The sequence below is a fragment of the Lissotriton vulgaris genome, unplaced genomic scaffold (genome assembly GCF_964263255.1).
Source record: "Lissotriton vulgaris unplaced genomic scaffold, aLisVul1.2 SCAFFOLD_1501, whole genome shotgun sequence".
Taxonomy (NCBI): Eukaryota; Metazoa; Chordata; class Amphibia; order Caudata; family Salamandridae; genus Lissotriton; species Lissotriton vulgaris.
Window position 1 is genome coordinate 325,515 of NW_028246438.1, and position 72,089 is coordinate 397,603.

A 72,089-nucleotide genomic window follows, 5' to 3' on the forward strand; every position below is an offset into this window, starting at 1 on the left:
ACGCATAGGTTGTTGAGATGTTTAATTAAAGCGGTACATCGAGAATGTGGAATGAATATTATATTCTTACCAATAGAATGGAGTAACAAACCCTTAACTAGTTCAGTTGCAAATTTGTCACGATAGGAAATCAATAACATTAATATCTTGTTATGATTATTTTTTTACAGAATTTTGATGGTAAAAGTCCTGATGAAGGCATATTGTGTATGTCGAAACGCGTCGACTGGATGCCATCTAACCTCTTTTTAATCTGTTTTGTGAATACATATGTATCATTATATTGCTATTTTTATCAATTGTGACTAATGCACTAAATTTTAATATTTCTTTTTTATCAAATTAAAAAATTATATTTTTCCTAACTGAACTAGTTTGTTTGTTGAATCTATTGTGTACTTTCCTTAGTGTATGCCTGGGAGTGTTACTTTTCATACATTGTTTACCCTGTCCCAGGATATTCATCCTTATCAGGGGGTCCTTGTTACCTACAGTCCATACAGTCCTTGATCACATCTTGGTTCAGGACTGTTTTGTCCGAGGACCATCTTTTGTGCCATAACAGAATTGGTGTGGCTCTGATTGTGTCAGAGATATGTACCCGGGCAAGCTCGTTGTGACAGACTGTAGTAGAGATGGATCGAGGGACAGCCAGCAGGTATCTCAGGAAAGCGTTCTCGCTGGTTTGTATCTCTTGGCAGTCCGCCACACCCCAGATTCCAGCACCATATGTTGCAGTGGAAACACATTTAGCTGCATATATGTCCAACAAGATCCCAACCGGTTTCCCACCTAATTTTGTAGCCAATTTCTTTAGGGCTCCAATTTGCCTGATAAAAGCCAAGTTTCGAGTATGAATGGCATTGTTCCATGACCCTTTGCTATTAAAAAGTATGCCCAGATAGCTGAAAGTTTTAGTAAGACTAATCTTGGTTGCATTAATAAACGTATTACAAGAGGTGTTCTTTTTTTTGCTACAACACATAGTAAAAGTTTTGCTTACGTTAATCTTAAGGCCTCTCACGCCCATGAATGTTGAAAAGGCTGACAGTGCTTTTTGTAGTCCTAGTTGGGTCCTGGACATAATAACAGCGTCGTCCGCATATAAAAGAATTGGGACTGCGTGGCCATTTATTTTAGGGTAATCAACGTCCAGTTTCGCCAGGCAGTCAGCAACACTGTTAATATAAAGGTTAAAAAGAAAGGGGGCAAGGATGCAGCCCTGCCTGACCCCCTTTCTGATGGGAAATTTATTCGTACAGGTTCCGTCCTTTCCATAGCGAACCTTGGCCCCAGTTCCTCGGTACAGTTCTGTTATAAAAGCGAGAATGTTAGGATCAACTCCCATGTCAGTGAGGGTAGACCAGAGAATACTATGGTTAAGACAATCAAAAGCAGAGCTTAAGTCCACGAAGGTCATGTATATGTTGCTCCTCTTTGTCATTAAATATTTGTCGGTGATCAAAGCTAAATTGAGGCATTGTTCCACTGTCCCAAGGGCAGAGACGAAACCATATTGGAATTTAGACAAAATGTCATTTTCCTGAGCCAATGCTTGAAGTTGGTTCAGCAAGACTCTCCCAGCCACCTTCATCATAGAATCCAGTAAGGAAATTGGTTTATAACATTTTGGGTCCATTCTTTCACCTTTTTTAAAAATGGGTATTATAATAGCTTCTTGCCATGTTACGGGGAATCCTTTGAGAGCATATGAGTTGAGGACGTTTGTAATAATCGGTGCCCACAGTTGAATGTTGTCTTTAAATAAGTCAATAGGGATTCCGTCCGGACCAGGGGCTTTGGCATTAGAGCTTTCAAGAATGGCCAATTCCACTTCTGTATAAGTAAAGTGAATGGAAAGCGTAAAGGACTCTGTATGGTTTCTTTGAGTCTCATTTCTCTCCATTGGTGGTGTTTCAAGGTCGAGTGGTTCAATCTGCTCGTCTAATTTGTACAGTTTGGTGAAATAATTTATCCAGGCTTCCTCCGTGATGGCAATTTCTATGAGGTCAGTCGACCTATCATTGAAAAAAAGGGCATTGACCTCCCTCCAAAAGGCTGTGTTGTCCCTTAAGGTGCTTGCTTTTAACAATGCCTCCCAGGCGGCAATTTTCAGTTCCTTTTTCCTAATTTTGATTGCCTGTTTGTAAGCAGCACGAGCGGATCTTATTTCCAACAGGTTTTTGGGGGATTTGTTGAGGGTAGCCTTTAGGATGTTATGTGTGTTTGAACATTCATGATCAAACCAACCAGAGCTCTTGGACACATTACTTTTATTGTGTTTTCTGGTCAAGTTTTTCCTGATTTGTATTGCGATTTGATCAAATGCAAGAATAATTTCTTGTGGGTTGGGAGGGTATTCTAGGCAAGTCCGGAATAAATCGGGGTCAAACATAATCAGTTTTTCAAGGAATTTAATTGTGTCAACTTTAGCCCATTTTATGGTATAACCGTTTCTCGATGAAAGGGATATAGAGTGTAAGTAGAGATTTCCTGTTGTGCTCCCGGATTTGTTACCACTGGAAGGAGAGTATATTTTAGCACTAATTGGATAGTGATCGCTCATGACCAGGTCTTCTCTTCTGGTTTCTCGAGCGTCGCCATGATGACTGTTGGACAACAGGATGAAGTCTATTGTCGTGAGCGACCACCTTCCGTGAAATGTAGGTTGGAAATCAGTCGAGGGCACTGATAAGTCATTAAAGAAGCCCAGATCCCATTCATGTAGTAGGTTGTTCAGTTGGGATCCCAGGGTTGTGTGCTCGAAGTGGGTGGTATATTCGCCATTAGGGGCTCTTAGATCACAGACCCTAGTTCCACTGTGTGGGCATAGATGACAGTTAAAATCTCCTAGAATAACTAGACGTCTATCTGAGCAGGACCCTCCCATGCCCTTCTTTATAAGTTTAGACAAAAACTCTGTAAATTTTGATTGGTCGTCTCTCGATGCATTGTTATATAGGTTTATGATGAGAGAACTAACAACCTCTTTCCCAGTCATTCTGAAGGCCTGTAGGGAGAGACCAATAGTCTTTGATCTAAGATCAGATGGGGCGAGCTCAACGCATTCTAAAGATACATTGAGCCTATTTGAGACGTATAAGCAAAGACCTCCCGAAGGTCTGCCTCTACTAGACTGAATGGCTGGAGTAAAGTGTGTGCTGTAGCCGTCCAGGTTAGAAGGTGACAGATCCCAGCATTCCTGAAGCGCTATGATATCAAAGGTGTTTATGAAGTTCAGGAAGGTAGGGTCATTTGCTTTATTAGAAAGACCAGAAATGTTCCAGGTTAGGAGGGACATGTGTTGGTTAGAATCAGAGTAGTTTGATGAGGAGTAAGAGTGGGGTTGATCGGGAATTGAGTGCTGAAGGGGAGCCAGAGATCCATCAATTTGAGAGTTCGTGGACCCAGAAATGGACTTGTTAGTGAGGGCCACAGTGGATTGTTCCATACAAAGTTCCCCAGCTTGACTTGGGAGTGACCCTGAGCTTACGGGAGGCAAAGGAATTTTTGACTTATTCTTAAAAGATGTTTGGTTGCTTGATGGTCAATCAACCATTTCTAAAACTGAGAAGTGGTTACTAGTCGGTGCCCCTCTCCAGCCCTCTGGATAGGGTTGCTCTCTTCTTGGGTTCCAAGGGTAATGTTCCCAGTCCCTTCTTCTGTTACGTGTATCTACTTGGGACCAGCTCCACCCTGGAGATTGGTTCCAACTAAGGGGGTAGTCTTGTTCGTAAGGAAACCGTGGGGGATAAAAAAAGGACAGACGGTTAGTGTCTATACCTCCCTTTCTCTCCAAGGTTGACCAAGAACATATGTATCTAACTGTCTCTGGATCATCAAAATTGATAATAATACGGTCACCCTGTATTCTTTTTCTTGTTTCCCCGATCCAAGGGACCCTACGTACCATAGAGAGTCTGCTATTACAATGTGAAGGAAGGGGTCTATTGATATTAAGCCATTGCATGACTTTGTTTTTTAGGGACCAGGTAGATTCACTCATGTTTTCCTCTAATTCTGGGACCCCCGTGAGGATCACAGTGTAGGGGCTTGCCTCTGGGGGGAGGTGGATAGGCCTCTTAGGTCTAACTGTTTTTTTTGTGGTATCACCAGCCTGTTGGACGTCTAAAGATTTATGGGGAGGAGGCTTTGGTTTAGTTTTAGGAGGGTCGACGGATGTTACTGTCTTTCCCTGTGCTTGCTGGGTAGTACCCTTAGTGTCTGTTGGAATCACTTATGTGTTGGTAGGAATTGTGGGAGTTTTGCCTGTAAGTAACGGAGTTTTAGGTGTTAAAGGTGGAGGTACAGGTTTCTGTACAGTGACTGCCTTGATATGGTTAGAATTAATGGAAGCTGGGGGAGCTAGAGTGCTACTAGAAGGTTTTTGGTGACTAGTAAGGTTGATAAGTCTGGCAATTTGTTTCTCGATGTTAATTAAGGATCGTTCAATTGGTATTAGTTGGGACTTTATAAGATCCTTAATTGTAGCTACCACTTGTGCATTAAGCTCAAGGTGGTTTATATTGCCAGCAGCATATCCCCTCTCAGCAGCAACCAGGGATGCGGCTGTTGCAGAGGGGTCATCCATATTAACAGGTAAGGAATTAGTAGAGTTATTTTTAAGATTGGTACGGGGGGATTTTCTGGACCTTTTATGCTTTGGTGGACAGTTCTGCTTAGTCTTATCTATTGGCCTGGTACTGATTTGTTTGGGAATAGCTCCCTCCCTAGTCCCCTTATCAGTTGTGGTAGGAGAAATTGCTAACGTTTGCGACTCTATCAAGGTTTGCGGGGCCGTTTGAGTGGGACTAATCACCAAAGTCGGTGTTTTCTCCAAGTCTTCCAAGGTGACTTCCCCTAAAGATAGACGAGTGACAGATAGGTCAACACTCATAGGGATGGTGTGTATGTCTGCACGAACTTCATGCAGTAATGGGGCGTTTGTTCCTTGTTGAATAGGTGTTTTGGCTAGAGCCAGGAGGCCCATTGAAGATCTTCGCGCCGCTGCGAGGTCCTGGGAAACGCGTCTTTCTAAGAGTACAATCACCTGGTTGATTGCATCATTAGCTTTCGTAATGAATTGGTCAATTGGACCGGTAACCTGACCCAGGCCTTGAGCCGTCTTGCTCCTACTGCCCCTTGTGGTCATGATGTCGCTGTAGTTACACGTAGGTAAGTAGGAGTGAAGGTGATAGCAGAGGAACTACCAGGGTGGAGGAGGGAAGTCACAAGGCAAGATGAGATGAAAAGGGGTAGGCCCAGACCAGACTTGCACAGGCTTGAACGGGCTTAAACGGGCCCGCCCTTTGCCCGGGCTTCGCTCCGGGCTGCGACCCGCGCGCGTCCCGCGATGCGCGTTAGTGACTTTGCTTAAGACTCTGTGAGGTGAGAGGGGGCGGGGCACTGGGAGGGGGCGCGGCTCACGCGGGAAGAGGAAACAGCTGATGGTATTGACGCTGTACCTCGCAGTCCCGGGGCCGCGCCTCTCGCCTCCTCTGCGGCCTCGCAGGTGATTGTCTCCTCCCTCCGTAGGCACAAAGAGCTGGGGAGATGATGAGCTATTCCTGTAGCGGATGGCAGGTAGAACGCTGGAAACACAGAAAAACCTCAAGGCGAGCGGCTCCCGCGAAGCGAGGGCCGTGAGAGGTTATGAACACCTTGGTGGAGGCGGGGCACTGGGAGGGGGCGCGGCTCACGCGGGAAGAGGAAACAGCTGGTGGTATTGACGCTGTACCTCGCAGTCCCGGGGCCGCGCCTCTCGCCTCCTCTGCGGCCTCGCAGGTGATTGTCTCCTCCCTCCGTAGGCACAAAGAGCTGGGGAGATGATGAGCTACTCCTGTAGCGGATGGCAGGTAGAACGCTGGAAACACAGAAAAACCTCAAGGCGAGCGGCTCCCGCGAAGCGGGGGCCGCGAGAGGTTATGAACACCTTGGTGGAGGCGGGGCACTGGGAGGGGGTGCGGCTCACGCAGGAAGAGGAAACAGCTGGTGGTATTGACGCTGTACCTCGCAGTCCCGGGGCCGCGCCTCTCGCCTCCTATGCGGCCTCGCAGGTGATTGTCTCCTCCCTCCGTAGGCACAAAGAGCTGGAGAGATGATGAGCTACTCCTGTAGCGGATGGCAGGTAGAACGCTGGAAATGCAGAAAAACCTCAAGGCGAGCGGCTCCCGCGAAGCGGGGGCCGCGAGAGGTTATGAACACCTTGGTGGAGGCGGGGCACTGGGAGGGGGCGCGGCTCACGCGGGAAGAGGAAACAGCTGGTGGTATTGACGCTGTACCTCGCAGTCCCGGGGGCCGCGCCTCTCGCCTCCTCTGCGGCCTCGCAGGTGATTGTCTCCTCCCTCCGTAGACACAAAGAGCTGGGGAGATGATGAGCTACTCCTGTAGCGGATGGCAGGTAGAACGCTGGAAACACAGAAAAACCTCAAGGCGAGCGGCTCCCGCGAAGCGGGGGCCGCGAGAGGTTATGAACACCTTGGTGGAGGCGGGGCATTGGGAGGGGGCGCGGCTCACGTGGGAAGAGGAAACAGCTGGTGGTATTGATGCTGTACCTCGCAGTCCCGGGGCCGCGCCTCTCGCCTCCTCTGCGGCCTCGCAGGTGATTGTCTCCTCCCTCCGTAGGCACAAAGAGCTGGGGAGATGATGAGCTACTCCTGTAGCGGATGGCAGGTAGAACGCTGGAAACGCAGAAAAACCTCAAGGTGAGCGGCTCCCGCGAAGCGGGGGCCGCGAGAGGTTATGAACACCTTGGTGGAGGCGGGGCACTGGGAGGGGCCGCGGCTCACGCGGGAAGAGGAAACAGCTGGTGTTATTGACGCTGTACCTCGCAGTCCCGGGGCCGCGCCTCTCGCCTCCTCTGCGGTCTCGCAGGTGATTGTCTCCTCCCTCCGTAGGCACAAAGAGCTGGGGAGATGATGAGCTACTCCTGTAGCGGATGGCAGGTAGAATGCTGGAAACGCAGAAAAACCTCAAGGCGAGCGGCTCCCGCGAAGCGGGGGCTGCGAGAGGTTATGAACACCTTGGTGGAGGCGGGGCACTGGGAGGGGGCGCGGCTCACGCGGGAAGAGGAAACAGCTGGTGGTATTGACACTGTACCTCGCAGTCCCGGGGCCGCGCCTCTTGCCTCCTCTGCGGCCTCGCAGGTGATTGTCTCCTCCCTCCGTAGGCACAAAGAGCTGGGGAGATGATGAGCTACTCCTGTAGCGGATGGCAGGTAGAACGCTGGAAACGCAGAAAAACCTCAAGGCGAGCGGCTCCCGCGAAGCGGGGGCCGCGAGAGGTTATGAACACCTTGGTGGAGGCGGGGCACTGGGAGGGGGCGCGGCTCACGCGGGAAGAGGAAACAGCTGGTGGTATTGACGCTGTACCTCGCAGTCCCGGGGCCGCGCCTCTCGACTCCTCTGCGGCCTCGCAGGTGATTGTCTCCTCCCTCCGTAGGCACAAAGAGCTGGGGAGACGATGAGCTACTCCTGTAGCGGATGGCAGGTAGAACGCTGGAAACGCAGAAAAACCTCAAGGCGAGCGGCTCCCGCGAAGCGGGGGCCGCGAGAGGTTATGAACACCTTGGTGGAGGCGGGGCACTGGGAGGGGGCGCGGCTCACGCGGGAAGAGGAAACAGCTGGTGGTATTGACGCTGTACCTCGCAGTCCCGGGGCCGCGCCGCTCGCCTCCTCTGCGGCCTCGCAGGTGATTGTCTCCTCCCTCCGTAGGCACAAAGAGCTGGGGAGATGATGAGCTTCTCCTGTAGCGGATGGCAGGCAGAACGCTGGAAACGCAGAAAAACCTCAAGGTGAGCGGCTCCCGCGAAGCGGGGGCCGCGAGAGGTTATGAACACCTTGGTGGAGGCGGGGCACTGGGAGGGGCCGCGGCTCACGTGGGAAGAGGAAACAGCTGGTGTTATTGACGCTGTACCTCGCAGTCCCGGGGCCGCGCCTCTCGCCTCCTCTGCGGCCTCGCAGGTGATTGTCTCCTCCCTCCGTAGGCACAAAGAGCTGGGGAGATGATGAGCTACTCCTGTAGCGGATGGCAGGTAGAACGCTGGAAACGCAGAAAAACCTCAAGGCGAGCGGAGCGGCTCCCGCGAAGCGGGGGCCGCGAGAGGTTATGAACACCTTGGTGGAGGCGGGGCACTGGGAGGGGGCGCGGCTCACGCGGGAAGAGGAAACAGCTGGTGGTATTGACACTGTACCTCGCAGTCCCGGGGCCGCGCCTCTCGCCTCCTCTGCGGCCTCGCAGGTGATTGTCTCCTCCCTCCGTAGGCACAAAGAGCTGGGGAGATGATGAGCTACTCCTGTAGCGGATGGCAGGTAGAACGCTGGAAACGCAGAAAAACCTCAAGGCGAGCGGCTCCCGCGAAGCGGGGGCCGCGAGAGGTTATGAACACCTTGGTGGAGGCGGGGCACTGGGAGGGGGCGCGGCTCACGCGGGAAGAGGAAACAGCTGGTGGTATTGACGCTGTACCTCGCAGTCCCGGGGCCGCGCCTCTCGCCTCCTCTGCGGCCTCGCAGGTGATTGTCTCCTCCCTCCGTAGGCACAAAGAGCTGGGGAGATGATGAGCTACTCCTGTAGCGGATGGCAGGTAGAACGCTGGAAACGCAGAAAAACCTCAAGGCGAGCGGCTCCCGCGAAGCGGGGGCCGCGAGAGGTTATGAACACCTTGGTGGAGGCGGGGCACTGGGAGGGGGCGCGGCTCACGCGGGAAGAGGAAACAGCTGGTGGTATTGACGCTGTACCTCGCAGTCCCGGGGCCGCGCCTCTCGCCTCCTCTGCGGCCTCGCAGGTGATTGTCTCCTCCCTCCGTAGGCACAAAGAGCTGGGGAGATGATGAGCTACTCCTGTAGCGGATGGCAGGCAGAACGCTGGAAACACAGAAAAACCTCAAGGCGAGCGGCTCCCGCGAAGCGGGGGCCGCGAGAGGTTATGAACACATTGGTGGAGGCGGGGCACTGGGAGGGGGCGCGGCTCACGCAGGAAGAGGAAACAGCTGGTGGTATTGACGCTGTACCTTGCAGTCCCGGGGCCGCGCCTCTCGCCTCCTCTGCGGCCTCGCAGGTGATTGTCTCCTCCCTCCGTAGGCACAAAGAGCTGGGGAGATGATGAGCTACTCCTGTAGCGGATGGCAGGTAGAACGCTGGAAATGCAGAAAAACCTCAAGGCGAGCGGCTCCCGCGAAGCGGGGGCCGCGAGAGGTTATGAACACCTTGGTGGAGGCGGGGCACTGGGAGGGGGCGCGGCTCACGCGGGAAGAGGAAACAGCTGGTGGTATTGACGCTGTACCTCGCAGTCCCGGGGCCGCGCCGCTCGCCTCCTCTGTGGCCTCGCAGGTGATTGTCTCCTCCCTCCGTAGGCACAAAGAGCTGGGGAGATGATGAGCTACTCCTGTAGCGGATGGCAGGTAGAACGCTGGAAACGCAGAAAAACCTCAAGGCGAGCGGCTCCCGCGAAGCGGGGGCCGCGAGAGGTTATGAACACCTTGGTGGAGGCGGGGCATTGGGAGGGGGCGCGGCTCACGTGGGAAGAGGAAACAGCTGGTGGTATTGACGCTGTACCTCGCAGTCCCGGGGCCGCGCCTCTCGCCTCCTCTGCGGCCTCGCAGGTGATTGTCTCCTCCCTCCGTAGGCACAAAGAGCTGGGGAGATGATGAGCTACTCCTGTAGCGGATGGCAGGTAGAACGCTGGAAACGCAGAAAAACCTCAAGGTGAGCGGCTCCCGCGAAGCGGGGGCCGCGAGAGGTTATGAACACCTTGGTGGAGGCGGGGCACTGGGAGGGGCCGCGGCTCACGCGGGAAGAGGAAACAGCTGGTGTTATTGACGCTGTACCTCGCAGTCCCGGGGCCGCGCCTCTCGCCTCCTCTGCGGCCTCGCAGGTGATTGTCTCCTCCCTCCGTAGGCACAAAGAGCTGGGGAGATGATGAGCTACTCCTGTAGCGGATGGCAGGTAGAACGCTGGAAACGCAGAAAAACCTCAAGGCGAGCGGCTCCCGCGAAGCGGGGGCCGCGAGAGGTTATGAACACCTTGGTGGAGGCGGGGCACTGGGAGGGGGCGCGGCTCACGCGGGAAGAGGAAACAGCTGGTGGTATTGACACTGTACCTCGCAGTCCCGGGGCCGCGCCTCTCGCCTCCTCTGCGGCCTCGCAGGTGATTGTCTCCTCCCTCCGTAGGCACAAAGAGCTGGGGAGATGATGAGCTACTCCTGTAGCGGATGGCAGGTAGAACGCTGGAAACGCAGAAAAAACTCAAGGCGAGCGGCTCCCGCGAAGCGGGGGCCGCGAGAGGTTATGAACACCTTGGTGGAGGCGGGGCACTGGGAGGGGGCGCGGCTCACGCGGGAAGAGGAAACAGCTGGTGGTATTGACGCTGTACCTCGCAGTCCCGGGGCCGCGCCTCTCGCCTCCTCTGCGGCCTCGCAGGTGATTGTCTCCTCCCTCCGTAGGCACAAAGAGCTGGGGAGATGATGAGCTACTCCTGTAGCGGATGGCAGGTAGAACGCTGGAAACGCAGAAAAACCTCAAGGCGAGCGGCTCCCGCGAAGCGGGGGCCGCGAGAGGTTATGAACACATTGGTGGAGGCGGGGCACTGGGAGGGGGCGCGGCTCACGCAGGAAGAGGAAACAGCTGGTGGTATTGACGCTGTACCTTGCAGTCCCGGGGCCGCGCCTCTCGCCTCCTCTGCGGCCTCGCAGGTGATTGTCTCCTCCCTCCGTAGGCACAAAGAGCTGGGGAGATGATGAGCTACTCCTGTAGCGGATGGCAGGTAGAACGCTGGAAATGCAGAAAAACCTCAAGGCGAGCGGCTCCCGCGAAGCGGGGGCCGCGAGAGGTTATGAACACCTTGGTGGAGGCGGGGCACTGGGAGGGGGCGCGGCTCACGCGGGAAGAAGAAACAGCTGGTGGTATTGACGCTGTACCTTGCCCGGGGCCGCGCCTCTCGCCTCCTCTGTGGCCTCGCAGGTGATTGTCTCCTCCCTCCGTAGGCACAAAGAGCTGGGGAGATGATGAGCTACTCCTGTAGCGGATGGCAGGTAGAACGCTGGAAACGCTGAAAAACCTCAAGGCGAGCGGCTCCCGCGAAGCGGGGGCCGCGAGAGGTTATGAACACCTTGGTGGAGGCGGGGCATCGGGAGGGGGCGCGGCTCACGTGGGAAGAGGAAACAGCTGGTGGTATTGACGCTGTACCTCGCAGTCCCGGGGCCGCGCCTCTCGCCTCCTCTGCGGCCTCGCAGGTGATTGTCTCCTCCCTCCGTAGGCACAAAGAGCTGGGGAGATGATGAGCTACTCCTGTAGCGGATGGCAGGTAGAACGCTGGAAACGCAGAAAAACCTCAAGGTGAGCGGCTCCCGCGAAGCGGGGGCCGCGAGAGGTTATGAACACCTTGGTGGAGGCGGGGCACTGGGAGGGGCCGCGGCTCACGCGGGAAGAGGAAACAGCTGGTGCTATTGACGCTGTACCTCGCAGTCCCGGGGCCGCGTCACTCGCCTCCTCTGCGGCCTCGCAGGTGATTGTCTCCTCCCTCCGTAGGCACAAAGAGCTGGGGAGATGATGAGCTACTCCTGTAGCGGATGGCAGGTAGAACGCTGGAAACGCAGAAAAACCTCAAGGCGAGCGGCTCCCGCGAAGCGGGGGCCGCGAGAGGTTATGAACACCTTGGTGGAGGCGGGGCACTGGGAGGGGGTGCGGCTCACGCGGGAAGAGGAAACAGCTGGTGGTATTGACACTGTACCTCGCAGTCCCGGGGCCGCGCCTCTCGCCTCCTCTGCGGCCTCGCAGGTGATTGTCTCCTCCCTCCGTAGGCACAAAGAGCTGGGGAGATGATGAGCTACTCCTGTAGCGGATGGCAGGTAGAACGCTGGAAACGCAGAAAAACCTCAAGGCGAGCGGCTCCCGCGAAGCGGGGGCTGCGAGAGGTTATGAACACCTTGGTGGAGGCGGGGCACTGGGAGGGGGCGCGGCTCACGCGGGAAGAGGAAACAGCTGGTGGTATTGACACTGTACCTCGCAGTCCCGGGGCCGTGCCTCTCGCCTCCTCTGCGGCCTCGCAGGTGATTGTCTCCTCCCTCCGTAGGCACAAAGAGCTGGGGAGATGATGAGCTACTCCTGTAGCGGATGGCAGGTAGAACGCTGGAAACGCAGAAAAACCTCAAGGCGAGCGGCTCCCGCGAAGCGGGGGCCGCGAGAGGTTATGAACACCTTGGTGGAGGCGGGGCACTGGGAGGGGGCGCGGCTCACGCGGGAAGAGGAAACAGCTGGTGGTATTGACGCTGTACCTCGCAGTCCCGGGGCCACGCCTCTCGACTCCTCTGCGGCCTCGCAGGTGATTGTCTCCTCCCTCCGTAGGCACAAAGAGCTGGGGAGACGATGAGCTACTCCTGTAGCGGATGGCAGGTAGAACGCTGGAAACGCAGAAAAACCTCAAGGCGAGCGGCTCCCGCGAAGCGGGGGCCGCGAGAGGTTATGAACACCTTGGTGGAGGCGGGGCACTGGGAGGGGGCGCGGCTCACGCGGGAAGAGGAAACAGCTGGTGGTATTGACGCTGTACCTCGCAGTCCCGGGGCCGCGCCTCTCGCCTCCTCTGCGGCCTCGCAGGTGATTGTCTCCTCCCTCCGTAGGCACAAAGAGCTGGGGAGATGATGAGCTTCTCCTGTAGCGGATGGCAGGCAGAACGCTGGAAACGCAGAAAAACCTCAAGGTGAGCGGCTCCCGCGAAGCGGGGGCCGCGAGAGGTTATGAACACCTTGGTGGAGGCGGGGCACTGGGAGGGGCCGCGGCTCACGTGGGAAGAGGAAACAGCTGGTGTTATTGACGCTGTACCTCGCAGTCCCGGGGCCGCGCCTCTCGCCTCCTCTGCGGCCTCGCAGGTGATTGTCTCCTCCCTCCGTAGGCACAAAGAGCTGGGGAGATGATGAGCTACTCCTGTAGCGGATGGCAGGTAGAACGCTGGAAACGCAGAAAAACCTCAAGGCGAGCGGCTCCCGCGAAGCGGGGGCCGCGAGAGGTTATGAACACCTTGGTGGAGGCGGGGCACTGGGAGGGGGCGCGGCTCACGCGGGAAGAGGAAACAGCTGGTGGTATTGACACTGTACCTCGCAGTCCCGGGGCCGCGCCTCTCGCCTCCTCTGCGGCCTCGCAGGTGATTGTCTCCTCCCTCCGTAGGCACAAAGAGCTGGGGAGATGATGAGCTACTCCTGTAGCGGATGGCAGGTAGAACGCTGGAAACGCAGAAAAACCTCAAGGCGAGCGGCTCCCGCGAAGCGGGGGCCGCGAGAGGTTATGAACACCTTGGTGGAGGCGGGGCACTGGGAGGGGGCGCGGCTCACGCGGGAAGAGGAAACAGCTGGTGGTATTGACGCTGTACCTCGCAGTCCCGGGGCCGCGCCTCTCGCCTCCTCTGCGGCCTCGCAGGTGATTGTCTCCTCCCTCCGTAGGCACAAAGAGCTGGGGAGATGATGAGCTACTCCTGTAGCGGATGGCAGGTAGAACGCTGGAAACGCAGAAAAACCTCAAGGCGAGCGGCTCCCGCGAAGCGGGGGCCGCGAGAGGTTATGAACACCTTGGTGGAGGCGGGGCACTGGGAGGGGGCGCGGCTCACGCGGGAAGAGGAAACAGCTGGTGGTATTGACGCTGTACCTCGCAGTCCCGGGGCCGCGCCTCTCGCCTCCTCTGCGGCCTCGCAGGTGATTGTCTCCTCCCTCCGTAGGCACAAAGAGCTGGGGAGATGATGAGCTACTCCTGTAGCGGATGGCAGGCAGAACGCTGGAAACACAGAAAAACCTCAAGGCGAGCGGCTCCCGCGAAGCGGGGGCCGCGAGAGGTTATGAACACATTGGTGGAGGCGGGGCACTGGGAGGGGGCGCGGCTCACGCAGGAAGAGGAAACAGCTGGTGGTATTGACGCTGTACCTTGCAGTCCCGGGGCCGCGCCTCTCGCCTCCTCTGCGGCCTCGCAGGTGATTGTCTCCTCCCTCCGTAGGCACAAAGAGCTGGGGAGATGATGAGCTACTCCTGTAGCGGATGGCAGGTAGAACGCTGGAAATGCAGAAAAACCTCAAGGCGAGCGGCTCCCGCGAAGCGGGGGCCGCGAGAGGTTATGAACACCTTGGTGGAGGCGGGGCACTGGGAGGGGGCGCGGCTCACGCGGGAAGAGGAAACAGCTGGTGGTATTGACGCTGTACCTCGCAGTCCCGGGGCCGCGCCGCTCGCCTCCTCTGTGGCCTCGCAGGTGATTGTCTCCTCCCTCCGTAGGCACAAAGAGCTGGGGAGATGATGAGCTACTCCTGTAGCGGATGGCAGGTAGAACGCTGGAAACGCAGAAAAACCTCAAGGCGAGCGGCTCCCGCGAAGCGGGGGCCGCGAGAGGTTATGAACACCTTGGTGGAGGCGGGGCATTGGGAGGGGGCGCGGCTCACGTGGGAAGAGGAAACAGCTGGTGGTATTGACGCTGTACCTCGCAGTCCCGGGGCCGCGCCTCTCGCCTCCTCTGCGGCCTCGCAGGTGATTGTCTCCTCCCTCCGTAGGCACAAAGAGCTGGGGAGATGATGAGCTACTCCTGTAGCGGATGGCAGGTAGAACGCTGGAAACGCAGAAAAACCTCAAGGTGAGCGGCTCCCGCGAAGCGGGGGCCGCGAGAGGTTATGAACACCTTGGTGGAGGCGGGGCACTGGGAGGGGCCGCGGCTCACGCGGGAAGAGGAAACAGCTGGTGTTATTGACGCTGTACCTCGCAGTCCCGGGGCCGCGCCTCTCGCCTCCTCTGCGGCCTCGCAGGTGATTGTCTCCTCCCTCCGTAGGCACAAAGAGCTGGGGAGATGATGAGCTACTCCTGTAGCGGATGGCAGGTAGAACGCTGGAAACGCAGAAAAACCTCAAGGCGAGCGGCTCCCGCGAAGCGGGGGCCGCGAGAGGTTATGAACACCTTGGTGGAGGCGGGGCACTGGGAGGGGGCGCGGCTCACGCGGGAAGAGGAAACAGCTGGTGGTATTGACACTGTACCTCGCAGTCCCGGGGCCGCGCCTCTCGCCTCCTCTGCGGCCTCGCAGGTGATTGTCTCCTCCCTCCGTAGGCACAAAGAGCTGGGGAGATGATGAGCTACTCCTGTAGCGGATGGCAGGTAGAACGCTGGAAACGCAGAAAAAACTCAAGGCGAGCGGCTCCCGCGAAGCGGGGGCCGCGAGAGGTTATGAACACCTTGGTGGAGGCGGGGCACTGGGAGGGGGCGCGGCTCACGCGGGAAGAGGAAACAGCTGGTGGTATTGACGCTGTACCTCGCAGTCCCGGGGCCGCGCCTCTCGCCTCCTCTGCGGCCTCGCAGGTGATTGTCTCCTCCCTCCGTAGGCACAAAGAGCTGGGGAGATGATGAGCTACTCCTGTAGCGGATGGCAGGTAGAACGCTGGAAACGCAGAAAAACCTCAAGGCGAGCGGCTCCCGCGAAGCGGGGGCCGCGAGAGGTTATGAACACATTGGTGGAGGCGGGGCACTGGGAGGGGGCGCGGCTCACGCAGGAAGAGGAAACAGCTGGTGGTATTGACGCTGTACCTCGCAGTCCCGGGGCCGCGCCGCTCGCCTCCTCTGCGGCCTCGCAGGTGATTGTCTCCTCCCTCCGTAGGCACAAAGAGCTGGGGAGATGATGAGCTTCTCCTGTAGCGGATGGCAGGCAGAACGCTGGAAACGCAGAAAAACCTCAAGGTGAGCGGCTCCCGCGAAGCGGGGGCCGCGAGAGGTTATGAACACCTTGGTGGAGGCGGGGCACTGGGAGGGGCCGCGGCTCACGTGGGAAGAGGAAACAGCTGGTGTTATTGACGCTGTACCTCGCAGTCCCGGGGCCGCGCCTCTCGCCTCCTCTGCGGCCTCGCAGGTGATTGTCTCCTCCCTCCGTAGGCACAAAGAGCTGGGGAGATGATGAGCTACTCCTGTAGCGGATGGCAGGTAGAACGCTGGAAACGCAGAAAAACCTCAAGGCGAGCGGAGCGGCTCCCGCGAAGCGGGGGCCGCGAGAGGTTATGAACACCTTGGTGGAGGCGGGGCACTGGGAGGGGGCGCGGCTCACGCGGGAAGAGGAAACAGCTGGTGGTATTGACACTGTACCTCGCAGTCCCGGGGCCGCGCCTCTCGCCTCCTCTGCGGCCTCGCAGGTGATTGTCTCCTCCCTCCGTAGGCACAAAGAGCTGGGGAGATGATGAGCTACTCCTGTAGCGGATGGCAGGTAGAACGCTGGAAACGCAGAAAAACCTCAAGGCGAGCGGCTCCCGCGAAGCGGGGGCCGCGAGAGGTTATGAACACCTTGGTGGAGGCGGGGCACTGGGAGGGGGCGCGGCTCACGCGGGAAGAGGAAACAGCTGGTGGTATTGACGCTGTACCTCGCAGTCCCGGGGCCGCGCCTCTCGCCTCCTCTGCGGCCTCGCAGGTGATTGTCTCCTCCCTCCGTAGGCACAAAGAGCTGGGGAGATGATGAGCTACTCCTGTAGCGGATGGCAGGTAGAACGCTGGAAACGCAGAAAAACCTCAAGGCGAGCGGCTCCCGCGAAGCGGGGGCCGCGAGAGGTTATGAACACCTTGGTGGAGGCGGGGCACTGGGAGGGGGCGCGGCTCACGCGGGAAGAGGAAACAGCTGGTGGTATTGACGCTGTACCTCGCAGTCCCGGGGCCGCGCCTCTCGCCTCCTCTGCGGCCTCGCAGGTGATTGTCTCCTCCCTCCGTAGGCACAAAGAGCTGGGGAGATGATGAGCTACTCCTGTAGCGGATGGCAGGCAGAACGCTGGAAACACAGAAAAACCTCAAGGCGAGCGGCTCCCGCGAAGCGGGGGCCGCGAGAGGTTATGAACACATTGGTGGAGGCGGGGCACTGGGAGGGGGCGCGGCTCACGCAGGAAGAGGAAACAGCTGGTGGTATTGACGCTGTACCTTGCAGTCCCGGGGCCGCGCCTCTCGCCTCCTCTGCGGCCTCGCAGGTGATTGTCTCCTCCCTCCGTAGGCACAAAGAGCTGGGGAGATGATGAGCTACTCCTGTAGCGGATGGCAGGTAGAACGCTGGAAATGCAGAAAAACCTCAAGGCGAGCGGCTCCCGCGAAGCGGGGGCCGCGAGAGGTTATGAACACCTTGGTGGAGGCGGGGCACTGGGAGGGGGCGCGGCTCACGCGGGAAGAGGAAACAGCTGGTGGTATTGACGCTGTACCTCGCAGTCCCGGGGCCGCGCCGCTCGCCTCCTCTGTGGCCTCGCAGGTGATTGTCTCCTCCCTCCGTAGGCACAAAGAGCTGGGGAGATGATGAGCTACTCCTGTAGCGGATGGCAGGTAGAACGCTGGAAACGCAGAAAAACCTCAAGGCGAGCGGCTCCCGCGAAGCGGGGGCCGCGAGAGGTTATGAACACCTTGGTGGAGGCGGGGCATTGGGAGGGGGCGCGGCTCACGTGGGAAGAGGAAACAGCTGGTGGTATTGACGCTGTACCTCGCAGTCCCGGGGCCGCGCCTCTCGCCTCCTCTGCGGCCTCGCAGGTGATTGTCTCCTCCCTCCGTAGGCACAAAGAGCTGGGGAGATGATGAGCTACTCCTGTAGCGGATGGCAGGTAGAACGCTGGAAACGCAGAAAAACCTCAAGGTGAGCGGCTCCCGCGAAGCGGGGGCCGCGAGAGGTTATGAACACCTTGGTGGAGGCGGGGCACTGGGAGGGGCCGCGGCTCACGCGGGAAGAGGAAACAGCTGGTGTTATTGACGCTGTACCTCGCAGTCCCGGGGCCGCGCCTCTCGCCTCCTCTGCGGCCTCGCAGGTGATTGTCTCCTCCCTCCGTAGGCACAAAGAGCTGGGGAGATGATGAGCTACTCCTGTAGCGGATGGCAGGTAGAACGCTGGAAACGCAGAAAAACCTCAAGGCGAGCGGCTCCCGCGAAGCGGGGGCCGCGAGAGGTTATGAACACCTTGGTGGAGGCGGGGCACTGGGAGGGGGCGCGGCTCACGCGGGAAGAGGAAACAGCTGGTGGTATTGACACTGTACCTCGCAGTCCCGGGGCCGCGCCTCTCGCCTCCTCTGCGGCCTCGCAGGTGATTGTCTCCTCCCTCCGTAGGCACAAAGAGCTGGGGAGATGATGAGCTACTCCTGTAGCGGATGGCAGGTAGAACGCTGGAAACGCAGAAAAAACTCAAGGCGAGCGGCTCCCGCGAAGCGGGGGCCGCGAGAGGTTATGAACACCTTGGTGGAGGCGGGGCACTGGGAGGGGGCGCGGCTCACGCGGGAAGAGGAAACAGCTGGTGGTATTGACGCTGTACCTCGCAGTCCCGGGGCCGCGCCTCTCGCCTCCTCTGCGGCCTCGCAGGTGATTGTCTCCTCCCTCCGTAGGCACAAAGAGCTGGGGAGATGATGAGCTACTCCTGTAGCGGATGGCAGGTAGAACGCTGGAAACGCAGAAAAACCTCAAGGCGAGCGGCTCCCGCGAAGCGGGGGCCGCGAGAGGTTATGAACACATTGGTGGAGGCGGGGCACTGGGAGGGGGCGCGGCTCACGCAGGAAGAGGAAACAGCTGGTGGTATTGACGCTGTACCTTGCAGTCCCGGGGCCGCGCCTCTCGCCTCCTCTGCGGCCTCGCAGGTGATTGTCTCCTCCCTCCGTAGGCACAAAGAGCTGGGGAGATGATGAGCTACTCCTGTAGCGGATGGCAGGTAGAACGCTGGAAATGCAGAAAAACCTCAAGGCGAGCGGCTCCCGCGAAGCGGGGGCCGCGAGAGGTTATGAACACCTTGGTGGAGGCGGGGCACTGGGAGGGGGCGCGGCTCACGCGGGAAGAAGAAACAGCTGGTGGTATTGACGCTGTACCTTGCCCGGGGCCGCGCCTCTCGCCTCCTCTGTGGCCTCGCAGGTGATTGTCTCCTCCCTCCGTAGGCACAAAGAGCTGGGGAGATGATGAGCTACTCCTGTAGCGGATGGCAGGTAGAACGCTGGAAACGCTGAAAAACCTCAAGGCGAGCGGCTCCCGCGAAGCGGGGGCCGCGAGAGGTTATGAACACCTTGGTGGAGGCGGGGCATCGGGAGGGGGCGCGGCTCACGTGGGAAGAGGAAACAGCTGGTGGTATTGACGCTGTACCTCGCAGTCCCGGGGCCGCGCCTCTCGCCTCCTCTGCGGCCTCGCAGGTGATTGTCTCCTCCCTCCGTAGGCACAAAGAGCTGGGGAGATGATGAGCTACTCCTGTAGCGGATGGCAGGTAGAACGCTGGAAACGCAGAAAAACCTCAAGGTGAGCGGCTCCCGCGAAGCGGGGGCCGCGAGAGGTTATGAACACCTTGGTGGAGGCGGGGCACTGGGAGGGGCCGCGGCTCACGCGGGAAGAGGAAACAGCTGGTGCTATTGACGCTGTACCTCGCAGTCCCGGGGCCGCGTCACTCGCCTCCTCTGCGGCCTCGCAGGTGATTGTCTCCTCCCTCCGTAGGCACAAAGAGCTGGGGAGATGATGAGCTACTCCTGTAGCGGATGGCAGGTAGAACGCTGGAAACGCAGAAAAACCTCAAGGCGAGCGGCTCCCGCGAAGCGGGGGCCGCGAGAGGTTATGAACACCTTGGTGGAGGCGGGGCACTGGGAGGGGGTGCGGCTCACGCGGGAAGAGGAAACAGCTGGTGGTATTGACACTGTACCTCGCAGTCCCGGGGCCGCGCCTCTCGCCTCCTCTGCGGCCTCGCAGGTGATTGTCTCCTCCCTCCGTAGGCACAAAGAGCTGGGGAGATGATGAGCTACTCCTGTAGCGGATGGCAGGTAGAACGCTGGAAACGCAGAAAAACCTCAAGGCGAGCGGCTCCCGCGAAGCGGGGGCTGCGAGAGGTTATGAACACCTTGGTGGAGGCGGGGCACTGGGAGGGGGCGCGGCTCACGCGGGAAGAGGAAACAGCTGGTGGTATTGACACTGTACCTCGCAGTCCCGGGGCCGTGCCTCTCGCCTCCTCTGCGGCCTCGCAGGTGATTGTCTCCTCCCTCCGTAGGCACAAAGAGCTGGGGAGATGATGAGCTACTCCTGTAGCGGATGGCAGGTAGAACGCTGGAAACGCAGAAAAACCTCAAGGCGAGCGGCTCCCGCGAAGCGGGGGCCGCGAGAGGTTATGAACACCTTGGTGGAGGCGGGGCACTGGGAGGGGGCGCGGCTCACGCGGGAAGAGGAAACAGCTGGTGGTATTGACGCTGTACCTCGCAGTCCCGGGGCCGCGCCTCTCGACTCCTCTGCGGCCTCGCAGGTGATTGTCTCCTCCCTCCGTAGGCACAAAGAGCTGGGGAGACGATGAGCTACTCCTGTAGCGGATGGCAGGTAGAACGCTGGAAACGCAGAAAAACCTCAAGGCGAGCGGCTCCCGCGAAGCGGGGGCCGCGAGAGGTTATGAACACCTTGGTGGAGGCGGGGCACTGGGAGGGGGCGCGGCTCACGCGGGAAGAGGAAACAGCTGGTGGTATTGACGCTGTACCTCGCAGTCCCGGGGCCGCGCCTCTCGCCTCCTCTGCGGCCTCGCAGGTGATTGTCTCCTCCCTCCGTAGGCACAAAGAGCTGGGGAGATGATGAGCTTCTCCTGTAGCGGATGGCAGGCAGAACGCTGGAAACGCAGAAAAACCTCAAGGTGAGCGGCTCCCGCGAAGCGGGGGCCGCGAGAGGTTATGAACACCTTGGTGGAGGCGGGGCACTGGGAGGGGCCGCGGCTCACGTGGGAAGAGGAAACAGCTGGTGTTATTGACGCTGTACCTCGCAGTCCCGGGGCCGCGCCTCTCGCCTCCTCTGCGGCCTCGCAGGTGATTGTCTCCTCCCTCCGTAGGCACAAAGAGCTGGGGAGATGATGAGCTACTCCTGTAGCGGATGGCAGGTAGAACGCTGGAAACGCAGAAAAACCTCAAGGCGAGCGGCTCCCGCGAAGCGGGGGCCGCGAGAGGTTATGAACACCTTGGTGGAGGCGGGGCACTGGGAGGGGGCGCGGCTCACGCGGGAAGAGGAAACAGCTGGTGGTATTGACACTGTACCTCGCAGTCCCGGGGCCGCGCCTCTCGCCTCCTCTGCGGCCTCGCAGGTGATTGTCTCCTCCCTCCGTAGGCACAAAGAGCTGGGGAGATGATGAGCTACTCCTGTAGCGGATGGCAGGTAGAACGCTGGAAACGCAGAAAAACCTCAAGGCGAGCGGCTCCCGCGAAGCGGGGGCCGCGAGAGGTTATGAACACCTTGGTGGAGGCGGGGCACTGGGAGGGGGCGCGGCTCACGCGGGAAGAGGAAACAGCTGGTGGTATTGACGCTGTACCTCGCAGTCCCGGGGCCGCGCCTCTCGCCTCCTCTGCGGCCTCGCAGGTGATTGTCTCCTCCCTCCGTAGGCACAAAGAGCTGGGGAGATGATGAGCTACTCCTGTAGCGGATGGCAGGTAGAACGCTGGAAACGCAGAAAAACCTCAAGGCGAGCGGCTCCCGCGAAGCGGGGGCCGCGAGAGGTTATGAACACCTTGGTGGAGGCGGGGCACTGGGAGGGGGCGCGGCTCACGCGGGAAGAGGAAACAGCTGGTGGTATTGACGCTGTACCTCGCAGTCCCGGGGCCGCGCCTCTCGCCTCCTCTGCGGCCTCGCAGGTGATTGTCTCCTCCCTCCGTAGGCACAAAGAGCTGGGGAGATGATGAGCTACTCCTGTAGCGGATGGCAGGCAGAACGCTGGAAACACAGAAAAACCTCAAGGCGAGCGGCTCCCGCGAAGCGGGGGCCGCGAGAGGTTATGAACACATTGGTGGAGGCGGGGCACTGGGAGGGGGCGCGGCTCACGCAGGAAGAGGAAACAGCTGGTGGTATTGACGCTGTACCTTGCAGTCCCGGGGCCGCGCCTCTCGCCTCCTCTGCGGCCTCGCAGGTGATTGTCTCCTCCCTCCGTAGGCACAAAGAGCTGGGGAGATGATGAGCTACTCCTGTAGCGGATGGCAGGTAGAACGCTGGAAATGCAGAAAAACCTCAAGGCGAGCGGCTCCCGCGAAGCGGGGGCCGCGAGAGGTTATGAACACCTTGGTGGAGGCGGGGCACTGGGAGGGGGCGCGGCTCACGCGGGAAGAGGAAACAGCTGGTGGTATTGACGCTGTACCTCGCAGTCCCGGGGCCGCGCCGCTCGCCTCCTCTGTGGCCTCGCAGGTGATTGTCTCCTCCCTCCGTAGGCACAAAGAGCTGGGGAGATGATGAGCTACTCCTGTAGCGGATGGCAGGTAGAACGCTGGAAACGCAGAAAAACCTCAAGGCGAGCGGCTCCCGCGAAGCGGGGGCCGCGAGAGGTTATGAACACCTTGGTGGAGGCGGGGCATTGGGAGGGGGCGCGGCTCACGTGGGAAGAGGAAACAGCTGGTGGTATTGACGCTGTACCTCGCAGTCCCGGGGCCGCGCCTCTCGCCTCCTCTGCGGCCTCGCAGGTGATTGTCTCCTCCCTCCGTAGGCACAAAGAGCTGGGGAGATGATGAGCTACTCCTGTAGCGGATGGCAGGTAGAACGCTGGAAACGCAGAAAAACCTCAAGGTGAGCGGCTCCCGCGAAGCGGGGGCCGCGAGAGGTTATGAACACCTTGGTGGAGGCGGGGCACTGGGAGGGGCCGCGGCTCACGCGGGAAGAGGAAACAGCTGGTGTTATTGACGCTGTACCTCGCAGTCCCGGGGCCGCGCCTCTCGCCTCCTCTGCGGCCTCGCAGGTGATTGTCTCCTCCCTCCGTAGGCACAAAGAGCTGGGGAGATGATGAGCTACTCCTGTAGCGGATGGCAGGTAGAACGCTGGAAACGCAGAAAAACCTCAAGGCGAGCGGCTCCCGCGAAGCGGGGGCCGCGAGAGGTTATGAACACCTTGGTGGAGGCGGGGCACTGGGAGGGGGCGCGGCTCACGCGGGAAGAGGAAACAGCTGGTGGTATTGACACTGTACCTCGCAGTCCCGGGGCCGCGCCTCTCGCCTCCTCTGCGGCCTCGCAGGTGATTGTCTCCTCCCTCCGTAGGCACAAAGAGCTGGGGAGATGATGAGCTACTCCTGTAGCGGATGGCAGGTAGAACGCTGGAAACGCAGAAAAAACTCAAGGCGAGCGGCTCCCGCGAAGCGGGGGCCGCGAGAGGTTATGAACACCTTGGTGGAGGCGGGGCACTGGGAGGGGGCGCGGCTCACGCGGGAAGAGGAAACAGCTGGTGGTATTGACGCTGTACCTCGCAGTCCCGGGGCCGCGCCTCTCGCCTCCTCTGCGGCCTCGCAGGTGATTGTCTCCTCCCTCCGTAGGCACAAAGAGCTGGGGAGATGATGAGCTACTCCTGTAGCGGATGGCAGGTAGAACGCTGGAAACGCAGAAAAACCTCAAGGCGAGCGGCTCCCGCGAAGCGGGGGCCGCGAGAGGTTATGAACACATTGGTGGAGGCGGGGCACTGGGAGGGGGCGCGGCTCACGCAGGAAGAGGAAACAGCTGGTGGTATTGACGCTGTACCTTGCAGTCCCGGGGCCGCGCCTCTCGCCTCCTCTGCGGCCTCGCAGGTGATTGTCTCCTCCCTCCGTAGGCACAAAGAGCTGGGGAGATGATGAGCTACTCCTGTAGCGGATGGCAGGTAGAACGCTGGAAATGCAGAAAAACCTCAAGGCGAGCGGCTCCCGCGAAGCGGGGGCCGCGAGAGGTTATGAACACCTTGGTGGAGGCGGGGCACTGGGAGGGGGCGCGGCTCACGCGGGAAGAAGAAACAGCTGGTGGTATTGACGCTGTACCTTGCAGTCCCGGTGCCGCGCCTCTCGCCTCCTCTGTGGCCTCGCAGGTGATTGTCTCCTCCCTCCGTAGGCACAAAGAGCTGGGGAGATGATGAGCTACTCCTGTAGCGGATGGCAGGTAGAACGCTGGAAACGCTGAAAAACCTCAAGGCGAGCGGCTCCCGCGAAGCGGGGGCCGCGAGAGGTTATGAACACCTTGGTGGAGGCGGCGCATCGGGAGGGGGCGCGGCTCACGTGGGAAGAGGAAACAGCTGGTGGTATTGACGCTGTACCTCGCAGTCCCGGGGCCGCGCCTCGCGCCTCCTCTGCGGCCTCGCAGGTGATTGTCTCCTCCCTCCGTAGGCACAAAGAGCTGGGGAGATGATGAGCTACTCCTGTAGCGGATGGCAGGTAGAACGCTGGAAACGCAGAAAAACCTCAAGGTGAGCGGCTCCCGCGAAGCGGGGGCCGCGAGAGGTTATGAACACCTTGGTGGAGGCGGGGCACTGGGAGGGGCCGCGGCTCACGCGGGAAGAGGAAACAGCTGGTGCTATTGACGCTGTACCTCGCAGTCCCGGGGCCGCGTCTCTCGCCTCCTCTGCGGCCTCGCAGGTGATTGTCTCCTCCCTCCGTAGGCACAAAGAGCTGGGGAGATGATGAGCTACTCCTGTAGCGGATGGCAGGTAGAACGCTGGAAACGCAGAAAAACCTCAAGGCGAGCGGCTCCCGCGAAGCGGGGGCCGCGAGAGGTTATGAACACCTTGGTGGAGGCGGGGCACTGGGAGGGGGTGCGGCTCACGCGGGAAGAGGAAACAGCTGGTGGTATTGACACTGTACCTCGCAGTCCCGGGGCCGCGCCTCTCGCCTCCTCTGCGGCCTCGCAGGTGATTGTCTCCTCCCTCCGTAGGCACAAAGAGCTGGGGAGATGATGAGCTACTCCTGTAGCGGATGGCAGGTAGAACGCTGGAAACGCAGAAAAACCTCAAGGCGAGCGGCTCCCGCGAAGCGGGGGCCGCGAGAGGTTATGAACACCTTGGTGGAGGCGGGGCACTGGGAGGGGGCGCGGCTCACGCGGGAAGAGGAAACAGCTGGTGGTATTGACGCTGTCCCTCGCAGTCCCGGGGCCGCGCCTCTCGCCTCCTCTGCGGCCTCGCAGGTGATTGTCTCCTCCCTCCGTAGGCACAAAGAGCTGGGGAGATGATGAGCTACTCCTGTAGCGGATGGCAGGTAGAACGCTGGAAACGCAGAAAAACCTCAAGGCGAGCGGCTCCCGCGAAGCGGGGGCCGCGAGAGGTTATGAACACCTTGGTGGAGGCGGGGCACTGGGAGGGGGCGCGGCTCACGCGGGAAGAGGAAACAGCTGGTGGTATTGACGCTGTACCTCGCAGTCCCGGGGCCGCGCCTCTCGCCTCCTCTGCGGCCTCGCAGGTGATTGTCTCCTCCCTCCGTAGGCACAAAGAGCTGGGGAGATGATGAGCTACTCCTGTAGCGGATGGCAGGCAGAACGCTGGAAACACAGAAAAACCTCAAGGCGAGCGGCTCCCGCGAAGCGGGGGCCGCGAGAGGTTATGAACACATTGGTGGAGGCGGGGCACTGGGAGGGGGCGCGGCTCACGCAGGAAGAGGAAACAGCTGGTGGTATTGACGCTGTACCTTGCAGTCCCGGGGCCGCGCCTCTCGCCTCCTCTGCGGCCTCGCAGGTGATTGTCTCCTCCCTCCGTAGGCACAAAGAGCTGGGGAGATGATGAGCTACTCCTGTAGCGGATGGCAGGTAGAACGCTGGAAATGCAGAAAAACCTCAAGGCGAGCGGCTCCCGCGAAGCGGGGGCCGCGAGAGGTTATGAACACCTTGGTGGAGGCGGGGCACTGGGAGGGGGCGCGGCTCACGCGGGAAGAGGAAACAGCTGGTAGTATTGACGCTGTACCTCGCAGTCCCGGGGCCGCGCCTCTCGCCTCCTCTGTGGCCTCGCAGGTGATTGTCTCCTCCCTCCGTAGGCACAAAGAGCTGGGGAGATGATGAGCTACTCCTGTAGCGGATGGCAGGTAGAACGCTGGAAACGCAGAAAAACCTCAAGGCGAGCGGCTCCCGCGAAGCGGGGGCCGCGAGAGGTTATGAACACCTTGGTGGAGGCGGGGCATTGGGAGGGGGCGCGGCTCACGTGGGAAGAGGAAACAGCTGGTGGTATTGACGCTGTACCTCGCAGTCCGGGGGCCGCGCCTCTCGCCTCCTCTGCGGCCTCGCAGGTGATTGTCTCCTCCCTCCGTAGGCACAAAGAGCTGGGGAGATGATGAGCTACTCCTGTAGCGGATGGCAGGTAGAACGCTGGAAACGCAGAAAAACCTCAAGGTGAGCGGCTCCCGCGAAGTGGGGGCCGCGAGAGGTTATGAACACCTTGGTGGAGGCGGGGCACTGGGAGGGACCGCGGCTCACGCGGGAAGAGGAAACAGCTGGTGTTATTGACGCTGTACCTCGCAGTCCCGGGGCCGCGCCTCTCGCCTCCTCTGCGGCCTCGCAGGTGATTGTCTCCTCCCTCCGTAGGCACAAAGAGCTGGGGAGATGATGAGCTACTCCTGTAGCGGATGGCAGGTAGAACGCTGGAAACGCAGAAAAACCTCAAGGCGAGCGGCTCCCGCGAAGCGGGGGCCGCGAGAGGTTATGAACACCTTGGTGGAGGCGGGGCACTGGGAGGGGGCGCGGCTCACGCGGGAAGAGGAAACAGCTGGTGGTATTGACGCTGGACCTCGCAGTCCCGGGGCCGCGCCTCTCGCCTCCTCTGTGGCCTCGCAGGTGATTGTCTCCTCCCTCCGTAGGCACAAAGAGCTGGGGAGATGATGAGCTACTCCTGTAGCGGATGGCAGGTAGAACGCTGGAAACGCAGAAAAACCTCAAGGCGAGCGGCTCCCGCGAAGCGGGGGCCGCGAGAGGTTATGAACACCTTGGTGGAGGCGGGGCATCGGGAGGGGGCGCGGCTCACGTGGGAAGAGGAAACAGCTGGTGGTATTGACGCTGTACCTCGCAGTCCCGGGGCCGCGCCTCTCGCCTCCTCTGCGGCCTCGCAGGTGATTGTCTCCTCCTTCCGTAGGCACAAAGAGCTGGGGAGATGATGAGCTACTCCTGTAGCGGATGGCAGGTAGAACGCTGGAAACGCAGAAAAACCTCAAGGTGAGCGGCTCCCGCGAAGCGGGGGCCGCGAGAGGTTATGAACACCTTGGTGGAGGCGGGGCACTGGGAGGGGCCGCGGCTCACGCGGGAAGAGGAAACAGCTGGTGTTATTGACGCTGTACCTCGCAGTCCCGGGGCCGCGTCTCTCGCCTCCTCTGCGGCCTCGCAGGTGATTGTCTCCTCCCTCCGTAGGCACAAAGAGCTGGGGAGATGATGAGCTACTCCTGTAGCGGATGGCAGGTAGAACGCTGGAAACGCAGAAAAACCTCAAGGCGAGCGGCTCCCGCGAAGCGGGGGCCGCGAGAGGTTATGAACACCTTGGTGGAGGCGGGGCACTGGGAGGGGGCGCGGCTCACGCGGGAAGAGGAAACAGCTGGTGGTATTGACACTGTACCTCGCAGTCCCGGGGCCGCGCCTCTCGCCTCCTCTGCGGCCTCGCAGGTGATTGTCTCCTCCCTCCGTAGGCACAAAGAGCTGGGGAGATGATGAGCTACTCCTGTAGCGGATGGCAGGTAGAACGCTGGAAACGCAGAAAAACCTCAAGGCGAGCGGCTCCCGCGAAGCGGGGGCCGCGAGAGGTTATGAACACCTTGGTGGAGGCGGGGCACTGGGAGGGGGCGCGGCTCACGCGGGAAGAGGAAACAGCTGGTGGTATTGACGCTGTACCTCGCAGTCCCGGGGCCGCGCCTCTCGCCTCCTCTGCGGCCTCGCAGGTGATTGTCTCCTCCCTCCGTAGGCACAAAGAGCTGGGGAGATGATGAGCTACTCCTGTAGCGGATGGCAGGCAGAACGCTGGAAACACAGAAAAACCTCAAGGCGAGCGGCTCCCGCGAAGCGGGGGCCGCGAGAGGTTATGAACACATTGGTGGAGGCGGGGCACTGGGAGGGGGCGCGGCTCACGCAGGAAGAGGAAACAGCTGGTGGTATTGACGCTGTACCTTGCAGTCCCGGGGCCGCGCCTCTCGCCTCCTCTGCGGCCTCGCAGGTGATTGTCTCCTCCCTCCGTAGGCACAAAGAGCTGGGGAGATGATGAGCTACTCCTGTAGCGGATGGCAGGTAGAACGCCGGAAATGCAGAAAAACCTCAAGGCGAGCGGCTCCCGCGAAGCGGGGGCCGCGAGAGGTTATGAACACCTTGGTGGAGGCGGGGCACTGGGAGGGGGCGCGGCTCACGCGGGAAGAGGAAACAGCTGGTGGTATTGACGCTGTACCTCGCAGTCCCGGGGCCGCGCCTCTCGCCTCCTCTGTGGCCTCGCAGGTGATTGTCTCCTCCCTCCGTAGGCACAAAGAGCTGGGGAGATGATGAGCTACTCCTGTAGCGGATGGCAGGTAGAACGCTGGAAACGCAGAAAAACCTCAAGGCGAGCGGCTCCCGCGAAGCGGGGGCCGCGAGAGGTTATGAACACCTTGGTGGAGGCGGGGCATTGGGAGGGGGCGCGGCTCACGTGGGAAGAGGAAACAGCTGGTGGTATTGACGCTGTACCTCGCAGTCCCGGGGCCGCGCCTCTCGCCTCCTCTGCGGCCTCGCAGGTGATTGTCTCCTCCCTCCGTAGGCACAAAGAGATGGGGAGATGATGAGCTACTCCAGTAGGGGATGGCAGGTAGAACGCTGGAAACGCAGAAAAACCTCAAGGTGAGCGGCTCCCGCGAAGCGGGGGCCGCGAGAGGTTATGAACACCTTGGTGGAGGCGGGGCACTGGGAGGGGCCGCGGCTCACACGGGAAGAGGAAACAGCTGGTGTTATTGACGCTGTACCTCGCAGTCCCGGGGCCGCGCCTCTCGCCTCCTCTGCGGCCTCGCAGGTGATTGTCTCCTCCCTCCGTAGGCACAAAGAGCTGGGGAGATGATGAGCTACTCCTGTAGCGGATGGTAGGTAGAATGCTGGAAACGCAGAAAAACCTCAAGGCGAGCGGCTCCCGCGAAGCGGGGGCCGCGAGAGGTTATGAACACCTTGGTGGAGGCGGGGCACTGGGAGGGGGCGCGGCTCACGCGGGAAGAGGAAACAGCTGGTGGTATTGACACTGTACCTCGCAGTCCCGGGGCCGCGCCTCTCGCCTCCTCTGCGGCCTCGCAGGTGATTGTCTCCTCCCTCCGTAGGCACAAAGAGCTGGGGAGATGATGAGCTACTCCTGGAGTGGATGGCAGGTAGAACGCTGGAAACGCAGAAAACCTCAAGGCGAGCGGCTCCCGCGAAGCGGGGGCCGCGAGAGGTTATGAACACCTTGGTGGAGGCGGGGCACTGGGAGGGGGCGCGGCTCACGCGGGAATAGGAAACAGCTGGTGGTATTGACGCTGTACCTCGCAGTCCCGGGGCCGCGCCTTTCGCCTCCTCTGCGGCCTCGCAGGTGATTGTCTCCTCCCTCCGTAGGCACAAAGAGCTGGGGAGATGATGAGCTACTCCTGTAGCGGATGGCAGGTAGAACGCTGGAAACGCAGAAAAACCTCAAGGCGAGCGGCTCCCGCGAAGCGGGGGCCGCGAGAGGTTATGAACACCTTGGTGGAGGCGGGGCACTGGGAGGGGGCGCGGCTCACGCGGGAAGAGGAAACAGCTGGTGGTATTGACGCTGTACCTCGCAGTCCCGGGGCCGCGCCTCTCGCCTCCTCTGCGGCCTCGCAGGTGATTGTCTCCTCCCTCCGTAGGCACAAAGAGCTGGGGAGATGATGAGCTACTCCTGTAGCGGATGGCAGGCAGAACGCTGGAAACACAGAAAAACCTCAAGGCGAGCGGCTCCCGCGAAGCGGGGGCCGCGAGAGGTTATGAACACATTGGTGGAGGCGGGGCACTGGGAGGGGGCGCGGCTCACGCAGGAAGAGGAAACAGCTGGTGGTATTGACGCTGTACCTTGCAGTCCCGGGGCCGCGCCTCTCGCCTCCTCTGCGGCCTCGCAGGTGATTGTCTCCTCCCTCCGTAGGCACAAAGAGCTGGGGAGATGATGAGCTACTCCTGTAGCGGATGGCAGGTAGAACGCTGGAAATGCAGAAAAACCTCAAGGCGAGCGGCTCCCGCGAAGCGGGGGCCGCGAGAGGTTATGAACACCTTGGTGGAGGCGGGGCACTGGGAGGGGCCGCGGCTCACGCGGGAAGAGGAAACAGCTGGTGTTATTGACGCTGTACCTCGCAGTCCCGGGGCCGCGCCTCTCGCCTCCTCTGCGGCCTCGCAGGTGATTGTCTCCTCCCTCCGTAGGCACAAAGAGCTGGGGAGATGATGAGCTACTCCTGTAGCGGATGGCAGGTAGAACGCTGGAAACGCAGAAAAACCTCAAGGCGAGCGGCTCCCGCGAAGCGGGGGCCGCGAGAGGTTATGAACACCTTGGTGGAGGCGGGGCACTGGGAGGGGGCGCGGCTCACGCGGGAAGAGGAAACAGCTGGTGGTATTGACACTGTACCTCGCAGTCCCGGGGCCGCGCCTCTCGCCTCCTCTGCGGCCTCGCAGGTGATTGTCTCCTCCCTCCGTAGGCACAAAGAGCTGGGGAGATGATGAGCTACTCCTGTAGCGGATGGCAGGCAGAACGCTGGAAACACAGAAAAACCTCAAGGCGAGCGGCTCCCGCGAAGCGGGGGCCGCGAGAGGTTATGAACACATTGGTGGAGGCGGGGCACTGGGAGGGGGCGCGGCTCACGCGGGAAGAGGAAACAGCTGGTGGTATTGACGCTGTACCTCGCAGTCCCGGGGCCGCGCCTCTCGCCTCCTCTGTGGCCTCGCAGGTGATTGTCTCCTCCCTCCGTAGGCACAAAGAGCTGGGGAGATGATGAGCTACTCCTGTAGCGGATGGCAGGTAGAACGCTGGAAACGCAGAAAAACCTCAAGGCGAGCGGCTCCCGCGAAGCGGGGGCCGCGAGAGGTTATGAACACCTTGGTGGAGGCGGGGCACTGGGAGGGGGCGCGGCTCACGCGGGAAGAGGAAACAGCTGGTGGTATTGACACTGTACCTCGCAGTCCCGGGGCCGCGCCTCTCGCCTCCTCTGCGGCCACGCAGGTGATTGTCTCCTCCCTCCGTAGGCACAAAGAGCTGGGGAGATGATGAGCTACTCCTGTAGCGGATGGCAGGTAGAACGCTGGAAACGCAGAAAAACCTCAAGGCGAGCGGCCTTAAAATATATATGTATTAAAAAACCAAAAACCATACATTTACAAAATTACTATTCAATACGAAATTAGTAATCAATAAATAAATCGTTTTTTTAAAAAATATGATTTAATTACCTTCCTTACTTAGGGTTGCCTTACTGCACCCTTACAAACATAGCAGCCCACACCCAAAAAAACACTGACAACATAACTATTCCATAACTTGCATATTTAAAATAAATTAAATAAGTAATTAACAATTAATAAGTTATTGTTTATTACCTAACTTCCCACCCTATTCCCCCTAGAAACCCAACAACCGGCTGCAATACTATTAAGAAGTATTAAGAAATTCTAATACCTTAAAATCACAAGCTATAATTTAAAAACAATGTACATTTTTGTAAACAATAATAGCACATACAACTAATATATCAACTAAAACACATAAATATATTTAGAAAAACTATAATTTAACCAATATATTAGTTAAAATATTAAAAACTGATACTGATAATCTTGTCAACAATATTTTCTGTCTCCTGATATTTTTAAATTGATATTTTGTTCGAAAATCAACTGCACATGGCTAACCTTGGAAGGTCACATAATCACATCAATGTAACCCAGCTGATTTGTTGGCTCTGGATTTTTAAAAAAAAGAAGCCACAGGCCTGTTGCCAGGACCTGACCTAGGAAACCATATATGAGGGGTGTTTGTATCTCCTCTAGATACTCAACCCAATACAGGCTTTGAGATGGGTGTGGCTCTATTTATTTGGATTCTAATGGATTTAATTGTACTGAAACTGTGAGGACTGTTAGGAAACTAGCTGGAAGTCTGCCTGGATTGTGTGGACATACCTCATTCTGTAAGGACTGTGATGAGGAAAAGAGTAGGTAGTAAAACAATTTTTTGCATTATTATCCAGCTTTCATGACATAGTCTTAATGCACTTAAGGTTCCATCTCTGTTCTTTTAAGTGATCCTACAATAGTTCTGAACAGAGAAAAGTACATATTACAATGCATATGTGAAGCACCAGGAGCCAAATGAAGAAGCTTAATATTGACGACCTAAAAACACAAAAATATGAAACCTGTCTGATTTGCATACGTTAAAAGCATGGTCCACAGCAATTATGAAAATGGCCCAAAGTAATTTAAACCTTGGGCTTCTGCAGGCTTCCAATAGTTTATGGAAAGTATCGCTGCTCAAGAAACACACACAGCACACCTGGGAGAAGCAGCACTACCATCTCAGAATTCTTCAAGACCCCAGCAAAGAGAAGAACTGAAAATGGTGACTCTAATGAACATGGTTTATTTGATTGTCATATCAGTACTGAGCGTGATTGCGATACTCGCCTGTGCATTCATTGTTGCTTTGATCCTCTTGGACTGGGCTCGTGGCCGAAACCTGAACACCCGGGACCTCATTCTAATAGCACTGGGGATCTCAGGTGCTTGTTTTCAATGTACACTGATAGTAGATGCATGCATTTCAAAATTATTGGTGGATGTGTATGATTTAGGACAAAGCTATGCAGTGTTACTTCAACTTCAAGTGTGGACAGGTAGCTCCAGTGCCTGGCTCACCGCCTGTCTCTGCATCTTCTACTGTGTGAAGATCGTAGACTTCAACCATCGGCTCTTCATCTGGTTGAAGCTGAAGATCTCTACGGTGGTGCTCTGGCTGCAGCTTTGGTCAGTGCTGGAGCCCCTGGTCCTAAGTGTTCCTATGTACTGGGATTCACATAACAATTTCAATGATAATTCAACAATGTCTAATTCCACAGCCCCCAGTGCAAAATTTAAATTCCAAATATACTACATGTCTGTAGCTGAACCTCTTGGATTCTGCATTCCTCTTCTTCTCGGTGTTGTCTCTATCACACCAATCTTGCCATCGCTGTATAGACATACCCAGCGGATGAAGGAGAATGCATCGGGGTTCAGTGAACCCCGATTGGGGGCTCACATTAGCGCAGCAAGGATGCTGGCCGCCCTTCTGCTGCTCTACCTCGTCGTGATTCTGACAAGCAATTTACATGTGCTAGTGCCTTCTGAGCTGTCAATCATAGTTTCTAATATCTCCATCGCTTGGATCACCCCTGCAGAATCCATCATCCTGATCCTGGGGAACACCAGATTGAAGCAGGTGCTGTGGAAGCTCCTCTCCCCTTGTAAACAGTGAAGAACTCCTCAAGGGTAGGCGTTCAATAGCCTGGAGCTCTTTCAGACGTTGAAATCCTCTTCAAACAAGACTCACCATCACATAAGGAGACGTTTTTTTGTTTGTGTTGTCTATAAAGTGATATGGATTTTATTGAAAATGGTGCTCACTGAAAAAAGTGCACATAGACCATGGCATTGTTCAGAATGCTACTTTAAATTGCATAATGATTTACATACCTGAATGTAAAGCTCCAGTTAAAATATGTAAGCTTTTGTTTTAGATAACGTATATTATACAGCATATTATTGATAAAAGAAAATAAATATAACGAAGAACATATAGCTTAAAGTCATTTAAGAAATGCTAATACTTTTGATCTTTAACATTTCCAACTCTAGACTGGCATTTCCCTTTTAAAATCCAAATGTGGTGAGGATGAATGTTATTTTGTCGAACACAGCAAAAGTATATGCCTTTTCATCAGTATATTTAGACGTCTTTGGTCCTTAGCGCGTTGGTCAGATTATTGCACTAGATATCTGCAGAGCTAAAAAAAAAATAAACGGAGATTATAAAATGAGCCACAATACCACTTAAATTAGCCCCATAACAAACAACGGCCAATCTGTAAAAAGCCAAATATATGCCTAAATCAGAAATCCAATATAAACAACAGATTTAGAAATATGTTTAATGTTACTGGAAAACTGTACCATAATGCTGGAATAATGCACAACATGCATTTCCCGTATTAAATTAAGATATGGTTGTCCTGTTTGCCAATGTATTGTGTACATTACAGGGCAAAGCGCGTCCTATTGAGAAAAACTTGTATCAAAAATATTGCGACGTAATTGATGCAACTCAGCAGAACCCCACGGAATATCCACAGCACAGAGAATGTCCACAGCACAGCAGTTTTCCTTCAAGGTAATTTTATTTTCCTTCTCTCACACCATGTGCAACACAAAGGGACGGTCGACGTGTTTTGGCTGATGCCTTCAACTGGACCGTAGAGTCCCACAGTCTAGGAAGTCAATTTAAAGTGACAAGTGTAATTGATCCCTTGTTAGTTTCTAAAAAATTAGACTATACCACTCACCCATTTAAAAAACATTTGTGAATCAGCAAGCTATAGCTGCCATTCTAAGAGCATTAAGTACAATTTTAATCATATAGTAAAATTTTAGAGTGGTTTTGGCAAGTTTCACAGTAAAGTACTCCTAATGAAGTGGTAATCTTTGTTCTGACAGGCCTGAGCTTTCTAATTCACACGTATGAGTATATATTTACATATGTTGGCGATGTGTTAAAACTAAGAAAATGATATCCCATAGGTGGTAGAATGGTAAAATGGTAAGGTCCTTCGGGGTTCTACCAGTAGTTGTTAAAAATTGGGGTATTTGAATACTTTGATAATATATGGACAATAATGCATTTAAAAAGATACTTATAAAATATTTACAAAATATTCATAAAAGTATCTATAAGATATTTATGGAAAATTCATAAAACCCCGTTGTATGAAAATCTCTGAGATTTACATATATTTTGAATGGGATATCGGAAGTCTTAACTGTCTATGTGAAGTACTATATGTAAGACCCAATTTCTCAACGTATTTTCCTTGAGGTAAAATTTTTTAGCACGATTCCATATATATCTAAAAGTCAAATTCCATTCTGAGGCCTTTGATACGTGAAGCTGTCCCCTGATTATAACTGGGATTAACTATCTTCATCTGCTATAGGAGAAAGAGAAAGTGTTATGTGCTAAAGTGCAAAATGTGCATTTGTGGGTCAGGGGTAAAATAGTCCACCAATTTTACATGATATGTGCTACAGACTAAGGCTGACTCATTGATGGATAAAATAGCGGTTGTAAAGTACAATTTGCAAATTAACATCTTAGAGCCTGTACTCAAGTAGTTCGTCAATATCATTATCTTTTAGGACCCAGTATTTAAAGTGACACGTGCATTGTGCAATCATATTGTGCAAATTTGCAATTCTTTGGTTGAAGGATATTTCTTTCTCCTCATACTCCTTCTTCCTTTTATCATGATGATTATTTGTAGTGTTCTTTTTGGACATTACTTCAATTGCTTTCCCTGGTGGCATTCAGACCTGGATGCTCTCTCCGTTATTTCAACACTATGATGGTAGTTGTCATATAATGTGTCCCCAACAATACCATTATGAGTCCCTTGTTTTTACATTCACCAATTTTACAAAGTTTCAATAGTCCAGTAATGTACCATAACGGGATTATGTTAATTTTCTTCTCAGCATCAGTTCATTTCTTAAATCCGATATGTGTCTTAAGAATTATGGATGGGTCGGTACTCAGAGATTGACATGTAGTTCTGCATCCAGATTATGGCCAAAGTGTTTTTCAGTCCCCAGTGCCAATATGAGCTTTGATTCTGCTCTTCTGAGTTCCAGGGTTTTGTCCCCCCCTCTTTCGTTTAGTTTTATCATCTTGGCTCCATAATATCTCAACCCTTGAGCATTTCCTTGATGTTTTTCGGAAAAATGTTTGGCCATCGGATATGCCAAGTCTTTGTTTTTAATCGCTCTAAGATGCTGTAAAATCCGTGATTTTAATTTGTTGATGGTACTTCCAACGTAAAGTTGTTTACAAGGATATTCTAAGACGTACATCACATGCTTGATTCACATGTGATGTGTGCAGTTATCCATTCCTTTTTTCCATTGGACAGTACATATGATTGTGTATTCAGTCCGTGTTCACAGGCCTTACATTTTGAACATTTCCAAAATCCTGGAGTTGTTAACCAAGATAAATTTTCTTTTCATGATGTTTCTAGGTGGCTCTGTGTTAGGATGTCGCCTAGCGATTCAGTCTTCCTGTATGTTATCTTAGGAATTGGAGGTAATTTCCTCTTTAGTGACTCATCAAGCAATAGTATGTTCCAATGCTTTTTCAAGATGTGTCGTAAACTTTTGTTTTCCACATTGAAGTCCAAAATGATTTGAGTCATTTCGTCATCTTCCACATCAGTTATCTCATTCAGTAATTCTGGTCTCGATTTCTCAGTCACTTTATTTTTTGCTGCTTCAATCACGATCAAGGGGTAGCCTCTTGCTAGGAATCTCGTTCCAGTTTCATCAAGATTCTTATCTATGTCATTGTCTTCCGAGCAGTTCCTCTAAATTTCTCCATTTCTCCATATGGTATACTCCATTTCAGATGTTGTGGGTGACTGCTATTGGCATGGAGGATACTGTTGGTGGCAGTCAGTTTTCTGTGAATTCTGGTACAGAGCATCTTATTTTGTACAAACACTTCCACATCCATTAATGAATATATATATATATATATATATATATATATATATATATATATATATATATATATATATATATATATATATATATATATATATATATATATATATATATATATATATTCACATGTACAATCCGGCGCAATCCTTTCCCAAGTAGATCAAAAGGAATTACACAGGAGCTGTGGCCTCTATTTCAGTGCAGATTTATTGCAGACACAAACGTCCTACGCGTTTCGGAGTGGAACACTCCTTCGTCACGGGCAAACTTTGTGCATTTCATCTTTGTTAATAAAGTAAATCAACATGTCACGTGATACAATCAACATAAACAAAATACTTCTTCATATTATAAATCATATGAGTATTCACAATTATTTAAGGTTTTCTTGTGTAAACGGAAGAAAATGACTAGCATAACATTGAACAGTAATTCTCCATGTTAAGAAATTCATAGTTTACGAATAGCGCGTTCAAGTGGCGCGTTCGAATGGCATTCATTAACTTGTGGCAGTTAAAGATCCTCTTACAAATGTTTTACAAATGTTTACTGATTCCAAAATGGAATGAGCAGTGCTTAAGTCTGGTCGACAAAAAAAAAAAACAAAAAAAAAAAAAAACGGTTAAACAATAAAATACCGCATACGTACATTCCTGTCGGCCGTCCTGGGATTCGAACCCCTATTGTTCAAAAGTGAAGCAGTGGTATATTAGCCCACAGTGCCACGGGAGTATTCTCTCATATCGCCCCGAATGAGTGCTACTGTGCTGGGCTGGCTTAGTGAATGGTATAGATAGAAATGCTGCAAATAGCCTAATCGACCGGATTGAAGTCCTGCAACATTGGTTATAAATGCCCCAGTGGGCATGCATTTATATAAAACTGATAAATCATAGTTCACAAGTTATTGCTGATATCCAGTAGATTCTATACGTGAATACTACTGCTAATTCGTGAATTTCAAAAGCAAAAAACTTTATCAAACATAACCTTCACTGTTTGATATAAACCATTCTCAATTTTAAGGGAAGCCCATGCACATACAAATGTCAGCACTCAGGCTACGCGCTGTCTACTTCCATAACGTAGAGTCTATCAAACTTATTTAATGAACATGAGGGACCTGATAGGACATATACACATTAGTTTGGCACAGTTCATTAGCGCCCCAGTGGGCTAAATCATAATGAGAGAATTTTGCTGGAGTGCTGCCCATGTGGGCAAACTGTTCAGAGGGTAGCCAATTCATCTTTTCTTCCCCAAGCATCTGTTACCTTAAAAAAGACAGAATGTCTATTAAAATCTTCATATCGTAACAAAAGTTACTTAAAGACATCACACAAAATTTCTAAAAACAGCAAGCAGAGACAACGGCAGGTATGCGTGAACAATTTGATCCAAACATATGTTTTAGTATAAATGTACTGATAACTCTTCATCCATATTCAACCCGTGGGGCACCATGGTGTTGAATCTAATAATGAATCTGGATTCTAATTTTCTGAGTTCTAACAATCTGTTGCCACCTCTTGTATTGGGAAAAACACAATCAATGGCAGCAAATTTGATAAGATTGGCATTGCTGTTGTGATTCTCTTGAAAATGCCGGGCTACTGGGTATGTTTTGTCATTTTTATTAATAGCCCTCAAATGTTCTAACACTCTCTTCTTTCCTGGATGGATGGTGCTTCCTATATAGTACTTAGAACATGGACACTTGAGAATATACACCACATATTCCGTATTACAATTCAAATGTTTTTGTATAACCCATGGGGCCTCATTATTGTTGAATTTCACCGATTTAATACTGCTGCTGTATTTACAGGCCTTGCATTGATTGCATGTGAAAAACCCTCTGACTGCATTCTCTTTTCTGGGGTTGGGGATCATGTTGCTGCATAATTGATCTCTTAATGATTTGGGTTTACGAAAGGTAAGAGATGGATAATCTCCTATGCATTCTTTCAAATCTTTGTCAGTTTTGAGCACTTCCCAAAACTTTTTTAGACTCCTCCTAACCTCCCATGCATGGGTATTGTAGGTGGTGATAAACCTTACAGTTTCTTTGGGCTTGGTGGTTGGATCAGTTTCCTTAGGAAACAGCAGTTCCTGACGATTAAGGGCTTCTACTTTGTTAATCGCCTTTTTCACGGTTTTGGCACTGTAGCCACGTGCTAAGAAACGCTCTTCCATGATAGATTTTTCATTTTCAAATTTACTGATAGTGCTGCAATTTCTGCGAGCCCGCAGTAGCTCCCCAAAAGGTATGCTTTGTATGAGGTTGTGTGGATGGCAACTGTCCGCATGTCGATGTTGTGGACACAACATCGAACTTTTCAAGAACCATGCCGTCCTCTGGTTACGCTATATAGATGATATCTTTTGTGTGTGGAGTGGCACAGAGGCACAAGCCATTGAATTTGTAGAGACCCTTAATACCAACGAAATGAATCTCCAATTCACACACCAAATTAGCAAAGATACCATGGAATTCTTGGATCTTAAACTTGAGATAAGAAACAACACCATAGAAAGTTCCTTATTCAGAAAATCTACGGCTGGCAACAGTCTACTTCATGCGGACAGTTGCCATCCACACAACCTCATACAAAGCATACCTTTTGGGGAGCTACTGCGGGCTCGCAGAAATTGCAGCACTATCAGTAAATTTGAAAATGAAAAATCTATCATGGAAGAGCGTTTCTTAGCACGTGGCTACAGTGCCAAAACCGTGAAAAAGGCGATTAACAAAGTAGAAGCCCTTAATCGTCAGGAACTGCTGTTTCCTAAGGAAACTGATCCAACCACCAAGCCCAAAGAAACTGTAAGGTTTATCACCACCTACAGTACCCATGCATGGGAGGTTAGGAGGAGTCTAAAAAAGTTTTGGGAAGTGCTCAAAACTGACAAAGATTTGAAAGATTGCATAGGAGATTATCCATCTCTTACCTTTCGTAAACCCAAATCATTAAGAGATCAATTATGCAGCAACATGATCCCCAACCCCAGAAAAGAGAATGCAGTCAGAGGGTTTTTCACATGCAATCAATGCAAGGCCTGTAAATACAGCAGCAGTATTAAATCGGTGAAATTCAACAATAATGAGGCCCCATGGGTTATACAAAAACATTTGAATTGTAATACGGAATATGTGGTGTATATTCTTAAGTGTCCATGTTCTAAGTACTATATAGGAAGCACCATCCATCCAGGAAAGAAGAGAGTGTTAGAACATTTGAGGGCTATTAATAAAAATGACAAAACATACCCAGTAGCCCGGCATTTTCAAGAGAATCACAACAGCAATGCCAATCTTATCAAATTTGCTGCCATTGATTGTGTTTTTCCCAATACAAGAGGTGGCAACAGATTGTTAGAACTCAGAAAATTAGAATCCAGATTCATTATTAGATTCAACACCATGGTGCCCCACGGGTTGAATATGGATGAAGAGTTATCAGTACATTTATACTAAAACATATGTTTGGATCAAATTGTTCACGCATACCTGCCGTTGTCTCTGCTTGCTGTTTTTAGAAATTTTGTGTGATGTCTTTAAGTAACTTTTGTTACGATATGAAGATTTTAATAGACATTCTGTCTTTTTTAAGGTAACAGATGCTTGGGGAAGAAAAGATGAATTGGCTACCCTCTGAACAGTTTGCCCACATGGGCAGCACTCCAGCAAAATTCTCTCATTATGATTTAGCCCACTGGGGCGCTAATGAACTGTGCCAAACTAATGTGTATATGTCCTATCAGGTCCCTCATGTTCATTAAATAAGTTTGATAGACTCTACGTTATGGAAGTAGACAGCGCGTAGCCTGAGTGCTGACATTTGTATGTGCATGGGCTTCCCTTAAAATTGAGAATGGTTTATATCAAACAGTGAAGGTTATGTTTGATAAAGTTTTTTGCTTTTGAAATTCATGAATTAGCAGTAGTATTCACGTATAGAATCTACTGGATATCAGCAATAACTTGTGAACTATGATTTATCAGTTTTATATAAATGCATGCCCACTGGGGCATTTATAACCAATGTTGCAGGACTTCAATCCGGTCGATTAGGCTATTTGCAGCATTTCTATCTATACCATTCACTAAGCCAGCCCAGCACAGTAGCACTCATTCGGGGCGATATGAGAGAATACTCCCGTGGCACTGTGGGCTAATATACCACTGCTTCACTTTTGAACAATAGGGGTTCGAATCCCAGGACGGCCGACAGGAATGTACGTATGCGGTATTTTATTGTTTAACCGTTTTTTTTTTTTTGTCGACCAGACTTAAGCACTGTTCATTCCATTTTGGAATCAGTAAACATTTGTAAAACATTTGTAAGAGGATCTTTAACTGCCACAAGTTAATGAATGCCATTCGAACGCGCCACTTGAACGCGCTATTCGTAAACTATGAATTTCTTAACATGGAGAATTACTGTTCAATGTTATGCTAGTCATTTTCTTCCGTTTACACAAGAAAACCTTAAATAATTGTGAATACTCATATGATTTATAATATGAAGAAGTATTTTGTTTATGTTGATTGTATCACATGACATGTTGATTTACTTTATTAACAAAGATGAAATGCACAAAGTTTGCCCGTGACGAAGGAGTGTTCCACTCCGAAACGCGTAGGACGTTTGTGTCTGCAATAAATCTGCACTGAAATAGAGGCCACGGCTCCTGTGTAATTCCTTTTGATCTACTTGGGAAAGGATTGCGCCGGATTGTACGTGTGAGTAATTTGGGGGTGGCTACCCCAGCCGTGAGCCCGCCGAACAAGAGGCTTGGGAACAGCTACAAACTTTGTGCTCATATATATATATATATATATATATATTCACTGAAAAAACCATAGGTTATAGACCATATATAGTTAGGGATTAGCATTTACAAAACCTTATTTTACTTGCACAAAACCATTGAAATTCCATATATAGTTAGTTGCACTAACTATATATCGCGCACCCGCAATCCACTGCTAATGATGTCACATATTACATCATTCATGACATGGTCAGTGACATCACTGATGACATCACTGATGACATCTCAAATGACATCACTGATGACATCACTGATGACATCTCAAATGACATCACTGATGACATCACTGATGACAACACCCAGTGACTGTATGTTTCTGTAAAGTTAAAATATGTCTTAAATATTGAAAAATGAGTGGATGTATAAGTGTCTGGATGAAGGATTTAGTAGGTGCATGACTGACTGTATGAGAGAATGATTAAATGTGTCTCACTGAGTGCATGGGTTAGTGACTAAACTGTCTTAATTTGTGCATCATTATATATGTTGTTCTGAAAACTGCTGCATGTTTAAATCAGTAGCTATATGTGTAACTATATGGGTTATTGAATGGTTGCCCAAGTATTTGTATGGGAGACTGAGTATGTGTGTGGGTGGCTGGGAGGTGTATGACTCTGTGCATAGATGTGTGAGCAGTTGATTCACTAAATGTATGGGTTCAAAAGTGCATGTGGAAACAGCTGTATGGACAGTTGACTGTGTGCATGAGTGTATTGGTTAGTGAATGGATATCTCAGTGCTACATGTCAAAGTAAGTACATATGTAAAACACAGTCCATGTGAGAGTTGACATATATAAATAACTGTGCATAAGAGCCAGTGAATGTGTGAGTGGCTGTATGGATCATTGTGAACTTGTATCAGGGATTGTATAAGACAGTAAATATGTGTTAGTATATGTTTGAATAAGTAAGGTGTGTATAACTGTATAGTTGAAGAAATGGAGGTGTGATTGATTGTTTGCATAACTGACTAGGTGTGTGAGTAACTCCATGGATAAGTGACAGTCTGTGAGTGTCTGTTTATACTGATTGTATCTAAGGTTATATTAGAGTCTGAAGATGTTCATTGTATTATCACATAAATGATATCATCAGTGATGTGATCAGTGATGTCATTTGAGATGTCATCAGTGATGTCATCAGTGATGTCATTTGAGATGTCATCAGTGATGTCATCAGTGATGTCACTGACCATGTCATGAATGATGTAATATGTGACATCATTAGCAGTGGATTGCGGGTGCGCGATATATAGTTAGTGCAACTAACTATATATGGAATTTCAATGGTTTTGTGCAAGTAAAATAAGGTTTTGTAAATGCTAATCCCTAACTATATATGGTCTATAACCTATGGTTTTTTCAGTGAATTTTCAAGGTTTTGTAAATGCAAATTCCTAACTATATATGATCTATAACCTATGGTTTTTTCAGTGAATTTCATTGGTTTTTTAAAAGCTAATATCTATAGCTGTAAAATATATTCTTTATTACGTGACGTATCACATAGCCCGTGAGACGCCTCATGACGCATTGCATAACCGTGACGTATCGTCTCTGCAGCGCAAACAAAACCCGTAACGTAAGCGCGCCGGAGCACGCTTACAGATATATATATATTTTTTTAACCTTAATTAGACAAAATCCACACGTGCACATATCTTGAGGCCTTGCAAAGGCACATCAAACAAACAGTCCCTACAATTTTGCCAAGTTTGGTGGAAATCTACTCCTTTAAATTTTATTTCACTGTTTCTCTTGATTTTCCCCTTGTTCCGCTTACCGGAACGCTACCCGGTATGCAAACAAACGCTCCAAAAACACAATATGTCAGACTCCTGTTACGCTGCCGGTTAGCTGCCCGGTTTTTTTGCCCCGTGGGGAACTTTAATAGCCCCCTCATCAATCCTAGGGGTTCAGGAGGGGTCTACCTTACCCCTTTCCTTCATTTACACCTTTTTTTTTCCACCTCTTGTCTCTCGATCACACCGAGAGACAAGATGGCGGCCGCTCCGGACTGTTTAGAATGTTAACAGCCAATCAGCTTCTCCTCAGACTCCCGTTACGCTGCCGGTTAGCTGCCCAGTTAGCTGCCCGGTTCGCGTACCGGGACGGGCCTCTACGGCGAAAAATCGCATTTTTTTTTTTGCCCCGCGGGGCACTTTAATATCCCCCTTATCAATCCTAGGGGGTCAGGAGGCGTCTACCTTGCCCCCTTTCCTTCATTTCCCCCTTCGTTTTTCACCACCTCTTGTCTCTCGATCCTACAGAGAGACAAGATGGCAGCCGCTCCGGACTGTTTACAATGTTGACAGCCAATCAGCTACTCCTCAGACTCCCGTTACGCTGCCGGTTAGCTGCCCGGTTAACTGCCCGGTTAGCTGCCCGGTTCGCGTACCAAGACGCGTCTCTACGGCGAAAAAATCGGATTTTCTTTTTTTTTTTTTTTTTGCCCCGCGTGGCTCTATAATATCCCCCTCATCAATCCTAGGGGGTCAGAAGGGGTCTACCTTGCCCCCTTTCCTTCATTTCCCCCTTTGTTTTGGCCTCCTCTTGTCTCTCGATCCTACCGAGAGACAAGATGGCGGCCGCTCCGGACTGTTTAGAATGTTGACAGACACCGGAGAGCCAATCAGCTTCGCTTCGCAAAGCTCCGTTACGCGAAAAGTACGCGAACCGGAGCGCTGCCCGGAGCGCTGTTACAGATATATATCTTGTTTTGAACGTTAATTTTGCAAAATCCACTGGAGCACATATATTGAGACCTAGCAAAGGCACATCGGGCTAACAGTCCCTACAATTTTGCCAAGTTTCGTGCAAATCCATTCAGCCGTTCGAGCTAAAAGTGAGGCCAACCGCCCTATGGAAATTAACATGGGAAAAACGCGTTTTGGGACCCCCCTTTTTTCTCGGCCCCCCCTTGACGAACCACCCCCAAATTTTCAGGGGCTGCTCAGAAACAAAATGTGCCATTTTCCTGAAAATTTCAGCCAATTCCGTCCACAAACGCCAAAGTTATTAGACATAGAATTTTCAAAAATCCCATAGAGAAAAAATCCTAACGATACATACCTACTGGCTATCGCCAGTAGGTAATATATATATATATATATATATATATATATATATATATATATATATATATATATATATATATGTATATATATATAACAGGCCCGACTGGAGGGCCTGTGTTCTCGCATTGTGAAGGCTTTACGGGATTCTGTTTGGTATATATATATATTCACTGAAAGAAGTACAGGTCTCAATGAAAAAATTGATTTATCATGTTTTCTGTGATCCTTTCCATTCTATGTCTGTACACATGGCTGCTGCATGCAATTGGTAAAATGTCATTATTTTCCAACATTTGCCATTATTGTCCAATATCTGTTTTAATTGTTCATACAATACTGTGTACTTCTCTACTCTACATGGCTTATTCAGCTCTTTTATTTTGCTTTTTATTATTTTTTCCTGTTCCATTTCCTCTCATTTCTTCTGTTTACCTCACTCTTTTACTTTCATGAGTATTTGATTTATACCCCGTTCCAAGATGGCGCCCGGTTTTAGACCAGGTCGAACTTCCGAGTTTGCCGTAAGTTCAAGATAGTGAGTTATTTCTGGACTTTATGTTACAGTACAAGTTTAGAGTCTTGGTGCTAGTTTCCATTACTTTCACCCGTTCTTCATTGTTAGCGGTGTTCTTTGTTAAGTTTTGTCGGAGGTTGAGTTCTAGTCTGTTTTTAGTCTTTTGAGCCTCGACTTCATAGAGACGCTACAGGAAATGTAGCGAGTAGCGGTTAATCGAGCCACTCGAACACGGTCTGTTGCAGAACAGTAGCAGTCTCTTGCTGACGCTTTAGAAGGAGGTAAGACTCTGAGCAATGAGTCTATGTTTTTGAGCTTTTTAGTGTGAAGAGCGCGCTAGTAAAACCAGTTTCCTTCCGTTTGACAGGGTGTGGATCACGGTAGCAGTGATTGGTTCATTCAGCTTTTTACAAGTCTTTCTGTGATCAGCATCGTGTAGTAGCCACCCAGGTACTTTAGCTGTGAGATTTTAACATTGAACCCATAACCTCGTCAAACTCATTCCTCATTTTCATTACCCATACCTGTTTTTCAGGACCATGTTTGCTATCGGTTTGGCTAAGTGAGTATGTGAGAATTTTTTACTCACTGTGGTGGGGGCTATGGCTCTATACTATCACTATATTATCCTATTATTCGGTAGATTCGTTTTCTCTATCAATGTTTTTCTTATTTTTTCATTTATGTAAATAGAAATCTGCCATGTATAATCTGAAGTCACGTCTTCCTGGATTCCAGTCAGTTGACATTATGTTTATTCAGTTTCAGGCCCCTGATGAAGAGCTTGTAAAGCTCGAAATGCATTGGGCTCAAGAGAAGATTCACCATTCATGAATACATGTTATAAATGTTTATGAAAATATTTTCAAATTGATTTTGGAATGTTTATATGAGAATTTCTTATCCATAACGGTGTTTATAATTTTGTTTAGTAAAATCTGATGACTATGTGTAGTCAAAGACTGAAGCTTATTCATTTATTTTTGTGAAAACTGTTCAGCAAGTAGTGGTGTTCATTTTTTGAACCACATATAGCAACAGTGCATCGAGGTTAAGTATATTCATTGGTTGCCCAAGTATTTGTATGGGAGACTGAGTATGTGTATGAGTGGCTGGGAGGTGTATGACTCTGTGCATAGATGTGTGAGCAGTTGATTCACTAGATGTATGGGTTCAAAAGTGCATGTGGAAACAGCTGCATGGGCGGTTGACTGTGTGCATGAGTGTATTGGTGAGTGAATGGATATCTCAGTGCAACATGTCAAAGTAAGTACATATGTAAAACACAGTGCATGTGAGAGTTGACATATATAACCATGCATAAGAGCCAGTGAATGTGTGAGTGGCTGTATGGATCATTGTGAACTTGTATTAGGGATCGTATAGGAAATTAAATATGTGTTAGAATATGTTTGAATTAGTAAGGTGTGTATAACTGTATAGTTGAGGAAATGGAGGTGTGATTGATTCTTTGCATGACTGAGTAGATCTATGAGTAACTCCATGGATGAGTGACAGTCTGTGAGTGTCTGTTTACACTGATTGTATCTAAGGTTATATTAGAGTCTGAAGAGGTTCATCGTATTATTACATGAATGATATTATCAGTGATGTTGTCAGTGATGTCATTTGAGTTGTCATCAGTGATGTCATCAATGATGTCACTGACCATGTCATGAATGATGTAATATGTGACATCATCAGCAGTGGATTCCGGGTGCGCGATATATAGTTAGTGCAACTAACTATATATGGAATTTCAATGGTTTTGTATCAATAAAGTGTCCAGCTAACTATATATGGTCTCTAACCTATGGTTTTTTCAGTGAATTTTCAAGGTTTTGTAAATGCAAATTCCTAACTATATATGGCCTATAACCTATGGTTTTTTCAGTGAATTTCATTGGTTTTTTAAAAGCTAATATCTATAGCTGTAAAATATATTCTTTATTACGTGACGTATCACGTAGCCACGTGAGACGCCTCATGACGCGTCGCATAACCGTGACGTATCGGCTCTGCAGCGCAAACAAAACCCATAACGTAAGCGCGCCGGAGCACGCTTACAGATATATATATTTTTTTAACCTTAATTAGACAAAATCCACACGTGCACATATCTTGAGGCCTTGCAAAGGCACATCAAACAAACAGTCCCTACAATTTTGCCAAGTTTGGTGGAAATCTATTCCTTTAAATTTTATTTTACTGTTTCTCTTGGTTTTCCCCTTGTTACGCTTACCGGAACGCTACCCGGTATGCAAACCGGACGCTCCAAAAACACAAGATGGCGGACTCCCGTTACGCTGCCGGTTAGCTGCCCGGTTCACGTACCGGGAAGCGCCTCTACCGCGAAAAATCACAATTTTTTTTCTTTTGCCCCGCGGGGAACTTTATTAGCCCCCTCATCAATCCTAGGGGGTCAGGAGGGGTCTACCTTACCCCTTTCCTTCATTTATACCTTTTTTTTTCCACCTCTTGTCTCTCGATCCTACCGAGAGACAAGATGGCGGCCGCTCCGGACTGTTTACAATGTTGACAGCCAATCAGCTTCTCCTCAGACTCCCGTTATGCAGCCGGTTAGCTGCCTGGTTAGCTGTCCGGTTTGCGTACCGGGACGCGCCTCTACGGCAAAAAAAAGCAAAATTTTATTTTTTTATTTTTTGCCCCGCTGGGCACTTTAATATCCCCCTCATCAATCCTAGGGAGTCAGGAGGTGTCTACCTTGCCCCCTTTCCTTCATTTCCCCCTTCGTTTTTCACCACCTCTTGTCTCTCGATCCTACCGAGAGACAAGATGGCTGCCGCTCCGGACTGTTTACAATGTTGACAGCCAATCAGCTTCTCCTCAGACTCCCGTTACGCTGCCGGTTAGCTGCCTGGTTCACGTACCGGAAAGCGCCTCTACCGCGCAAAATCACAATTTTTTTTTCTTTTGCCCCGCGGGGAACTTTAATAGCCCCCTCATCAATCCTAGCTTACCCCTTTCCTTCATTTACACCTTTTTTTTTTCCACCTCTTGTCTCTTGATCCTACCGAGAGACAAGATGGCGGCCGCTCCGGACTGTTTACAATGTTGACAGCCAATCAGCTTCTCCTCAGACTCCCGTTATGCTGCCGGTTAGCTGCCCGGTTCGCGTACCGGGACGCGCCTCTACGGCAAAAAATCGCAAAATTTTATTTTTTTATTTTTTGCCCCGCTGGGCACTTTAATATCCCCCTCATCAATCCTAGGGGGTCAGGAGGGGTCTACCTTGCCCCCTTTCCTTCATTTCCCCCTTCGTTTTTCACCACCTCTTGTCTCTCGATCCTACCGAGAGACAAGATGGCTGCCACTCCGGACTGTTTACAATGTTGACAGCCAATCAGCTTCTCCAAAGACTCCCGTTACGCTGCCGGTTAGCTGCCTGGTTCACGTACCGGAAACGCCTCTACCGCGAAAAATCACAATTTTTTTTTTTTTGCCCCGCGGGGCACTTTAATATCCCCCTCATCAATCCTAGGGGGTCAGAAGGGGTCTACCTTGCCCCCTTTCCTTCATTTCCCCCTTTGTTTTTCACCACCTCTTCTCTCTCGATCCTACCGAGAGACAAGATGGTGGCCGCTCCAGGCTGTTTAGAATGTTGACAGACACCGGAGAGCCAATCAGCTTCGCTTCGCGAAGTTCCGTTACGCGAAAAGTACGCGAACCGGAGCGCTACCCGGGACGCTGTTACAGATATATCTGTTTTTTAAAATGTTAATTTCTCAAAATCCACTGGAGCACATATATTGAGACCCAGCAAAGGCACATCGGGCTAACAGTCCCTACAATTTTGCCAAGTTTCGTGCAAATCCATTCAGCCGTTCGAGCTAAAAGTGAGGCCAAACACCCTATGGAAAAATGAATGGGAAAAACGTGTTTTGGGACCCCCCTTTTTTCTCGGCCCCCCCTTGAAGAAACCCTCCCAAATTTTCAGGGGCTGCTCAAAAACAAAATGTGCTATTTTCCCGAAAATTTCAGCCGATTCCGTCTACAAACGCCAAAGTTATTAGACATAGAATTTTCAAAAGTCCCATAGAGAAAAAATCCTAACTATATATCCCTACTGGCGACTGCCAGTAGGTAATATATATATATACTACTATTATAAAAAGAGAACTGAACACTTTTGGCAAGGAAAACTCGGGAACCACAGCGCCAATCCACACACCCGATACATCCTTGAAATTGTCAGGGTGTGTAGATGGACATAGGCTACATAAAATAAAAATAAAACGTAAATAAAAAAAATTAACTTTAAAAACGAAGTAGTCCCTTGAAAGAAGCGCCGGCCGCGACGTCTGCGTCATGACATCGAGAGTGCGGGGAGGAGCGGCGTTAAGGAGCACCAGGAAGAGCTGCGGAGGACATGATCGCGGGGAGGAGCTGCGGACAGGCGGGGAGGAGCGGCGGACAAGCGGTAATGACCAGCGAGAAGCAGCGCAAGGAGGAGCGGCGAGTAAGGTATGTGAACCTGGAGGGACGGGCCGAGGGACGTGACCAGAGAGAAGCGGAGGAGCAGTGGAGCTGGAGCGGCGAGTAAGGTAAGTGAACCTGGAGGGACGGGCCAAAGGACGGGCGGAGGGATGGGCGGAGGGACGGGCGGAGAAACGGGCCAAGGGCCCGGCAGAGAGACGGGCCGAGGGACGGGCAAGCCTGAAATGCTGCCCCCAGCCCCTTCTGCCCCAGGCAACGCTGGGGCGGGCTGCTAGTATATATATATATATATATATATATATATATATATATATATATATATATATATATATATGTGTGTGAACAAAATCCAGACTAGGCTGCATGCCAGCAGGATACCTTGCGTCGCTTGCTGCAAACTGGACACAGACCCGTAAGTTTGTGCTTTAGGATGTTTTTATTTCCGTCACTCATGACAAAAACGAGGGGAGGTACTTAAAGGCATTCTGGCAATCAAACGAGGTGGCGGCAGGCATCTGAGGAAGACATTAAGTCAAAACGCGTCATGCCATTGCTGTATTGAAATAAAGTTACTCACCTGGAATCCCCGCTGTGTCTCTCCAGTTCTTCCCACAGCAGGAACTTTTGTGGCAAAAATTGCGCGCTGTGTCCTGGGCGCGCTAGGAAGAGACCCGCCTCGTCAAGTGGATGGAGTCGCAGGGGCAGCTTCGGCATTTTTCTTTTCGTCCAAAGGTATTTGGAGTGCACCATCCCACTGCATCCCCTTCCAGAAACAGTGTCGCTGTGATTTGCAGTTCCGTGACTGCACGGAGGAGTTTCGGAACATTGCATCCGCAATTCCAGGCATGGCTGCATGGGGACTTCAACGGTTGAGGCGTCTTTGGGGGCCGGGGTGATGAACTTGATTTCGGCCACAACGTTCTGCCAGAACACTAACACCCCGTTTTAATTCTGTATCCAGGCACCCATGAGGGATAAAGGGAGCCGTATACGAGACATTTCAGAGTTGCCTGTGAGAGGAGCATTCTGGGCACTGTAGTTGGCTGAATTAACTGCAGTGATGTATTGCCTCTGACCCGACCCACCTGGACACGTCACTCAGGACAACAACGAGGGGAGGTACTTACATGCATTCTGGCAATCAAACGAGGTGGCGGCAGGCATCTGAGGAAGACATTAAGTCGAAACGCGTCATGCCATTGCTGTATTGAAATAAAGTTACTCACCTGGAATCCCCGCTGTGTCTCTCCAGTTCTTCTCACAGCAGGAACTTTTGTGGCATAAATTGCGCGCTGTGTCCTGGGCACGCTAGGAAGAGACTTGCCTCGTCAAGTGGATGGAGTCGCAGGTTCAGCTTCGGCATTTTTCTTTTCGTCCAAAGGTATTTGGAGTGCACCATCCCACTGCATCCCCTTCCAGAAACAGTGACGCTGTGATTTGCAGTCCGTGACTGCACGGAGGAGTTTCAGAACATTGCATCCGCAATTCCAGGCATGGCTGCATGGGGACTTCAACGGTTGAGGCGTCTTTGGGGGCCGGGGTGATGAACTTGATTTTGACCACAACGTTCTGCCAGAACACTGATACCCCGTTTCAATTCTGTATCCAGGCACCCATGAGGGATAAAGGGAGCCGTATACGAGACATTTCAGAGTTGCCTGTGAGAGGAGCATTCTGGGCACTGTAGTTGGCTGAATTAACTGCAGTGATGTATTGCCTCTGACCCGACCCACCTGGACACGTCACTCATGACAAAAACGAGGGCCTGTGTTCTCGCATTGTGAAGGCTTTATGGGATTCTGTTTGGTATATATATATATATATAAATATATATACACATATATATATATATATATATATATACATACATACATATATATATATATATATATATATATATATATATATATATATATATATATATATATATATGTGTGAACAAAATCCAGACTATGCTGCACGCCAGCAGGATACCTCGCATCGCTTGCTGCAAACTGGATACAGACCCGTAAGTTTGTGCTTTAGGATGTTTTTATTTCCCTTATGCCACGACACGTTTCGCAGCCAGTAGCGCTTGCTCACTCAACAAATTTAAGTTGCATAGAGAGTGCTTTTAAAGTGACAGTGATTGTAAAACCAATGACCACGTGATCAGCTCCATAATAGAGCTAGAAGGCATACTGAGCAATCTATGCGAGATTGGAAAAGATGCATGTAAAATACATAGCCATAATTTTTCAACATAATGTAAGCATCACACTTAAATAGTGGTGTACATAAAATAAATAAATGTTCTTTCATTGTTTACATGCATTATTACCAAATACTATCCCTCACATCAAAATAAATACTCTTATATTGACCACGTGGGCTAAAAATTCAATTGTGCAAGGAAGTGCAAAGATGTGCAAGTGTAATACAAAAAATCAACTTTCTATTAAACTAGCAGCAGTTGAATAGATATCAATGTCCAATACAAAGTTCATCATTTTTTAGGGTTATAGCACCTTGAGATAATGTGAATGAATCCTTCTATTGAAATGGTAAAACCCGATACCTCACCACGGATCCCCGCTTGTGAAAGTTAGGTTTATGGAGTCTTGCAAAAATATATTTTGGTATTTTTCCCAGGCCCATACAACAGGAGGTTGAACCCGAACCAACAGGATATAACTGGATATTAAACACTAGAGTTGGAATTTATGAATGACACTTGAAATCACAATAAATAATTTCTCAGAGAAATAGTTCATTCGATAGCATGTATGAAGTGCAGTAGTGCATAAAACAAAACTGATATATTTACACACCGAATGTAGATAATTTCCTATTTGTTATAATTACCATTAAATATTGAAGATTCCCTAATAATAAATATTGATTATCAAATATAAAACATTAAATATTAAATATTAAATACTAAATATAGGATTAATAATGAATATCCATTAAAATTCAATATAGTGGCACTAATACTATCTTTTAATCTTTGTATCTGTTTGTGAAATTATCAAAATTAAATAACTAAAAGCACCTTCACTCCTATGAGGATAATGGGATCGCTGGATAAATGAATTTGATTTGTGATAAAAGGGTCATAAATAAATGGTATCCAAATTATAAGAGTTAGTAAAAGTTAAAGAAATATGTATAAGTCCTCCGTAATATTAAGGCCATTCGGGTGCTTGGTGTCTAATTGAAGGATATACCTTGTCTCCAACTTCCTGAGTTTACCCTCCCGATTGCCACCTCTTCTGTTTGGTGGAACTGCATCAATCAGGAAGTACCTGGGACTCTTGTTATTAGATTGATGACATTCTTTAAAATGCCTCGCTACTGGGCATGTGTTGTCGGCATTATTAATTGCTCGAAGATGTTGGAGAATTCTTACATGGGCCTGGAGTTTGGTGCTACCAACGTAGCGTAGGCCACAAGTATAGGATAGAGCATAGACGGTGTATTCTGTTTTGCAGGTTAATAATTTTGATACTTTGTAGGGCTTTTGGCTAAAGGGAGTTTTATAAGTAACGGTGTTAACCCCATGGGAACATGCTTTGCCTGTTTTGCACCGAAAAAATCCCTTGTGAATTTGTAACCACGAGGTGTTGGCAATAATTTCTGGATTCGGAGTAACCAACCAGTCCCTCATGGATGGAGTCCTAATATGGGTAATGGATACCCTCTGCGGTAGAAGGAGACCTATCACCAGGTCATTGAGGACTATTGGCCAGCTAGTTTGTCAATTTCTTCATGTTGACTGCTGTACCCCATAATCAAGCGAAAAACCGGAATATTTGGTTTTTCGCCTTCTAAGATAGTATACAATAAGGGGTCATCTTTTTTTTACCAACATGTAGAGAGTTGCGGTCTAGTGTTTGTGTTTTAGATATGGCCTGTTCCAAAATTTTAGGAGAATAACCACGATTTAAAAATCGCTGCCTACTCTCTTCTTGGGCCACTAATAATTTGCTGTTGGTGCTGCAGATGCGCTTAAGCCTAAGCATTTCGCCATACGGAATGCTGTTTACCAGGTGGCGTGGTAGATAGATAGATAGATAGATGGATAGATATAATATTTAATATGATAGCCCTTTGTTATTAATATTGTTGTTTTTTAGTATTAGTAATAATATTGTAGTTATTACCCTCACTGTTATTATTGTTGTTATATTATTATTTTGGGTATTATTATTATTATGATTATTATTATTGTTTTATAATAGTATTAGTAATAATATTGTAGTTATTGCCCTTATTATTGTAGTAGTTGTTATATTATCATTATTGTTATTATTGTTATTATTATTATTGTTGTATTATTAGTATTATTATTGTTGTTATTATTATTATTATTACCATTACTATTATCATCCTCATCAGCAGCAAGAGATATTTTCGATGGTGCCTTGTTTATGCCTTGCAAATGCAGTTTTTAATTCATTAATTATTGTTATGATTATTGGTTTTATTTTTGTGACTGTTATGAATAAATGCTTACATTACTTTAACTGATTAGGTTTTTAACTAGAACTGTCAGATACTTGAGCAGAATTATATGCAGGGTGGTGCTATTATTGATCCTTAGGCTCCCAGGAACGTAATTTATTGGTATTTTATGTTATTCCGAAAAGTGGGTACACTGACAGGCATGCCAGCACACAATTTGTGCAGGTGAATCTAAATTTGCCTAGCTTAGTAACGGTAAGTTTCAATTCTATTAAAGACACGGAGGCGAGGATTATGCTTTTTCTTCTTCGCTGTTTATTATCATACAAAACTCACAGCAGCCCAGAAAAGCTCCACAAAATGCTTATATGTTCCAAATCAAAGGAAAAAAGCATTAGTCCAAGAAAACAAATGTGATTTGGTAACAAAACTACAAATCCCATCAATCCATCGTAACAAGGGTAACATCAGTCCTTTCACAGTGTCCATGACATCCAGTTAGGGCGTCCATCTTGTGTCTACCTCCTCTTTCTTTGCGCGAGTCATGCCGACCTCTCACAAATCTTGCTTGGAACCTTCATTCCCTAGCGGAAGAGACACAACAGCGTAAGCGTTGTAGACCAAACTCTACGCTTATACAACACCATGGAGCTTCACATGAACAGTTTAAAGTCAATTGCAAATGTAATGTCAGCCGAATAAATCAAGACATTCCAGAAATCTCAAAACCAGGCTACTTACTGCACTACGGGCAGGATCTTTCTCCGGAAAGCCTGGGAGAGATAATCCTCGCGTCCTTGTCCTTAATAGAATTGAAACTTACCGTTACTAAGCTAGGCAAATTTCGATTCCATGTCAGGACCGGAGGCTTCAGATTATGCTAGTTCAAAGCTTACTCACCCCAACTGTGCAATGTCCACCACAGGTTTGAAATAAAACCTCTTAAATGTGGAATCCGAGGACCAGTCTGCAGCACGCATCAAATCCTCCAAACGAGCACCTAAAGAAAAAGCTTTCGAAGCCATTGCTCCTCTAGCCGAATGAGCTCCAAATTGTTTAACGTCAATGCCTGCTTCCTGTAAGACCCGACGCACCCACCTGGCAATAGTGGGGGAGGAGACCGCCTTGTGTGGCTTTCGCAAAGCAATGAATAATTGTCTTTCGCCTGGAGGACGAAGGTCTATTGTCATGTCTACATACGCCTTGAGGCATTGCACTATGCACAACTTGGGTGTATCTACAAAAGCTGGGTAGGAAATCGTCCGTGATGCGGACTTAGTATGACGACCCACTGTGAAGGTCACACCATCCGGTGAAAAAACACTCGCCGAAATGTCGAGGGCCTGCACATCTGAAACCCTCCGACAGGACACCAAACACAAAAGCATGGCCAGTTTCGCTGACAGTTCTTTCAAAGAAAGATATTTGTTAGGTTGCCATGAAAGGAAGAGATTCAGAACGACATTGACGTCCCAAAGAACTGAATAGCGTGGTTCCGGGGGTAACGAAAGCCGAATACCGCGTAAGAGCCTGCATACAAAAGGATGTTCTCCCACTGGGGCCCCTTCTATCGGCTCATGAGCAGCCGAGATCGCAGAACGCATTGCGTTAAAGGTACGATACGCCAGACCGTCGGAGGCCAGTTCCGCCCAAAAATTCAGAATTGGCACGACGCCCACGACCAAGGGATCCAAATCCCGTCGAACACACCAATGCACCCACTTGGTCCAAGCGGATCGAAATCTCTTAGTGGTGCTGGGTGCCCACGCCTTTGACAAGAGATCCGCAGCTGATCTCGAAAGGCTGGGGGGCGACCAACGTCGCCTGAAAGTCGCCACGCCATGAGGCGGAGAGAGCCCTGCATTAGAAGGTGGTGCGGTTCCCCTTCCGGATTGAGAAGAAGATGAGGAAACCGGGGAAGTAGGATTGGAGAATCCCAAGAAAGTTCCAGAAGAACTGGAAACCAAACTTGTGACCTCCAAACGGGTGTCACCGCCACCAATTCCGCTCCCTGGCGGCGAAGTTGGGCCGCCATCTGAACAATCATCGCAAAAGGCGGGAACGCATAAGCACTCTCCTGACTCCAGTCCTGGAGAAAAGCGTCCGTGGCTTCCACAAGAGAATCCGGCCTCCAGCTGAAGAACCGCGGGAGCTGATAATCCAAGCGGGGCGCAAACAGGTCCACCGAGAACGGGCCCCAAAGATCGTCCAGCTGACGGAACACCAGAACATCCAACTTCCACAAGCTGGAATCCCGCAGATGTCTGGAGTGCCAATCCGCCACCTGATTGGCCCGCCCCGGTAAGTATTCAACTGTCACGGATACATGATGGTCAAGACAATAGTCCCAAAAATCCTTTGCTAGATTGGCCAATGCTCGGGACCAAGGACCGCCCAAGTGGTTCACATAGCGAACCGCTGAGACGTTGTCCATTCTCAGGAGAACGCACAAACTCGCTGATTCCCTGGTCCAGCAACGAACTGCAAAGGACCCCGACAGAAGCTCTAAACAGTTTATGTGCAACTCCTGTTCCTCGGATTACCACGCGCCGCCTGTGGAGAATTCCCCGCTGCGGGCGCCCCAGCCCCACCTGCTGGCGTCGGACTCTATCACCAGGTCCGGTTCTGAACCGAAGATCGCCCAGCCGTTCCAGGCCTCCATATGGGTGAGCCACCAGGCCATTTCCCCTTTCACTTCTCCCGTAAGGGGTACCAACTGGTCGTAAGACACACCTCTCCTGAGAAGATGTGCCTTGAGACGCTGAAGGGCCCGATAATGGAGGGGACCCGGGAAAATCGCCTGAATGGAAGAGGAGAGAAGCCCCACTACTCTGGCGATCTGACGTAGGGAAGTGTGTGATTTCGCCATTGTTTGTCGCTACACGTGCCGAATCTTGGCCACCTTCCTGGATGGAAGACTCAAGGAGGCCTTCAGCGAATCCACGACGAAACCAAGGAATACCAAGCTCTGTGGCAGAGAAAACACAGATTTGTCCTTGTTGATGATGAAACCTAGACCCTGCAGCAAAGATATCGTCTGCTGAAGTTGAAGTTTGAGCTTCTCAGGGCACTGAGCCTTCAGGAGGATGTCGTCCAAATATACGATCATCCTGATACCTTGGCTCCGCAAGACTTCCACCACCGGGTGCAGTAGCTTGGTAAAGCACCACGGGGCGGAGGAAAGCCCAAAAGGAAGGGAAGTGAACTCGAACTCCTGCTCTTTCCAGACGAACTGAAGAAACCGACGGTGAGGCGGATGGATGGGTACCATTAGGTATACGTCTTTGAGGTCCAAGCGGACCATGCAATCATACTGGAGGAGCACACCCCGAAGGAGATGGATCCCCTCCATCTTGAAATGACGGTACACCAACCATCCGTTGAACTCTCTGAGGTTGATGACCGGATGCTTGCCCCCATCCATTTTTTCCACAAGGAAGATATTGCTGAGGAAACCCGAGGGATGACGCGCTGATCGACAGATGGCCCCTTTGCAGAGTAGTGCTGAGACCTCCTCGTCGATCAACTGCGTATCGGCCAGTGAAAAGGTTTTCGGGCGAGGAGGGTTTGTCTGGTGAGGCTGATCGTAAAACTCAATATGAAACCCTCGCACAGTCTGTAGGACCCATGCGTCCGCAGTAATTGTTGCCCAAGCCTCTGGGAAACCGCTAACCGACCGCCAATTTGGACCTGGTCCGTCAATACAAGACTTACCGTTGGAATTGGTGTTGCCGGCGTTATTCTTGAAACCGCCTCGCCCCCTGAAGCGCTGGCCTCTCGTAGGGTAGAAGTTTGTATAGTTCGCTGAGGTATTGTATTGACCTCGTCCGGAGCCTTGCCCCTTGTTGGCAAAATTTTGACCGCCACGGCCGGTCGCGTGGCCCCTACCGCGACCGGTCCCTCGGGAAAAACACTGCTGAAACACCCGCTTGATACTGGATTGGGCCTTCTCAAAGGATGTGAAGGTTGAGACAAACTTGCCTAATTCCTTGATAAACGGGTCCCCGAACAGGCCCCCTTGGGCTACTGTCCCTGCCTCCGAGGAGGCCAAGTCACCCAGCTTCGGGTCCAACTTGATCAAGAAGGAACGCTGACGCTCCGTCGAAAGGGCGCAATTGGCATTCCCCAAGAAGATGACGACCATTTGCGCCCAATTCGACAGGACCTCGGGGGAGATGGCAGCACCGGACACCTTCACTTCCTCTGCCATGCCCAGGATCTTAGTGATAGGACCTATTGCATCAAGCAACTTGTCCTGACAGCTACGCCAGGAGCGGTCTATGCCCTTGCGTGGATCCTTAACAAATTTAGCCATAAAAGTAGCCATATTGGCATCCAGCTCCGGTGTCTGAGCGACCTCCCCTCTAATGTTGGGCATGGATACTCACCCCACAAACAGCTCCTCGCCTCCTTCTCCAAGGGTTTACGGAGGCGCCCCGCCACAAACTTCGCCACTTTGTCCCCAGGCGCCCAGGCAGCCGACCGCGGATGAATAATTTCATCCAGGTCCAACATGCCCGAGCTGTCCTGGGGTAACTCGGCAGCGGAGCCGGACGGCCGCCAAGACCGCACCGAACCCTCGTCTTCATCTGATTCTACCAGTGACAATCCCCCCGGGGATGAAGGAGCTGTTCGCAAGGACACTGATGGAGCTGATGCCGGTGGTGGCGCAGGGGTGGGGTTGGTCGCCTTCGCCAAAAAAGCGTCTCGCAGACGTTCAAAGGCGTCCCTATCCACACCCTGCGTCCCCCCCGAGCTCCCCTCCTTGCAAAGTCTCTTAGGAGCAGGTGGGTCTCCCCCTGAAGGGGTCGGGTCATGAGCCGGGGGACCTGAATGCGCCTGCGCCCACTTGGCGCACTCCTCCGCTATACGGGTGGAGAGGCGCTCCTCCATAGGGCCTACAATGTCTGTCACGCAGCGGTAAATAGAGCTATCCACCGCGTTATAGAACTGCTCATCATTAAGATACTGATGAGTTTCCTCCTCTTCCTCATAGTACTCTCCCTCCATGCCTAGAGACTAGCTAAGGGCCTGATAGAAGATGAGGATGAGGAACAGTGCTAGAAGCCTCAGCATCAGTTTATGGGCAGGCCTTAGGCTTGCAACAACTTATGGCTGGTTGGAAACCAGAAATAGGGGAAGCACTAGCCCCCGAGCGCACCGACCCTCACTCAAGACCGGGTCTCAGCCGCGCCCCCTTGCGCGCTCCCTCATGGACTCAAAACAATAGCTTAAACCAGCTCTGGGCTCACATGCGTTAAAAACCGCTACACAGTGCTTAAATACGCCCGCAGGCGGCAGCGCTGTATTACCGCAATACGGACCCTTGCGGGCGTAGAATAATTGGGGCAATACAGACCCCCACACAGAGGGCGTTCAGGTGAGGCGGCGGGGCAAGGCACCGGAGCATCTCTCTCCCCAGCGCGGCTTCCGAACTCTGAGGAAAGCTGCGCCGAGAGCAGCGAGACGCAAGGGCTACCCCTGGTGGGTGAAATAAATCACTGCAGAAGTCAATGGAAGATCGCGAAAGAGACGGAAAACGTCCCCGCGAACATAAAGGGCTGTACAATGAAAACAGTAATTAGCAATTACATATCCCAGAGCCCTCCCCTGAAATAATCACAAGGCATATCAAAATACCCCATCATGAACAACAATAGCAAAGTAAACCACATAAATCAGTGAAGTATACAGAGCATATAAGAAAAATTACTTAACTGGCTGCGAAGCAGCGAAGAAAGAGGAGGAAGACACAAGATGGACGCCCTAACTGGATGTCACGGACACTGTGAAAGGACTGATGTTACCGTTGTTACGATGGATTGATGGGATTTGTAGTTTTGTTACCAAATTATATTTGTTTTCTTGGACTAATGTTTTTTTCCTTTGTTTTGGAACATATAAGCATTTTGTGGAGCTTTTCTGGGCTGCTGTGAGTTTTGTATGATAATAAACAGCGAAGAAGGAAAAGCATAATCTGAAGCCTCCGGTACTGACATAGAATTGTGCGGTGCATGATAGCGTTCACTTCAGCTGAAAGTCTTTATTAGTCAACATTGTTGGCACAGTCAATGCTGTGTATCTCTAGACCTGTCCTTCAGGATAGTTGTCCTTTTTCTGTAGAGAGTGACAACTTAATTGTGGGGGTGCTGGCAATGCTGCTCACAGTCTTTCCGGGTTTATGTAGCACACCCAATGCTTGTTAGAAAAGCCTCAACAAGGAGCCAATCAAAGAAGTAGGGAAGGAGCACACTGCCTGCCTTAATAAACACACTGAAGAAAAAATACCTAAATGAAAGAAACAAAAGAGCTGTATATGAAACTAAGAGACCTAATTGCCATCATCTGATGGGGCCCTAATTCTGACAAGATATAGAGGCAGATTTTGATCTCGGGGAAAACAAATTTGTATTGTTTTCTGCCTGCAATTTTGGAGGCTGGGTATTCTACAGCCTTGACAAGAGGATATGAAAGGTCTGATCACCAAAAGTTGCAGTGTGGGTCTTGAATACATAGAATTTGTATATTTATACTGACTTGGATGACTTGAGCATTGAGTACCATTTGAATTCATGTGCCAAAAATTTGAGAATAGCCTGGTAGACTGCCTTGTTATTAAATAACCAGAGCTATGAATTTGATTCTCTGCTTAACATTCAGTCACCGCAAAGGTTTGATGGCAAAGCTATGGTGGTCCTGTGTTTAGAATCCAAACAGCAGCCAAGTGGCTGTGCCCTGAATCAACTGAAGCCTTGCAAAGATATTTACTGGCAACCCCTAAAAGATTGCACTACCATGGTCAGGCTGAGATTGAATAACAGTACTGACCACAGGAATGTGATAACAGGTGCTAAAAAGGAGAGAACCATTTTCCGAACGTTCACCTTATGAAAATGTGAGCAGGTTTCTGGTGACGACCTGTTTTGTGATGAGAATCTGTGTCTTGGCAGGGTCCGTTTTTAAGATGTTTGTAAACATCCAGCACAGAGACTGTTGAAGCCCCTTTTACAGGCCCACTAGTAGGTCCATACCATGATGCTGTCCTTCCTTTGTGATTTTAAGCTGATTATCATCAGCATACATGTAAAAAATGGCTTGGCTAACAGCCAATTATATATATTGAAAACTAGAAGTGACAGAATGAACTCCTGAGGGATCCCACAAGCAACCTTCGATGACAGTGAAGAAAAAGGAGGGGTACTTAAGATATTTAGCCTACCTGAGACGTACAACTGATCTAGGCTAAGGCCTAGTACTCAATGTCTATATCCATGTGAAGGTTGATGGTGTAAGAGGCAGCAAAGAGCTCTGACAATACCATTATTCCTACACCACAGGTATCCAAGGTACTGTAGGTCCTCAAGGACCATCAGTACTACTGCTACTGTACTCCTATGAGAGTCAAAGCCAGCCAGCCAACATATGGAGTGGTGTATATGCTAGTCTATCAAGGAACTTGCTAAGGTACAGAGATAGGACTATTCTTGTTGAAGTCCTCTAGATTGAGAGTTGTTTTTTTAGTAGTGGTTTTACTGTAGCACTTTTCCACTCATCAGTGACACTTCCACTAGCAAGAATTTGTTAAAGATTTCAGAATCATTGACATTTGGAGGAGGCACAGGTGTTTCATGAATCTAACAGGACAAATATTCTGGGTAGGAACCTAAAGGGGGAAGTTTTTAGCAATTATGGCCTGCATTTATCAAGTTTTTGCATCACTAGTGCACCAGGCAAGGGTTTCGCAAAACCTAAATGAGATTTACCAGACTACCCAAGGCCACCTTGAGTAAACCTGCATGGCTTGATACATCTAGTGTAGTGCAAGGCAGAACAAATTGCTTCCTTGGTTACTCTGTGGCAGGGAGATATGCCATGGGTGGAGCACAGGTCTTCCAACGAATTCACCAATGCATTCTGAAAAATTCCCAGATTTACCAATGCGGGTAGACCTGGGAATGTGACAGAATTGTACACCCCCCTTCAGAAGTGGAAAGTGGAGAAATATCTGTATTTCCCCTTGTTGTTTCCTCTAACTAACGCTCTTCTGATGGGAATACCTGAATGACAACGTTCACGGTTTTAAAATTCTACTGTCACCCTTTAAACTTCTTTCTAAAGATTAGGGACCTGTGCAATGCAAGTGGAAAAATAAATCATTTTCATTTTCCTAATGAGTGGGTTGTAAACCTTGGTTGCCTCCACATATTTTGTTTTAAGATTAGCATCATGTCCACCGACAGTTCCACTCTAGTTGTCTAGTTAGTGCTTTGGCTTTTGCAAATTCACTCACGAACCAGACATCTGTGTGATGTTTTTGGTCACTGTTCATTTTGGGGCAGGCCTGGAGAAGAGGATGTGTCAGGATTCAGGCTAAGAATAAGCGCGTAATATGAGGAGGAAACCGAAGAGGCTAGAACCACTAGACTGTTAACTGACAGACCGTTGATTGTACTTACTTCATAGTTTTGGGTACGCTTCCTGGTCGTTGTTGGCAGAGCAGTATTTAAAACCATTTGTGAAATACAGCTGCTGCCTGGCAACAAGTCGTGAGTTGTTGTGGCTGTATGTTTCCATGCCAGTTCATACTTATTATCCATCCCTCCCTTTTATTTCTACTCCCCCTCTGTTCATTCATTGTAGATTTTTCATTAGGCCTTTCTCTATTCCTGGTGCTGTTTTTTGTTTTTCTCTTGGTCTCTCTCTCACTTGAATCCTGGCGCCAACCAGTGGGTTTGCTTTGGCAACTTGAGATGCTAAGACTCCAAAAACAACCTCCATTGTAAAAACAGGTAACCCTTTCAAAATACTAATATATGGTGTGCTTTCAGCCTGGCCATGTTTCCTACACATCTGTTGTCATTTGCTTCCCCTACAGCCAGTTCCTTGATTCTTGTTCCCTCCAGGTGTATGGCCAAATTATCGAGTTTTTATTTTAGGAGACATAAATATCAGAAAAAACAATATTGTGATACAAAAATATTGTGATGCAGACAAATCATTGTCAAAAATATTGTGTTTATTAGGTAAGGTAATATTGATGTTAAGAGTAACGTTGTTTATATGATTTTCAATAAAGTTATACAAAATATTGTATTTAAAAATGTTTTAATGTGTTTAAGTTTACATATCAATTGAGTGTGTTATTATTGTTTGTATAATTGTTATTAATTTTTTAACATACTTTGTAATTTTAAGTGGTTTGATTTTTTTAATGTAATTGCTAATGTTAATTTAAAGTGTCATACCGGGCTGTTAGATATGTAAAAGGATAGAATGGGAATTTAAGTAATAAATAATTATGTTATGTATTCATTAATAATTTTTAAGCAAGTATGTGACTGATATTAATTATGTACATGTAGTAATACTGATTTATTTTAGTTTTCTTTTTGGAGCGGGTTGCTAGGTGTATAGGGCTATAGGGTGGGAAGTTAAGCAAAAATGTATTATATTTAGTTGTTAATTGATTAATATTTATATATATATATATATATATATATATATATATATATATATATATATATATATATATATATATATATATATATATATATATATATATATATATATTACCTACTGGCGGTCGCCAGTAGGTAGTTATAGTTAGGATTTTTTTCAATGTTGAATCTCAAAATTCTATTTGGAATAACTTTGGCTTCGGTTGACAAATCTGCCTGAAAATTTCCTCAAAATGGCCTCGCGGCGCCCCGGTCCTTCCCTGAAAGTTTGGGGGGGATTCGTCAAGCGGGGTCCGAGATAAAAGGGGGGTCCCAAAACGCGTTTTCCCCATGTTAATTTCTATAGGGCGGTCGATTTCACTTTTAGCTCGAACGGCTGAATGGATTTACACCAAACTTGGCAAAATTGTAGGGACTAGTAGCCCGATGTGCCTTTGCTATGTCTCAAGATATGTGCTCCAGTGGATTTTGAGTAATTTAGGTTAAAAAAAAAATATATATCTATAGGCGCTCCCCGGTACGCGCACCGGGGAGCGCACCGGGCGCGCCACGCGACTATCGCGCAGAAAGCTGATTGGCTCTTGGGTGTCTGTAAACATTCTAAACAGTCTGGAGCGGCCGCCATCTTGTGTCTCGGTAAAATCGAGACACAAGAGGTGGCAAAAACAAAGGGGGAATTGACCATAAGGGGGCAGGTTAGACCCCCTCCTGACCCCCTAGGTTTAATGTGGGGGCTAAAATAGGGTCCCGCGGGGCATTTAAAAAAAAAAAATCGATTTGCGCGGGGGGGGCGCCCAGTACGCGCACTGGGAAGCGCACCGAGAGCGAAGTAAGGGGAAAATCCAGGACCATATTTATGAAGGCCTTGCGCCGCCAGTTTTGCGCCGCCTGTGCGTCACTTTTTGTGACGCACCAGCGGTGTAAAAAAATGCACCTCGTTGCGCTATATTTAAAAAGTGACGCATATAGGTAGATGGGTCACTTTTTAAAATTCTGTGCCACATTATACCTGCGTCAGGTATAATGTATGCAGAGGGGGCGTTCCCCCGCAAAAAGCTTAGTAATAGCGACGCAGTGAAATCTATGAGATTTCACTGCGTCACTTTTAGGATGGTGTTGCGTCAAAATCTTGCACCTGCCTCACAGCAGAAGTAAGACTGACGCAAGACCTTTCACATGGTGCTTTCCCCATGTGAAAGGACGCATTACTGGAGTTGCGTCACTTTTGTGACGCACTCCAGCAATGCGTCACTTTTGTGTTTACAGATATGTCAGAAATACTGACGTATCTGTAACTCCTTGCGACATGATGCGTCATACATTAAATATGACACATCTGGAATGTCGTAAGGAGTGTGAAAGGACGCATTACTGGAGTTGCGTCACTTTTGTGACGCACTCCAGCGCCTCGTTGCGATATATTTAAAAAGTGGCGCATCTAGGTAGATGGGTCACTTTTTAAAACCCTGCACCACATTATACCTGCGTCAGGTATAATGTATGCAGAGGGGGCGTTCCCCCGCAAAAAGCTTGGTAAAAGCGACGCAGTGAAATCTATGAGATTTCACTGCGTCACTTTTAGGATGCTGTTGCGTCAAAATCTTGCGCCTGCCTCACAGCAGGTGTAAGACTGACGCAAGACCTTTCACATGGTGCTTTCCCCATGTGAAAGGAAGCATTACTGGAGTTGCGTCACTTTTGTGACGCACTCCAGCAATGCGCCACTTTTGTGTTTACAGATACGTCAGAAATACTGACGTATCTGTAACTCCTTGCGACATAATTCGTCATACATTAAATATGACACATCTCGAATGTCGTAAGGAGTGTGCACAGAAAAGTGACGCATCGCACCAGCGGTGTAAAAAATGCGCCTCGTTGTGCTATATTTAAAAAGTGACGCATCTAGGTAGATGGGTCACTTTTTAAAACCCTGCGCCACATTATACCTGCGTCAGGTATAATGTATGCAGAGGGGGCGTTCCCCCGCAAAAAGCTTGGTAATAGCGACGCAGTGAAATCTATGAGATTTCACTGCATCACTTTTAGGATGCTGTTGCGTCAAAATCTTGCGCCTGCCTCACAGCAGGTGTAAAACTGACGCAAGACCTTTCACATGGTGCTTTCCCCATGTGAAAGGACGCATTACTGGAGTTGCGTCACTTTTGTGACGCACTCCAGCAATGCGTCACTTTTGTGTTTACAGATATGTCAGAAATACTGACGTATCTGTAACTCCTTGCGACATGATGCGTCAAACATTAAATATGACACATCTGGAATGTCGTAAGGAGTGCGCACAGAAAAGTGACGCATCGCACCAGCGGTGTAAAAAAATGCGCCTCGTTGTGCTATATTTTAAAAAGTGACGCATCTAGGTAGATGGGTCACTTTTTAAAACACTGCGCCACATTATACCTGCGTCAGGTATAATGTATGCAGAGGGGGCGTTCCCCCGCAAAAAGCTTGGTAATAGCGACGCAGTGAAATCTATGAGATTTCACTGCGTCACTTTTAGGATGCTGTTGCGTCAAAATCTTGCGCCTGCCTCACAGCAGGCGTAAGACTGACGCAAGACCTTTCACATGGTGCTTTCCCTGTGTGAAAGGACGCATTACTGGAGTTGCGTCACTTTTGTGACGCACTCCAGCGCCTCGTTGCGCTATATTTAAAAAGTGACACATCTTGGTAGATGGGTCACTTTTTAAAACCCTGCACCACATTATACCTGCGTCAGGTATAATGTATGCAGAGGGGGCGTTCCCCGGCAAAAAGCTTCGTAATAGCGACGCAGTGAAATCAATGAGATTTCACTGCGTCACTTTTAGGATGCTGTTGCGTCAAAATCTTGCGCCTGCCTCACAGCAGGTGTAAGACTGACGCAAGACCTTTCACATGGTGCTTTCCGCATGTGAAAGGACGCATTACTGGAGTTGCGTCACTTTTGTGACGCACTCCAGCAATGCGTCACTTTTGTGTTTACAGATACGTCAGAAATACTGACGTATTTGTAACTCCTTGCGACATGATTTGTCATACATTAAATATAACACATCTGGAATGTCGTAAGGAGTGCGCACAGAAAAGTGACGCATCGCACCAGCGGTGTAAAAAATGCGCCTCGTTGCGCTATATTTAAAAAGTGACGTATCTAGGTAGATGGGTCACTTTTTAAAACCCTGCGCCACATTATACCTGCGTCAGGTATAATGTATGCAGAGGGGGCGTTCCCCCGCAAAAAGCTTGGTAATAGCGACGCAGTGAAATCTATGAGATTTCACTGCGTCACTTTTAGGATGCTGTTGCGTCAAAATCTTGCGCCTGCCTCACAGCAGGTGTAAAACTGATGCAAGACCTTTCACATGGTGCTTTCCCCATGTGAAAGGACACATTACTGGAGTTGCGTCACTTTTGTGACGCACTCCAGCAACGCGTCACTTTTGTGTTTACAGATACGTCAGAAATACTCACGTATCTGTAACTCCTTGCGACATGATTCGTCATACATTAAATATGACACATCTGGAATGTCGTAAGGAGTGCGCACAGAAAAGTGACGCATCGCTGTTTTCACGTAGCGATGCGTCACGTTTCAGAAATGAGGCGTCCAGTTTATTCACTGTGTCACCTCTACGACCCTTTCTTGCGTCAATACGTCCCTTTTGCATACATTACACCTGACGTAGGAATAATGTGGCACAGGGGTTTACAAAGTGACGTATTTACCTAGAAACGCCACTTTGTAAATATGAATAAATGAGGTGCATTTTTTATTGGACTGATGCGTCACAAAAAGTGATGCTTTGGTGGTGTTAAAGTGACGCATGGCTTCATAAATGAGGCCCACTGCCTTCAACTCCAGCAATGCATATTTTCTTATCCTTCCACACCCCTGTTCCTTTTCAAAATTTTCTTTGAATATCAACATTCCCCATATTCACTCTTCTTCTCCTTACTTTCTTTCCTAACACTCACCTTCTTTCAGTCCTCCTACTTCACTTCCTTTCTACTCTCATACCTTTCTGTTCTTTCTTACTCATTCTCCTTTCCATTATCAATGCACTCTATTTCACTTACTCTTTTTTCATTTTTTTTAGAATATAGCTCTTTGATGAGAATTGGAGGTAGTTCTGAAAAGAACTTTTGGTTTTCTTCTTTTTTCTAAACAGGAACAAAAACAGGGAATGGAAACTGCTCAACAGGAGCAAAAAAAACAAAATAAATTAGGGGTGGGAAGAGCAGCGATGGTTTTCTAATGCTCGAACCATGAGCTGTACACTTTGTTCTCCAAAGGTAAACAGTTGATTGCAGTATCTGCATCTGAGGGCACCATGGTTAAAAGCAGGTTGAATGTTCGGAAAAAGCTCTTGTGATCTCCCCCTCCCAGAAAAAGTTGCTCCTCCGGTTGATGTAGAGGCCCCATCACTGGGAACCTCTTGTGCCAGAGCCCTGACACTTTCCCGGGCAAAACTTTGGGGGTGCTTCCTCTCCACATGCCGGATCATTGTGAAGTTCCCAAAAGAGTACTTTTTTAAAGGGTTACCCCGTGACAGCTCTTCTTTGCAGATCCTGCACTCCACTTTTGGAGCATTCCCCTTTTTTTGGCTAGGTGGGATTTTAAAAAATTTCCAAATGAAATGTTCCTTAACTTTTCATTGAGGAGGCTCTTCATTGATGAATTCTGGTTCATCCTCACTGCTGGATTGTCTGACAGCCATTGTAAAACCAACAAATATCCAGGAGCAAAAAGGCAGGTCTTGCAGTCACAAAAGTGAAAGAAGAAGTGAAGGAAATGGGTGGGGATTTCATTCTTTGTAAAAAAAACTGTTAGCAACCAATGAAAAGTGTTATTTTAAGGTCACATGACCCAACGCGCTTACGCTGCGCGCTCCGGAGCGCTTCTGGGTGCGCACACGCGGCGCGAACGTAGGCGCTTCCGGGGCGCATACGTGGCACGAACGTAGGCGCTTCCGGGGGCGTATACGCAGCGCAAGCGTAGGCGCATCCGAGGGCGCTTACGTTGCGCGCCGAAGTGACGTCATCATACTTTACGGAAATGCATAATCATTTTCCTTATAAAAAAAAAATTATTTTATTTGTATGGTTCGAAATGTTTTGCATTATTATTAACTTTTCATTCATATTTTTTTTCACGAACGAAAGTAGCGCTCTGGGTGCGCTTTCCGGTGAGCTTACCGGTGAGCTTACCGGAAAGCTTACCTGAGAGCTTACCGGAGAGCTTACCGGAGCGCGCACCCAGAGCGCAAAAGAAAAAAATGATATAAAAAAAAACTCAAAAATGAATACTTACACAAAACAGCAAATTGTAAAAAAAAAAAGTTAGAAACTCGATATAGAAAGGAATTAGCATTTAAAAAACCTATGAAATTCACTGAAAAAACCATAGGTTACACACCAGTTATAGTTAGGAATTAGCATTTAAAAAACCTATTAAATTCACTGAAAAAAACATAGGTTCACACCAGTTATAGTTACCTGGAAATTTTACTGACATAAAACCATTGAAATTCCCACGTTATAGTTAGTTGGACTCACTATAACTTGCGCGCCTGCAATGCACTGCTGATGACGTCACATATTACATCACTCATGACATGGTCAGTGACATCACTCATGACATCACTGATGACACCATCCTTGTGACAGAGTGACAGACCTCCTTTCAGTGTAATGTAAGCCTTGAAACACATATTCAAAAACAGTATTTAACATTTTCAAAAAAGTGGAGATACACATACCAGTTACAACAAACAATTCAGTAATTCCACCATCTATATACACATCCACTCATTCACAAACAGTTCTATATAGTCATTCATACATATACTCACTCATTATATGTAGTGATACGCCTATACATCCTGTTACACACTGACAGTCATCCAAAAGTTACTCACACACATATTCACACATGCAAAAAAACTAATGAACATTCATTTATTTGCATATACAGCTATACACATACTACCACTTTACTTCGAAGAATACTTACACATACTTACTCTCTTAAACAATCACTTATATAAGCACATACTAATTTAAACAGGAACTCTTATAATCTCTCACTCTCACATATACTCAGTTTTATAAATCAATACTCACATATACTAGATTAAAACATATGTCGTTACTGAAAAAGACATTAGTGAGACAGTTGTTTACTCACTAACATACACATATACACACTCATACATCTATACAGTCCTGTACATATGCTGTCTTCAAAACACATACAAACAGTGAGTCAGTCACCAACCCATACAGCCACTTATACACAAAGTGAAACACTGATACATACATTTCAATATATAAAAGTTACTTGCTAATATATTTATTCACTAAGATACACTTAATAAGGCAGTTAACCAATCAATTATTTTAAAAACAAACATCCATTTAAACACTTATTTAACCATTTATTCTTGCATCGTACTTTACAAATACATATAAAAAAAAATAATTTTTAAGAAAGACAAACATTCACTGGATGGTGTTATCAGTGATGTCATGAGTGATGTCACTGACCATGTCATGAGTGATGTAATATGTGACGTCATCAGCATTGCATTGCAGGCGCGCAAGTTATAGTGAGTCCAACTAACTATAACGTGGGAATTTCAATGGTCAGTAAAATTTCCAGGTAACTATAACTGGTGTGAAACCTATGGTTTTTTCAATGAATTTAATAGGTTTTTTAAATGCTAATTCCTAACTATAACTGGTGTGAAACCTATGGTTTTTTCAGTGAATATATATATATATATATATATATATATATATATATATATATATATATATATATATATATATATATATATATATATATATATATATATATATATATATATATATATATATATATATATATATATATATTGTATAATAATGCCATATCTTGATTATATTTTGAAAACAAAGTGCCCTGAAGGGGCTTGTGACCTTGAAACGTGTTGGCGATGACTAATTAACTTTGGAGAAAGAAGGCAGGTTGCATCAAATTGTTAGAATGCTGTTGAGTGCCTTCTCATTGCTTCAGGGCACTTTGTTTTCAAAATCTTAATTATATTGTAGACTTGAGTTGCTGGGTTTGCAGGAGTATAGATTTCAATGTGTATTAAGTAAGAATTTATTAACAATTAATATTAATTGTTAATTAATTATGTAATTGAATATGAATTATGTAAATTTTGTAATATTTATTTTAGTTATATTTTAGGGGTGGGCTGCAAGGTTTGTAGGCGATAGGGTAAGAAATTAACTAAGTAATAATTAAAGAACCATGAGTTTTCAATTTTTTTTATAAATAATAGGGTTCTTTAAATATGTAGTGTGCTTAAAGATAAGAACTTCCTCTACTTATGCTCATACTGGAGTGGTAAAAGTAAATGTAATCCTCCTGAAGTACAACGCTTTGCCTACCTTGCACAGACTGGAGTGGGAAAAGTAAACCTTACCCCTCTGCAGTCCAACCTTTTCCCTATTGTTGCACAGACTGGAGTGGATATAGTAAATGTAACCCCGCTGAAGTCCAAAACTTTCCCTACTGCAGCACAGACTGGAGTGGGAAGAGTAAATCTTACTCCTTCAAAGACTAACACTTTCCCTACTGTTGTACAGACTGGAGTGGGGATAGTAAATGTAACCCCTTGAAGTCCAATGGTTTCCCTACTGTTGCACAGTCTGAAGTGGGAATAGTAAATCAAACCGGTCCAAAATCCAATCCTTTTCCTACTGTTGTACAAACTGGAGTGGGAATAGTAAATATTCCCCCCTCCGAAGTCCAACACTTTCCCTACTGTAGCACAGATTGGAGTCGAAATGCTCAATTTTGCCCCTCCGAAATCCAATACTTTCTCTAAACATGTACAGCCTGGAGTGGGAATAGCAAATGTAACCCCTACAAAGTCCAAAGCTTTCCCTACTCTTTATGGTATTTTTTAGTAAATGTGTTTTTTGCAGTTTTAAATTTGTAATACTTAATTTATTATCTAAATGAATTAACATATTTTTGTTATTAAATTGTATATATATTTTATGCTTTTATTGTGTATGTATTGTATATGTTTTATTTTCATAGTAATTAATTTTAAATGTTAAACAATATAATATATTGTAAAATAAATAATTTTATTAATTAGGCTACACCATCTATAATATATGTGTGTTTGTGTGTGTGTATATATATATATATATATAGAATAAACACCAACACAAATATATATATATATATATATATATGTGTGTTTGTGTGATTATATAACTATATATTTATAAATAGTATTAAATATTAGTGGAATGTGTTTAAAGTACATTATATTAACTTTTTATATTCAAATATTTAACATTTACTACTTTAAACTCAATATATTTTAGAAAGAAAGGATATTTATTTGTACACTTTTGGACAATATAGTTCTTCCAATATTCTTTTACTTCCCATTATAAGTATAGGGACATGATATTTTAGTAAACAATATTTCAGAGGATATTTTTTACCTCTGTATTGTATCACCAACGCGTTCCTCCGACATTGAGGTAGTGTTATGCTAAACCATAAGTGGGAAGATTCCATTCCAAAAAGTGAAATCTAGTCATTTTACTCTCTCTCTCTCTCTCTCTCTCTCTCTCTCTTTCTCTCGCTATATTTTTTGCAGATTCCTACATTAGGTTGCAATTTCATCTCGCTCCCCTGCATAAGAATTCAGGATCGGCTGAGGCTATCAGTCAGCTTAAACCACCAGAACGTGATACGATATCAAGGAGCTAAGTTGAGTGTACTATTGAAGGTATTTGATAACCTGTAACTGACTGACAGTGTCCGGTTGGTGGAAGAGTAGTTGCCTATTTTACTAGCAGTAATTGAATTCTGTGATTGTAGGTCTA

At 49.4% G+C, this 72,089-nt stretch overlaps 1 protein-coding gene across 1 annotated transcript; it reads left to right on the forward strand.

Moving 5' to 3' along the window:
- Positions 1–32,100: 32,100 nt before the first annotated feature.
- LOC147665958 (taste receptor type 2 member 9-like) lies at positions 32,101–33,099 on the forward strand. Its single transcript, XM_086949379.1, has one exon. It carries the CDS (start codon positions 32,101–32,103, stop codon positions 33,097–33,099), a length of 999 nt encoding a protein of 332 aa, XP_086805505.1.
- The last annotated feature ends 38,990 nt before the right edge of the window (positions 33,100–72,089 follow it).

Excerpts from the sequence above, each read along its gene's own strand:
- LOC147665958 (XM_086949379.1), top strand. The coding sequence starts at position 32,101 with ATGGAAAGTATCGCTGCTCAAGAAACACACACAGCACACCTGGGAGAA.